Raw genomic sequence first — 69,362 nt, 5'->3', positions numbered from 1 at the left:
CAATCCAGTGGGAAGTCTGAGAGATGGTAACAAAACCTCAAAAGGCAAATGAGCCTAATCTGCTCAAAGCCTCCAATGGCCACATTCCCTGGCATTGCTGAGGAATTCAGCCGAGCTCCAAGCAAAAGGTGAGCCCCTATGGAATCCTTTCTGGGAGACCATATCCAGCTGGGACTCTTCCTGGAGAAGGCCATGGGATATGGGTTATCCCAGGTCCAGAGAATATGTCATTTCCTGGGGAAAAACACTTGGATCACTGCATCACTTATTGTTTTAGGCTCACCAGTCACCCGGGCTATCCAAGTCCGTCCTCCCCAGCGGGGAGAGCGGGAGCATGTCCGGACATGGAGAATTTCTGGGAGAGCCCGGGAGAAGGAAGAAGGCTCCAGCTTCACAGATCTGTGTCATAACCCATCCTGTCGGCCGCTCCTGTTTAAACCTGGTGGATTGGGCCTCTTGGATTGAGCAGCGCTAATTGCTGGGAATGAAGCAGCCTTTGGTACTTCTTTTCCACAAAACCTCTCCATCCTGCCCTTCAATCCTGTTGCAAACATGGGAAAAACCTAAAACTCCGTTTTTCCCCCCCTCTCCCCTTCACTTTGCCTCCTCTTTTCTTGCAGGCTTTGGGCTATCCAGGCTTGGATGTGGATTAGGCAGAGCACCCTGTAAGCTCAGCTCCAGGTGGGATTGCAGCGGTGTTGGAAGCACCAGGGATTCTCCCAAGGTTTGGTGTGAGGAGCTGCATCTTGGGAGGGGCTGGGATTTTGTGCACTTCTGGGGTTTTTTTTTCCTGTTTGCCTTTTGGGCCGGCTCAGAGAAAAAGCTGAAAACCGAAGAAGCTGAGGGGGGTTCCCAAATTCCTTTCCAGCCCTTCAGAGGAGGCACAAAGCCACGTGCAGCTGAGGAAAGGGATGTGAGGGGAATGGCAATAATGGAGCCTCGGGACTCTGCACTTCATTCTTTTTACGTGTTTGGAGGTGCAGGAAATGCCAAACCCCACAGGAATTCTGTGTCTGTAACATTGGGTGCAACTTCTTGAAACCCAAGTGCTCAGAGTGGGGTTTTCCCAAGGGTAAATCCCGATGTGACATGGCAAAGCTTCAGTGAGGATTTCCAGGCTTGACTGCACAGCTTTTGGGAAAGCTCAGGAGCCAAACAATATCAGATTTCTATGGGATTTGGATCAAACGTGGCGTTTAAATGTGGGACAGCTCAGCTCCCCGGGTGAGAAAGTGCTTGGAGTAGCCAGGCGGAGCCATTTTTGAGAATTCCAAGCATTGTGTCCTTACGCTCCTTAATACAACGTTTAAATAATTGATACAGAATGGAGACAGTATCAGGGGGATTTGTTAGAGTGGCAGGGATGCTTTTTCACCTGGCAGTGTGTCGGGATAGTCAAGACTCCTTATGTCAGAATTAATTGGTCTTCCTTCTTTTCCCTTTTGTTCTTTCTAGATTGTGGCTGAGTGGGGAGAATGTTTGGGATAAAGAAACGAAATGCCCGAGGGAAGCTTCGTGTTGCCGTGGGGCTGCTTTAGGCAGAGACACTGGACATGAAATTCCAGGGATGTTCCCCTTGCTGGAGTGGAAAGCAGTGGAAGCAGTTTGCTGCCAAGTGCAAAGAGCATCCAGATGCAGAGAAGTCTTTAGAAAAGCACTCCGGATGTGCAAATGAGGGATGTGTCTTCCTGCATCTCCTGTTGTTTTTCTCTGTCAGGTTTTGGAGGGGTTTCTCTCTGTGATTTCCTGCGATCCAGGTGCGTCCCTTCTTTTGTCCAAATCCAGTGCCAGAGGATTGAACAGCTGATGAGTGGGGTCTGGGATGAAAACGGTTCTGCTAAAATGAGGGAAGCAATGCTGGAAGAGAAATGGGCATCTTTTTAATGCCTGGTATAAAAATGCTGGAAAAGGGCACTTTTTATTTGATATGGTGTTATTCTTCATGCTTTTTTTCCATGGATAAAATTTCATGGTGAGCAATCATAGGAGAAATAGGAAATGCAGGAGTCTTGGAGTCCACAGTGGGATTAACTTTGCTTTTCTGCACTCTTTCAAGACAGGAAAAACCACTGAAGTCGTCCCAAGAGCTTTGGTATTAGAGCAGCCAAAGCCAGCTAGGGCCCCCCTTGTCCTGCCCATGGTTTGGATAAGTGACAGGCTCCTCTTCTCTGTGTTGGGATGAACTGCCTAGGGAATGCCGTTTCCAGCAGCCTGGTGTGCTGGAAAAAGGGAGAAGGGAAGAGGGAATGTGGTGCCAGAGCTGCGTGCCATCGGGTTGTGTTTCCCTCTGCGGACAGAGAGTGTCTGGGCTGAGGTGAGATTGCTGGGAGTGCTTGGACGAGCTGTGCAGGAGACAGGGAGTTGGGGATTGCAGCTGGGGATTGGAACCACTGCCTTAGGTCTGCTTAGTCAGTGTCTGTGTGAAGTGGGATTTGCGCTGGAGAGGTGCTGTCGGGAACAAAGGACGGAGTAAATCCTCTCCGGGGATGCGCAGGGAGGGAGTGAGTTGCAGGGAAGGAGAGTATTTCTAAGCCGTGTCAATATTTCCCTGAAAGTGGGGCTGGAGCAGTGAGGGGGGTGCTTGGGTTTGGCCTGGGCCTGTCAGGAAGAGCCATAAACGAGCCAGCCCAGGCCCTGACGCCTGCATGGATGTTTGACACACTTCTACAGAAAGCCAAGGCAGTCATGAATGCAGAGGACAAATTGTAGGCGACTGCTTACGATCTGTGGGGAATTTCCTTTGGAATTACCAGTCAGAGAGTGCATGCAAGCAGAGCACATCTTTTGGCTTTTTCCGGTCTGTCATCTCCTGTCTGGCTATAGAGAGTTTTGTGCGCTGCCGTTCAGGAAGCAGCGTGTTTTCAGCTGGAAATTTGGGGTGGGTTTGTTTCCTCAGGGTCTGGGGTCTTTCCTGAGAGAATCACCCTCCCATAAATCCCCCGGGTTGTTCTGCACAGCTGCTTTGGCCCTGGGTCAGAGAGAGAGAAGGGAAATGACTTTTTAGGGCGTTGAAATTTCTCCAGGCAGGAGTGGGACGTGGTCTTGCCCCTCCCCAAAGCCGTGCAGGCGCATGGGAGTAGCTCAGTGCCGGCGCAGCTCTCTGAGCAATAACAACGCTTGGGAGGTTCGAGTGTTGATAACAACTCTCCTTTTCCCCTGGGAATGCGCCCGGGCCGCCGTGTAGCGGCCGCCGTGGGAGCGGTGCCTGCGGGCGGCGGGGTTTCCCGCGTGATTGACGGGGCCAGCGGCCAATAGGAAGGCGTGGCGGGCCGAGGGCTGGCCAATGGGGAGGCGTGGCGCGGCTGCCGCGGCCAGTTTGAGTGGGCAGGCGCGGTCGGCGGGGGACAGGCGGGCATGGACGGGCCCGGGCGGTGAGCGAGGAGCGGGAGAACGGGATGGGGAGCGGGGGAACGGCATAACGGGACGGGGAGCGGCATCGGGGCGGGCCCCGTCCCCCGGAGCTGTGCGGATGCCGCGGCCGTGGGGGTGGCAGAGCCTCCGCCCACCCCGGGCGCTTCCCACCCTCTGCGATCCCGGCCTGAGCCGGCCTCTTCCCTGCAGGGATTACGAGGCTCAGATCCGGAATTACCGAGGGCCCGAGCCGCTGGAGCCGTGGGACGGGGTGTTGCCCCGTCCCTGGCTCGGAGCTGACTCCGGAATGGTTTGCAGGTCCCTGCCGTGGGCAGGGGAATGCCTCCTGCTCCAAGAGAAGCAGAGCCGCTGGCCCGGGCTCCTGGTGGAGTGGGTGAAGGTGTTCGTGGGTGACAAGAGGTACAATGAACTGCTGCCAGGCAGCCCAGGATTGTTCCCAAACGTCATCCCCTGGCTCTGTAAGTTGGTAAGGTCTTGTTCTCCCCAAGCCCATATCCAGAGCCTCGCTCTGGGAATAAAGTAATTCCTGGCTTTCCAATACTAAAAACGCAGCAGGGTTCTGTTAACCTGATCATTTGGGGGATAGTTGGCAAAAATTTATGGTGGGCCAGGTTGGACTTAAGCTTTTAACACTCCCTGGATTCACGGGATCGGGGATTCCAGCATGCACCACACAGGTTTTTTTCAGGGAAATCCCTTGATCCCCTAATCCGTATGAGTTCAAAGCAAAAACCCCAGGGAGTTGAAGGCAACAGGGTGTTTCTTGGGAATGTTGAAGTCTTCAGTGTGTCCTAATTGTTAGGTTTGAATTAATGCAGATGGTGCAGGATTGTGTGTTCAGACTTGCTGGTTTAGGCATGGCCAGGTCTGGATTTGCATTTGTGGGCACCGAGTGTTCCTTGTGTCAGCTTTAGGTCTGGATTGGTGGGAATTGTCGGAGAAAAGCGAAGGGAATTGAAATGCAGAGCTCTGTTCTTGGAGAAAGGATCAGGATGGGAGAAAAGAGGGTGTGGAACTGCTGGGAGCTCCTGGAGTGAGGGAAAGGATGCAAGAGTTGGAGACGAGCTGTGGAACAAAGCCTGAAAAGGGGTCAGGGCAGGGTGGTCACCGCGGGGGGGCGGGGGGGGGGGGGGGGGAAGAGGGAAAGAATCCCTGCTCCAGGAATCCAGCAGGGGCCAGGAGAGGATCATTTTGCATCCACCGTTCTCAGTGGAATTCAAATAAGGAAGGTCCAAGGGAATGATTTGTTTGTTCTTAGGTTTGGAATGAAAGGTGCTCTTCCAGAGGGGAATATTCACCTGTTAAAATTCTGTTGGATCCAGGAAAAGAGGGAGGCAGCAGCTGGGGAATGAACGGGTGGATTTTTGGTGGATACAGACAAAGGCATGGGCAGGGGCTCTTAGGTAAAATACACTGCATGGGCAGCACCCCCAGGAAAAGCTCCAGCTGCCCACTTTTCCAAGCTCTGACATTCCAGAGGAGTAAGCAGTGGTCAGCACATCGCTCTCTATATTCCTTGGATGGCCAGTGCTTTGTTGGGAAGAGGTGACATGTGGAAAGGAACAAATCCGGGGATATAATTCCTGATAGTGAGGCCCAGGTTTTGATATCCTTCCAGCACCCGAACGCAACAGAGGGAATCCTGGAGGAGGAGGTGGAAAACGCTGTTGCTCCGTTGGTGGAATTCCTGGGAAATGGAAAGCAGCAGAAGCAGCAAGAACAGAGTTGGAAGCAGGCTTCAGCCGGGTAAGGCAGCCACCAAATCCTTTGGAATTAGAACTGGGCAGGGGTGGGAAGAATTAATTCTTACATTCGTAGCCCATGGATTCCTGAGCAGGATCCCGGCAGGGAAGACTGCAGGGATCAGCCTGGGGACTGTTCCCAGCTGGGGGCAGCGAGGCTTGGAATTGGCTGGAGGGAAGAAAGGGGGATCCTTTGAGCACAAGGATCAGCTATGAAATGTGGAGATGGCATCAGACAATTCCTCGGGAGGGTTCGGTTCCTGGGCCAAATGGATCTCCTGCCTTGTGAAGGAGTTCAGAGATCTGGGAATCTCCCTGGCTATTCCCTGTGTGCGTCTTCATCTCCATCCCGCCTTATCCTGATCAAACAAGGGCCTGAGATGTGTTTAGCAGCAAATGCATTCCTGTAAAGAAAGCCAAGAGCAAAGAGCATCCAGATGCGGAGAAGTCTTTAGAAAAGCATTCCAGACGTGCAAATGAGGGATATGTCTTCCTGCATCTCCTGTTGTTTTTCTCTGTCAGGTTTTGGAGGGGTTTCTCTCCGTGATTTCCCGCAGTCCAGGTGCGTCCCTTCTTTTGTCCAAATCCAGTGCCAGAGGATTGAACAGCTGACGAGGGGGGTCTGGGATGAAAACAATGCTGGAAGAGAAATGAGCATCCTTTTAATGCCTGGAATAAAAATGCTGGAATGCTGAGGCGTCCCAGGGAAGGCTGAGGCGTCCCCTGCCCGGGGCACTCGGCAGCAAATCCCTGATGTTGAGCGGAAAAAGGAAAGTTCTGGGTTAGTGGGAGGAGGTTTCTGGAATGGAGTTGGGACAGGTGCTGATCCACGCAAGGAATCACGGGGTGGTTTGGCTTGGAAGAGCCACCAAGATCATTTACGCTCTGTTTGTTGTCCGATTCCACAGCAAAGAACATCCAGAACTGGCACCTCACCCTCACGGACAGCAGGAATGTCTTGCATGGCTCTTGTTTTGGAATGGGAAGGGCCGTTGGGAGCTCTGGCAGGACCAGGTAAGAACAGAAATGGGATCATTCCGGCTGCTGCTGGAGGTGGTTTTCTGCTTTCAGGCTGTTCTTCTGATTGATCCTTTCACAGCACTGTTCTAGGGCACATTTGAGGGTCATTCCAGGAATTTCAAACCAGATGAAAACTGGTGGGGAAAAAATGTGAACCTGATCCATTTCTGGTAATTCCAAGCTTCTCCCACAACACCGTTCCAGGGGAAAGCTGATGAAAGGGTGAAGATGCAGAGGAACAAGTGCTGTAAACCCCCCAGGCTCTCTGACAGAGCAGACCTTGCAGTACTCGCAGCAGATCTCTTGGAGAAAGTGTGGGATGGCAAGGTTTTCCAGGAAAGCAAAAGGAGGGCAGAGATGAGGGAATAGGCTTCCAGTTATTCCTTTAGCTGAAAGCCTGGGGGAATTGAGAGGGGCCACAAGAACTGTTTGTGTAGGAAAATGGGAGTTTGGGGGCTGAATCGGAGTTTCTCTCTGGGGCATTTTTGAGGGAAAAGCTGAGGTGCTGTTTAAGGGAGGGAATGCACATTTTTGGGGTGGAAAAGGTTTAATCAATATTGTAGAGGAAGTAAAATGTTGGGGGTAAAAGTGGATGCAATCTGGAGGGGACAGAAGGAATATTTTGAAGGCAAAATGGGGAACTCAGTAGTGGACAGAGGGGGAACATCTTGGAGGCAACACTTGACAAACTCTCTGGGGTGGAGAACGAAGACATTGAGGGAAAAATGAGGTGGTGAGCAGTGGGCACGTAGGGAAGGTTGTGGGGGTAAATCTTGAGAAAAGCCCCGTGATATTCAAGAAATTCTTGGAATCAGGACGGAAAAATTCAGCGGTGGAAAACCAGGGGAATTTTGCGGGGGTAAAACTTTAAAAGATCTAAGAGTTGAGAGTGAGTGTTTTTAGGTGAAAAGGATGTCTTGGTGAAGTTGGGCATCTGGATTGTGGCATTTATGGATCAGAGGGTGTGTTTCCAGAAAGTAGAAGATAAAGAAGACTCCCAAAGCCTCGGTAGCTGTGTTAAGAAATCCCTGCCAGGGAAGAAAGGTACCTAAACCTCCTAGAAGTAGGGACTAATTAGCATGGGAAGGGAAAAACCCAGCCCAGTGGGAGAGAGCAGGCCGGGTAAGGGAAGAGAAGGATGCCCTTAAGAAGAAGCAGGGAAGGGGAATTTCTCGGTTTGCTAAAACGTATCAAAAAGTTTGGAATCTGGGTCTGTGCGGAGGCCGGGATTTTCTCGGCCATATCCAGAGCCCAGCACTAGGAATAAAGTAATTCCAGGCTTTACAACGCCAAAAATGCCATACCAGAGAGTTCTGTTGTCCCGAGGACTTGGGGGATATTTGGCAAAAATTTCTGGGGGCCCAGGCTGGACCGAGCTTTTCACACTCCCCGGATTCACGGGATCGGGGATTCCAGCGTGCCCTGCACGGGTTTTTCAGGGAAGTCCCAAATCCGTGTGAGCACAAAGCAGAATCCCCTGGGAGCTGAAGGCAACGGGATATTTCTTGGGAATTTTGAAGGATTAGGTGGGTCCTCAGTGTTAGGTTGGAATGAACGCAAATTGTCCGGGAGTTGCTGGTTTAGGGATGGCCAGGTCTGGATTTGGATTTGTGGGCACCGAGCGTTCCTTGTGTCAGCTTTAGGTCTGGGTTGGTGGGAATTGTCGGAGAAAAGAGAAGGGAATTGCAATGCAGAGCTCCATTCCTGGAGAAAGGATCAGGATGGGAGAGGAAAGGCTGTGGGGCTGCTGGGAGCTCCTGGAGAACAAAAGGATCTGAGGTCCGGAGGCAAAAGCTGTGGAAGAAAGGCTGAAAAGGGTGCGGGGTGGGGCGGGAAGGGGAGGAGGGCACCGCAGGGGGTGGGGGGAAAGAGGGAAAGGATCCCTGCTCCTGGAATCCAGCAGGGACCAGGAGAGGATCATTTTCCATCCACTGCTCTCAGTGGAATCCTAATAAGGAAGGTCGAAGGAAAGTGATTCATTTGTTTGTTCTTAGGTTTGGAATGAAAGGTGCTCTTCCAGAGGGGAATATTCACCTGTTAAAATTCTGTTGGATCCAGGAAAAGAGGGAGGCAGCAGCTGGGGAATGAACGGGTGGATTTTTGGTGGATACAGGCAAAGGCATGGGCAGGGGCACTTAGGTAAAATACACTTGATGGGCAGCACCAGGAAAAGCCTCAACTGCCCTTTTTTTCCAAGCTCTGACATTCCAGAGGAGTAAGCAGTGGTCAGCACATGGCTCTCTATAATTCCTTGGATGGCCAGTGCTTTGTTGGGAAGAGGTGACATTTGGAAAGGAACAAATCCGGGGATATAATTCCTGATAGTGAGGCCCAGGTTTTGATATCCTTCCAGCACCCGAACGCGACAGAGGGAATCCTGGAGGAGGAGGTGGAAAACGCTGTCGCTCCGTTGGTGGAATTCCTGGGAAATGGAAAGCAGCAGAAGCAGCAAGAACAGAGTTGGAAGCAGGCTCCAGCCGGGTAAGGCAGACACCAAATCCTTTGGAATTAGAACTGGGCAGGGGTGGGAAGAATTAATTCTTACATTCATAGCCCATGGATTCCTGAGCAGGATCCCGGCAGGGAAGACTGCAGGGATCAGCCTGGGGACTGTTCCCAGCTGGGGGCAGCGAGGCTTGGAATTGGCTGGAGGGAAGAAAGGGGGATCCTTTGAGCACAAGGATCAGCTATGAAATGTGGAGATGGCATCAGACAATTCCTCGGGAGGGTTCGGTTCCTGGGCCAAATGGATCTCCTGCCTTGTGAAGGAGTTCAGAGATCTGGGAATCTCCCTGGCTATTCCCTGTGTGAGTCTTCATCTCCATCCCGCCTTATCCTGATCAAACAAGGGCCTGAGATGTGTTTAGCAGCAAATGCATTCCTGTAAAGAAAGCCAAGAGCAAAGAGCATCCAGATGCGGAGAAGTCTTTAGAAAAGCATTCCAGACGTGCAAATGAGGGATATGTCTTCCTGCATCTCCCGTTGTTTTTCTCTGTCAGGTTTTGGAGGGGTTTCTCTCCGTGATTTCCCGCAGTCCAGGTGCGTCCCTTCTTTTGTCCAAATCCAGTGCCAGAGGATTGAACAGCTGACGAGGGGGGTCTGGGATGAAAACAATGCTGGAAGAGAAATGAGCATCCTTTTAATGCCTGGAATAAAAATGCTGGAATGCTGAGGCGTCCCAGGGAAGGCTGAGGCGTCCCCTGCCCGGGGCACTCGGCAGCAAATCCCTGATGTTGAGCGGAAAAAGGAAAGTTCTGGGTTAGTGGGAGGAGGTTTCTGGAATGGAGTTGGGACAGGTGCTGATCCACGCAAGGAATCACGGGGTGGTTTGGCTTGGAAGAGCCACCAAGATCATTTACGCTCTGTTTGTTGTCCGATTCCACAGCAAAGAACATCCAGAACTGGCACCTCACCCTCACGGACAGCAGGAATGTCTTGCATGGCTCTTGTTTTGGAATGGGAAGGGCCGTTGGGAGCTCTGGCAGGAGCAGGTAAGAACAGAAATGGGATCATTCCGGCTGCTGCTGGAGGTGGTTTTCTGCTTTCAGGCTGTTCTTCTGACTGATCCTTTCACAGCACTGTTCTAGGGCACATTTGAGGGTAATTCCAGGAATTTCAAACCAGATAAAAACTGGTGGGGAAAAAATGTGAACCTGATCCATTTCTGGTAATTCCAAGCTTCTCCCACAACACCGTTCCAGGGGAAAGCTGATGAAAGGGTGAAGATGCAGAGGAGCAAGTGCTGTAAACCCCCCTGGCACTCTGACAGAGCAGACCTTGCAGTACTCGCAGCAGATCTCTTGGAGAAAGTGTGGGATGGCAAGGTTTTCCAGGAAAGCAAAAGGAGGGCAGAGATGAGGGAATAGGCTTCCAGTTATTCCTTTAGCTGAAAGCCTGGGGGAATTGAGAGGGGCCACAAGAACTGTTTGTGTAGGAAAATGGGAGTTTGGGGGCTGAATCGGAGTTTCTCTCTGGGGCATTTTTGAGGGAAAAGCTGAGGTGCTGTTTAAGGGAGGGAATGCACATTTTTGGGGTGGAAAAGGTTTAATCAATATTGTAGAGGAAGTAAAATGTTGGGGGTAAAAGTGGATGCAATCTGGAGGGGACAGAAGGAATATTTTGAAGGCAAAATGGGGAACTCAGTAGTGGACAGAGGGGGAACATCTTGGAGGCAACACTTGACAAACTCTCTGGGGTGGAGAACGAAGACATTGAGGGAAAAATGAGGTGGTGAGCAGTGGGCACGTAGGGAAGGTTGTGGGGGTAAATCTTGAGAAAAGCCCCGTGGTATTCAAGAAATTCTTGGAATCAGGACGGAGGAATTCAGCGGTGGAAAACCAGGGGAATTTTGCGGGGGTAAAACTTTAAAAGAGTTGGGAATGAGTGTTTTTAGGTGAAAAGGATGTCTTGGTGAAGTTGGGCATCTGGATTGTGGCATTTATGGATCAGAGGGTGTGTTTCCAGAAAGTAGAAGATAAAGAAGACTCCCAAAGCCTCGGTAGCTGTGTTAAGAAATCCCTGCCAGGGAAGAAAGGTACCTAAACCTCCTAGAAGTAGGGACTAATTAGCATGGGAAGGGAAAAACCCAGCCCAGTGGGAGAGAGCAGGCCGGGTAAGGGAAGAGAAGGATGCCCTTAAGAAGAAGCAGGGAAGGGGAATTTCTCGGTTTGCTAAAACGTATCAAAAAGTTTGGAATCTGGGTCTGTGTGGAGGCCGGGATTTTCTCGGCCATATCCAGAGCCCAGCACTAGGAATAAAGTAATTCCAGGCTTTACAACGCCAAAAATGCCATACCAGAGAGTTCTGTTGTCCCGAGGACTTGGGGGATATTTGGCAAAAATTTCTGGGGGCCCAGGCTGGACCGAGCTTTTCACACTCCCCGGATTCACGGGATCGGGGATTCCAGCGTGCCCTGCACGGGTTTTTCAGGGAAGTCCCAAATCCGTGTGAGCACGAAGCAGAATCCCCTGGGAGCTGAAGGCAACGGGATATTTCTTGGGAATTTTGAAGGATTAGGTGAGTCCTCAGTGTTAGGTTGGAATGAACGCAAATTGTCCGGGAGTTGCTGGTTTAGGGATGGCCAGGTCTGGATTTGGATTTGTGGGCACCGAGCGTTCCTTGTGTCAGCTCTAGGTCTGGGTTGGTGGGAATTGTCGGAGAAAAGAGAAGGGAATTGCAATGCAGAGCTCCATTCCTGGAGAAAGGATCAGGATGGGAGAGGAAAGGCTGTGGGGCTGCTGGGAGCTCCTGGAGACCAAAAGGATCTGAGGTCCGGAGGCAAAAGCTGTGGAACAAAGGCTGAAAAGGGTGCGGGGTGGGGCAGGAGGGGGAGGAGGGCACCACGGGGGGTGGGGGGAAAGAGGGAAAGGATCCCTGCTCCGGGAATCCAGCAGGGACCAGGAGAGGATCATTTTCCATCCACTGCTCTCAGTGGAATCCTAATAAGGAAGGTCGAAGGAAAGTGATTCATTTGTTTGTTCTTAGGTTTGGAATGAAAGGTGCTCTTCCAGAGGGGAATATTCACCTGTTAAAATTCTGTTGGATCCAGGAAAAGAGGGAGGCAGCAGCTGGGGAATGAACGGGTGGATTTTTGGTGGATACAGGCAAAGGCATGGGCAGGGGCACTTAGGTAAAATACACTTGATGGGCAGCACCAGGAAAAGCCTCAACTGCCCTTTTTTTCCAAGCTCTGACATTCCAGAGGAGTAAGCAGTGGTCAGCACATGGCTCTCTATAATTCCTTGGATGGCCAGTGCTTTGTTGGGAAGAGGTGACATTTGGAAAGGAACAAATCCGGGGATATAATTCCTGATAGTGAGGCCCAGGTTTTGATATCCTTCCAGCACCCGAACGCAACAGAGGGAATCCTGGAGGAGGAGGTGGAAAACGCTGTCGCTCCGTTGGTGGAATTCCTGGGAAATGGAAAGCAGCAGAAGCAGCAAGAACAGAGTTGGAAGCAGGCTCCAGCCAGGTAAGGCAGACACCAAATCCTTTGGAATTAGAACTGAGCAGGGGTGGGAAGAATTAATTCTTACATTCCCATGGATTCCTGAGCAGGATCCTGGCAGGGAAGACTGCAGGGATCGGCCTGGGGACTGTTCCCAGCTGGGGGCAGCGAGGCTTGGAATTGGCTGAAGGGAAGAAAGAGGGATCCTTTGAGCACAAGGATCAGCTGTGAAATGTGGAGATGGCATCAGACAATTCCTCGGGAGGGTTCGGTTCCTGGGCCAAATGGACCTCCTGCCTTGTGAAGGAGCTCAGAGATCTGGGAAGAGCCCAACCAACACAGGGAATGGACTGGCAGATAAAACTGCTGGGGAACGGTGGGGAAAAGCATCCGAACAGGGGGCCTCGTTTTGTACAGGAATGGTACAAAAAATATCCAAAGAGCAGGAATCCAATGGGATTTACATGTTCCTTGGAGACCACAATCCAGTGGGAAGTCTGAGAGATGGTAACAAAACCTCAAAAGGCAAATGAGCCTAATCTGCTCAAAGCCTCCAATGGCCACATTCCCTGGCATTGCTGAGGAATTCAGCCGAGCTCCAAGCAAAAGGTGAGCCCCTATGGAATCCTTTCTGGGAGACCATATCCAGCTGGGACTCTTCCTGGAGAAGGCCATGGGATATGGGTTATCCCAGGTCCAGAGAATATGTCATTTCCTGGGGAAAAACACTTGGATCACTGCATCACTTATTGTTTTAGGCTCACCAGTCACCCGGGCTATCCAAGTCCGTCCTCCCCAGCGGGGAGAGCGGGAGCATGTCCGGACATGGAGAATTTCTGGGAGAGCCCGGGAGAAGGAAGAAGGCTCCAGCTTCACAGATCTGTGTCATAACCCATCCTGTCGGCCGCTCCTGTTTAAACCTGGTGGATTGGGCCTCTTGGATTGAGCAGCGCTAATTGCTGGGAATGAAGCAGCCTTTGGTACTTCTTTTCCACAAAACCTCTCCATCCTGCCCTTCAATCCTGTTGCAAACACGGGAAAAACCTAAAACTCCGTTTTTCCCCCCCCTCTCCCCTTCACTTTGCCTCCTCTTTTCTTGCAGGCTTTGGGCTATCCAGGCTTGGATGTGGATTAGGCAGAGCACCCTGTAAGCTCAGCTCCAGGTGGGATTGCAGCGGTGTTGGAAGCACCAGGGATTCTCCCAAGGTTTGGTGTGAGGAGCTGCATCTTGGGAGGGGCTGGGATTTTGTGCACTTCTGGGGTTTTTTTTTCCTGTTTGCCTTTTGGGCCGGCTCCGAGAAAAAGCTGAAAACCGAAGAAGCTGAGGGGGGTTCCCAAATTCCTTTCCAGCCCTTCAGAGGAGGCACAAAGCCACGTGCAGCTGAGGAAAGGGATGTGAGGGGAATGGCAATAATGGAGCCTCGGGACTCTGCACTTCATTCTTTTCACGTGTTTGGAGGTGCAGGAAATGCCAAACCCCACAGGAATTCTGTGCCTGTAACATTGGGTGCAACTTCTTGAAACCCAAGTGCTCAGAGTGGGGTTTTCCCAAGGGTAAATCCCGATGTGACATGGCAAAGCTTCAGTGAGGATTTCCAGGCTTGACTGCACAGCTTTTGGGAAAGCTCAGGAGCCAAACAATATCAGATTTCTATGGGATTTGGATCAAACGTGGCGTTTAAATGTGGGACAGCTCAGCTCCCCGGGTGAGAAAGTGCTTGGAGTAGCCAGGCGGAGCCATTTTTGAGAATTCCAAGCATTGTGTCCTTACGCTCCTTAATACAACATTTAAATAATTGATACAGAATGGAGACAGTATCAGGGGGATTTGTTAGAGTGGCAGGGATGCTTTTTCACCTGGCAGTGTGTCGGGATAGTCAAGACTCCTTATGTCAGAATTAATTGGTCTTCCTTCTTTTCCCTTTTGTTCTTTCTAGATTGTGGCTGAGTGGGGAGAATGTTTGGGGTAAAGAAACGAAATGCCCGAGGGAAGCTTCGTGTTGCCGTGGGGCTGCTTTAGGCAGAGACACTGGACATGAAATTCCAGGGATGTTCCCCTTGCTGGAGTGGGAAGCAGTGGAAGCAGTTTGCTGCCAAGTGCAAAGAGCATCCAGATGCAGAGAAGTCTTTAGAAAAGCACTCCGGATGTGCAAATGAGGGATGTGTCTTCCTGCATCTCCTGTTGTTTTTCTCTGTCAGGTTTTGGAGGGGTTTCTCTCTGTGATTTCCTGCGATCCAGGTGCGTCCCTTCTTTTGTCCAAATCCAGTGCCAGAGGATTGAACAGCTGATGAGTGGGGTCTGGGATGAAAACGGTTCTGCTAAAATGAGGGAAGCAATGCTGGAAGAGAAATGGGCATCTTTTTAATGCCTGGTATAAAAATGCTGGAAAAGGGCACTTTTTATTTGATATGGTGTTATTCTTCATGCTTTTTTTCCATGGATAAAATTTCATGGTGAGCAATCATAGGAGAAATAGGAAATGCAGGAGTCTTGGAGTCCACAGTGGGATTAACTTTGCTTTTCTGCACTCTTTCAAGACAGGAAAAACCACTGAAGTCGTCCCAAGAGCTTTGGTATTAGAGCAGCCAAAGCCAGCTAGGGCCCCCCTTGTCCTGCCCATGGTTTGGATAAGTGACAGGCTCCTCTTCTCTGTGTTGGGATGAACTGCCTAGGGAATGCCGTTTCCAGCAGCCTGGTGTGCTGGAAAAAGGGAGAAGGGAAGAGGGAATGTGGTGCCAGAGCTGCGTGCCATCGGGTTGTGTTTCCCTCTGCGGACAGAGAGTGTCTGGGCTGAGGTGAGATTGCTGGGAGTGCTTGGACGAGCTGTGCAGGAGACAGGGAGTTGGGGATTGCAGCTGGGGATTGGAACCACTGCCTTAGGTCTGCTTAGTCAGTGTCTGTGTGAAGTGGGATTTGCGCTGGAGAGGTGCTGTCGGGAACAAAGGACGGAGTAAATCCTCTCCGGGGATGCGCAGGGAGGGAGTGAGTTGCAGGGAAGGAGAGTATTTCTAAGCCGTGTCAATATTTCCCTGAAAGTGGGGCTGGAGCAGTGAGGGGGGTGCTTGGGTTTGGCCTGGGCCTGTCAGGAAGAGCCATAAACGAGCCAGCCCAGGCCCTGACGCCTGCATGGATGTTTGACACACTTCTACAGAAAGCCAAGGCAGTCATGAATGCAGAGGACAAATTGTAGGCGACTGCTTACGATCTGTGGGGAATTTCCTTTGGAATTACCAGTCAGAGAGTGCATGCAAGCAGAGCACATCTTTTGGCTTTTTCCGGTCTGTCATCTCCTGTCTGGCTATAGAGAGTTTTGTGCGCTGCCGTTCAGGAAGCAGCGTGTTTTCAGCTGGAAATTTGGGGTGGGTTTGTTTCCTCAGGGTCTGGGGTCTTTCCTGAGAGAATCACCCTCCCATAAATCCCCCGGGTTGTTCTGCACAGCTGCTTTGGCCCTGGGTCAGAGAGAGAGAAGGGAAATGACTTTTTAGGGCGTTGAAATTTCTCCAGGCAGGAGTGGGACGTGGTCTTGCCCCTCCCCAAAGCCGTGCAGGCGCATGGGAGTAGCTCAGTGCCGGCGCAGCTCTCTGAGCAATAACAACGCTTGGGAGGTTCGAGTGTTGATAACAACTCTCCTTTTCCCCTGGGAATGCGCCCGGGCCGCCGTGTAGCGGCCGCCGTGGGAGCGGTGCCTGCGGGCGGCGGGGTTTCCCGCGTGATTGACGGGGCCAGCGGCCAATAGGAAGGCGTGGCGGGCCGAGGGCTGGCCAATGGGGAGGCGTGGCGCGGCTGCCGTGGCCAGTTTGAGTGGGCAGGCGCGGTCGGCGGGGGACAGGCGGGCATGGACGGGCCCGGGCGGTGAGCGAGGAGCGGGAGAACGGGATGGGGAGCGAGGGAACGGCATAACGGGACGGGGAGCGGCATCGGGGCGGGCCCCGTCCCCCGGAGCTGTGCGGATGCCGCGGCCGTGGGGGTGGCAGAGCCTCCGCCCACCCCGGGCGCTTCCCACCCTCTGCGATCCCGGCCTGAGCCGGCCTCTTCCCTGCAGGGATTACGAGGCTCAGATCCGGAATTACCGAGGGCCCGAGCCGCTGGAGCCGTGGGACGGGGTGTTGCCCCGTCCCTGGCTCGGAGCTGACTCCGGAATGGTTTGCAGGTCCCTGCCGTGGGCAGGGGAATGCCTCCTGCTCCAAGAGAAGCAGAGCCGCTGGCCCGGGCTCCTGGAGGAGTGGGTGAAGGTGTTCGTGGGTGACAAGAGGTACAATGAACTGCTGCCAGGCAGCCCAGGATTGTTCCCAAACGTCATCCCCTGGCTCTGTAAGTTGGTAAGGTCTTGTTCTCCCCAAGCCCATATCCAGAGCCTCGCTCTGGGAATAAAGTAATTCCTGGCTTTCCAATACTAAAAACGCAGCACCAGAGCAGGGTTCTGTTAACCTGATCATTTGGGGGATAGTTGGCAAAAATTTATGGTGGGCCAGGTTGGACTTAAGCTTTTAACACTCCCTGGATTCACGGGATCGGGGATTCCAGCATGCACCACACAGGTTTTTTTCAGGGAAATCCCTTGATCCCCTAATCCGTATGAGTTCAAAGCAAAAACCCCAGGGAGTTGAAGGCAACAGGGTGTTTCTTGGGAATGTTGAAGTCTTCAGTGTGTCCTAATTGTTAGGTTTGAATTAATGCAGATGGTGCAGGATTGTGTGTTCAGACTTGCTGGTTTAGGCATGGCCAGGTCTGGATTTGCATTTGTGGGCACCGAGTGTTCCTTGTGTCAGCTTTAGGTCTGGATTGGTGGGAATTGTCGGAGAAAAGCGAAGGGAATTGAAATGCAGAGCTCTGTTCTTGGAGAAAGGATCAGGATGGGAGAAAAGAGGGTGTGGAACTGCTGGGAGCTCCTGGAGTGAGGGAAAGGATGCAAGAGTTGGAGACGAGCTGTGGAACAAAGCCTGAAAAGGGGGCAGGGCAGGGTGGTCACCGCGGGGGGGCGGGGGGGGGGGGGGGGGAAGAGGGAAAGAATCCCTGCTCCAGGAATCCAGCAGGGGCCAGGAGAGGATCATTTTGCATCCACCGTTCTCAGTGGAATTCAAATAAGGAAGGTCCAAGGGAATGATTTGTTTGTTCTTAGGTTTGGAATGAAAGGTGCTCTTCCAGAGGGGAATATTCACCTGTTAAAATTCTGTTGGATCCAGGAAAAGAGGGAGGACCAGCTGGGGAATGAACGGGTGGATTTTTGGTGGATACAGGCAAAGGCATGGGCAGGGGCTCTTAGGTAAAATACACTGCATGGGCAGCACCCCCAGGAAAAGCTCCAGCTGCCCACTTTTCCAAGCTCTGACATTCCAGAGGAGTAAGCAGTGGTCAGCACATCGCTCTCTATATTCCTTGGATGGCCAGTGCTTTGTTGGGAAGAGGTGACATGTGGAAAGGAACAAATCCGGGGATATAATTCCTGATAGTGAGGCCCAGGTTTTGATATCCTTCCAGCACCCGAACGCAACAGAGGGAATCCTGGAGGAGGAGGTGGAAAACGCTGTTGCTCCGTTGGTGGAATTCCTGGGAAATGGAAAGCAGCAGAAGCAGCAAGAACAGAGTTGGAAGCAGGCTTCAGCCGGGTAAGGCAGCCACCAAATCCTTTGGAATTAGAACTGGGCAGGGGTGGGAAGAATTAATTCTTACATTCGTAGCCCATGGATTCCTGAGCAGGATCCCGGCAGGGAAGACTGCAGGGATCAGCCTGGGGACTGTTCCCAGCTGGGGGCAGCGAGGCTTGGAATTGGCTGGAGGGAAGAAAGGGGGATCCTTTGAGCACAAGGATCAGCTATGAAATGTGGAGATGGCATCAGACAATTCCTCGGGAGGGTTCGGTTCCTGGGCCAAATGGATCTCCTGCCTTGTGAAGGAGTTCAGAGATCTGGGAATCTCCCTGGCTATTCCCTGTGTGCGTCTTCATCTCCATCCCGCCTTATCCTGATCAAACAAGGGCCTGAGATGTGTTTAGCAGCAAATGCATTCCTGTAAAGAAAGCCAAGAGCAAAGAGCATCCAGATGCGGAGAAGTCTTTAGAAAAGCATTCCAGACGTGCAAATGAGGGATATGTCTTCCTGCATCTCCCGTTGTTTTTCTCTGTCAGGTTTTGGAGGGGTTTCTCTCCGTGATTTCCCGCAGTCCAGGTGCGTCCCTTCTTTTGTCCAAATCCAGTGCCAGAGGATTGAACAGCTGACGAGGGGGGTCTGGGATGAAAACAATGCTGGAAGAGAAATGAGCATCCTTTTAATGCCTGGAATAAAAATGCTGGAATGCTGAGGCGTCCCAGGGAAGGCTGAGGCGTCCCCTGCCCGGGGCACTCGGCAGCAAATCCCTGATGTTGAGCGGAAAAAGGAAAGTTCTGGGTTAGTGGGAGGAGGTTTCTGGAATGGAGTTGGGACAGGTGCTGATCCACGCAAGGAATCACGGGGTGGTTTGGCTTGGAAGAGCCACCAAGATCATTTACGCTCTGTTTGTTGTCCGATTCCACAGCAAAGAACATCCAGAACTGGCACCTCACCCTCACGGACAGCAGGAATGTCTTGCATGGCTCTTGTTTTGGAATGGGAAGGGCCGTTGGGAGCTCTGGCAGGACCAGGTAAGAACAGAAATGGGATCATTCCGGCTGCTGCTGGAGGTGGTTTTCTGCTTTCAGGCTGTTCTTCTGACTGATCCTTTCACAGCACTGTTCTAGGGCACATTTGAGGGTAATTCCAGGAATTTCAAACCAGATGAAAACTGGTGGGGAAAAAATGTGAACCTGATCCATTTCTGGTAATTCCAAGCTTCTCCCACAACACCGTTCCAGGGGAAAGCTGATGAAAGGGTGAAGATGCAGAGGAACAAGTGCTGTAAACCCCCCTGGCACTCTGACAGAGCAGACCTTGCAGTACTCGCAGCAGATCTCTTGGAGAAAGTGTGGGATGGCAAGGTTTTCCAGGAAAGCAAAAGGAGGGCAGAGATGAGGGAATAGGCTTCCAGTTATTCCTTTAGCTGAAAGCCTGGGGGAATTGAGAGGGGCCACAAGAACTGTTTGTGTAGGAAAATGGGAGTTTGGGGGCTGAATCGGAGTTTCTCTCTGGGGCATTTTTGAGGGAAAAGCTGAGGTGCTGTTTAAGGGAGGGAATGCACATTTTTGGGGTGGAAAAGGTTTAATCAATATTGTAGAGGAAGTAAAATGTTGGGGGTAAAAGTGGATGCAATCTGGAGGGGACAGAAGGAATATTTTGAAGGCAAAATGGGGAACTCAGTAGTGGACAGAGGGGGAACATCTTGGAGGCAACACTTGACAAACTCTCTGGGGTGGAGAACGAAGACATTGAGGGAAAAATGAGGTGGTGAGCAGTGGGCACGTAGGGAAGGTTGTGGGGGTAAATCTTGAGAAAAGCCCCGTGGTATTCAAGAAATTCTTGGAATCAGGACGGAGGAATTCAGCGGTGGAAAACCAGGGGAATTTTGCGGGGGTAAAACTTTAAAAGAGTTGGGAATGAGTGTTTTTAGGTGAAAAGGATGTCTTGTTGAAGTTGGGCATCTGGATTGTGGCATTTATGGATCAGAGGGTGTGTTTCCAGAAAGTAGAAGACAAAGAAGACTCCCAAAGCCTCGGTAGCTGTGTTAAGAAATCCCTGCCAGGGAAGAAAGGTACCTAAACCTCCTAGAAGTAGGGACTAATTAGCATGGGAAGGGAAAAACCCAGCCCAGTGGGAGAGAGCAGGCCGGGTAAGGGAAGAGAAGGATGCCCTTAAGAAGAAGCAGGGAAGGGGAATTTCTCGGTTTGCTAAAACGTATCAAAAAGTTTGGAATCTGGGTCTGTGTGGAGGCCGGGATTTTCTCGGCCATATCCAGAGCCCAGCACTAGGAATAAAGTAATTCCAGGCTTTACAACGCCAAAAATGCCATACCAGAGAGTTCTGTTGTCCCGAGGACTTGGGGGATATTTGGCAAAAATTTCTGGGGGCCCAGGCTGGACCGAGCTTTTCACACTCCCCAGATTCACGGGATCGGGGATTCCAGCGTGCCCTGCACGGGTTTTTCAGGGAAGTCCCAAATCCGTGTGAGCACGAAGCAGAATCCCCTGGGAGCTGAAGGCAACGGGATATTTCTTGGGAATTTTGAAGGATTAGGTGAGTCCTCAGTGTTAGGTTGGAATGAACGCAAATTGTCCGGGAGTTGCTGGTTTAGGGATGGCCAGGTCTGGATTTGGATTTGTGGGCACCAAGCGTTCCTTGTGTCAGCTCTAGGTCTGGGTTGGTGGGAATTGTCGGAGAAAAGAGAAGGGAATTGCAATGCAGAGCTCCATTCCTGGAGAAAGGATCAGGATGGGAGAGGAAAGGCTGTGGGGCTGCTGGGAGCTCCTGGAGACCAAAAGGATCTGAGGTCCGGAGGCAAAAGCTGTGGAACAAAGGCTGAAAAGGGTGCGGGGTGGGGCAGGAGGGGGAGGAGGGCACCGCGGGGGGTGGGGGGAAAGAGGGAAAGGATCCCTGCTCCAGGAATCCAGCAGGGGCCAGGAGAGGATCATTTTGCATCCACCGTTCTCAGTGGAATTCTAATAAGGAAGGTCCAAGGGAATGATTTGTTTGTTCTTAGGTTTGGAATGAAAGGTGCTCTTCCAGAGGGGAATATTCACCTGTTAAAATTCTGTTGGATCCAGGAAAAGAGGGAGGACCAGCTGGGGAATGAACGGGTGGATTTTTGGTGGATACAGGCAAAGGCATGGGCAGGGGCTCTTAGGTAAAATACACTGCATGGGCAGCACCCCCAGGAAAAGCTCCAGCTGCCCACTTTTCCAAGCTCTGACATTCCAGAGGAGTAAGCAGTGGTCAGCACATCGCTCTCTATATTCCTTGGATGGCCAGTGCTTTGTTGGGAAGAGGTGACATGTGGAAAGGAACAAATCCGGGGATATAATTCCTGATAGTGAGGCCCAGGTTTTGATATCCTTCCAGCACCCGAACGCAACAGAGGGAATCCTGGAGGAGGAGGTGGAAAACGCTGTTGCTCCGTTGGTGGAATTCCTGGGAAATGGAAAGCAGCAGAAGCAGCAAGAACAGAGTTGGAAGCAGGCTTCAGCCGGGTAAGGCAGCCACCAAATCCTTTGGAATTAGAACTGGGCAGGGGTGGGAAGAATTAATTCTTACATTCGTAGCCCATGGATTCCTGAGCAGGATCCCGGCAGGGAAGACTGCAGGGATCAGCCTGGGGACTGTTCCCAGCTGGGGGCAGCGAGGCTTGGAATTGGCTGGAGGGAAGAAAGGGGGATCCTTTGAGCACAAGGATCAGCTATGAAATGTGGAGATGGCATCAGACAATTCCTCGGGAGGGTTCGGTTCCTGGGCCAAATGGATCTCCTGCCTTGTGAAGGAGTTCAGAGATCTGGGAATCTCCCTGGCTATTCCCTGTGTGCGTCTTCATCTCCATCCCGCCTTATCCTGATCAAACAAGGGCCTGAGATGTGTTTAGCAGCAAATGCATTCCTGTAAAGAAAGCCAAGAGCAAAGAGCATCCAGATGCGGAGAAGTCTTTAGAAAAGCATTCCAGACGTGCAAATGAGGGATATGTCTTCCTGCATCTCCCGTTGTTTTTCTCTGTCAGGTTTTGGAGGGGTTTCTCTCCGTGATTTCCCGCAGTCCAGGTGCGTCCCTTCTTTTGTCCAAATCCAGTGCCAGAGGATTGAACAGCTGACGAGGGGGGTCTGGGATGAAAACAATGCTGGAAGAGAAATGAGCATCCTTTTAATGCCTGGAATAAAAATGCTGGAATGCTGAGGCGTCCCAGGGAAGGCTGAGGCGTCCCCTGCCCGGGGCACTCGGCAGCAAATCCCTGATGTTGAGCGGAAAAAGGAAAGTTCTGGGTTAGTGGGAGGAGGTTTCTGGAATGGAGTTGGGACAGGTGCTGATCCACGCAAGGAATCACGGGGTGGTTTGGCTTGGAAGAGCCACCAAGATCATTTACGCTCTGTTTGTTGTCCGATTCCACAGCAAAGAACATCCAGAACTGGCACCTCACCCTCACGGACAGCAGGAATGTCTTGCATGGCTCTTGTTTTGGAATGGGAAGGGCCGTTGGGAGCTCTGGCAGGACCAGGTAAGAACAGAAATGGGATCATTCCGGCTGCTGCTGGAGGTGGTTTTCTGCTTTCAGGCTGTTCTTCTGACTGATCCTTTCACAGCACTGTTCTAGGGCACATTTGAGGGTAATTCCAGGAATTTCAAACCAGATGAAAACTGGTGGGGAAAAAATGTGAACCTGATCCATTTCTGGTAATTCCAAGCTTCTCCCACAACACCGTTCCAGGGGAAAGCTGATGAAAGGGTGAAGATGCAGAGGAACAAGTGCTGTAAACCCCCCTGGCACTCTGACAGAGCAGACCTTGCAGTACTCGCAGCAGATCTCTTGGAGAAAGTGTGGGATGGCAAGGTTTTCCAGGAAAGCAAAAGGAGGGCAGAGATGAGGGAATAGGCTTCCAGTTATTCCTTTAGCTGAAAGCCTGGGGGAATTGAGAGGGGCCACAAGAACTGTTTGTGTAGGAAAATGGGAGTTTGGGGGCTGAATCGGAGTTTCTCTCTGGGGCATTTTTGAGGGAAAAGCTGAGGTGCTGTTTAAGGGAGGGAATGCACATTTTTGGGGTGGAAAAGGTTTAATCAATATTGTAGAGGAAGTAAAATGTTGGGGGTAAAAGTGGATGCAATCTGGAGGGGACAGAAGGAATATTTTGAAGGCAAAATGGGGAACTCAGTAGTGGACAGAGGGGGAACATCTTGGAGGCAACACTTGACAAACTCTCTGGGGTGGAGAACGAAGACATTGAGGGAAAAATGAGGTGGTGAGCAGTGGGCACGTAGGGAAGGTTGTGGGGGTAAATCTTGAGAAAAGCCCCGTGGTATTCAAGAAATTCTTGGAATCAGGACGGAGGAATTCAGCGGTGGAAAACCAGGGGAATTTTGCGGGGGTAAAACTTTAAAAGAGTTGGGAATGAGTGTTTTTAGGTGAAAAGGATGTCTTGTTGAAGTTGGGCATCTGGATTGTGGCATTTATGGATCAGAGGGTGTGTTTCCAGAAAGTAGAAGACAAAGAAGACTCCCAAAGCCTCGGTAGCTGTGTTAAGAAATCCCTGCCAGGGAAGAAAGGTACCTAAACCTCCTAGAAGTAGGGACTAATTAGCATGGGAAGGGAAAAACCCAGCCCAGTGGGAGAGAGCAGGCCGGGTAAGGGAAGAGAAGGATGCCCTTAAGAAGAAGCAGGGAAGGGGAATTTCTCGGTTTGCTAAAACGTATCAAAAAGTTTGGAATCTGGGTCTGTGTGGAGGCCGGGATTTTCTCGGCCATATCCAGAGCCCAGCACTAGGAATAAAGTAATTCCAGGCTTTACAACGCCAAAAATGCCATACCAGAGAGTTCTGTTGTCCCGAGGACTTGGGGGATATTTGGCAAAAATTTCTGGGGGCCCAGGCTGGACCGAGCTTTTCACACTCCCCAGATTCACGGGATCGGGGATTCCAGCGTGCCCTGCACGGGTTTTTCAGGGAAGTCCCAAATCCGTGTGAGCACGAAGCAGAATCCCCTGGGAGCTGAAGGCAACGGGATATTTCTTGGGAATTTTGAAGGATTAGGTGAGTCCTCAGTGTTAGGTTGGAATGAACGCAAATTGTCCGGGAGTTGCTGGTTTAGGGATGGCCAGGTCTGGATTTGGATTTGTGGGCACCAAGCGTTCCTTGTGTCAGCTCTAGGTCTGGGTTGGTGGGAATTGTCGGAGAAAAGAGAAGGGAATTGCAATGCAGAGCTCCATTCCTGGAGAAAGGATCAGGATGGGAGAGGAAAGGCTGTGGGGCTGCTGGGAGCTCCTGGAGACCAAAAGGATCTGAGGTCCGGAGGCAAAAGCTGTGGAACAAAGGCTGAAAAGGGTGCGGGGTGGGGCAGGAGGGGGAGGAGGGCACCGCGGGGGGTGGGGGGAAAGAGGGAAAGGATCCCTGCTCCAGGAATCCAGCAGGGGCCAGGAGAGGATCATTTTGCATCCACCGTTCTCAGTGGAATTCTAATAAGGAAGGTCCAAGGGAATGATTTGTTTGTTCTTAGGTTTGGAATGAAAGGTGCTCTTCCAGAGGGGAATATTCACCTGTTAAAATTCTGTTGGATCCAGGAAAAGAGGGAGGCAGCAGCTGGGGAATGAACGGGTGGATTTTTGGTGGATACAGACAAAGGCATGGGCAGGGGCACTTAGGTAAAATACACTTGATGGGCAGCACCAGGAAAAGCCTCAACTGCCCTTTTTTTCCAAGCTCTGACATTCCAGAGGAGTAAGCAGTGGTCAGCACATGGCTCTCTATAATTCCTTGGATGGCCAGTGCTTTGTTGGGAAGAGGTGACATTTGGAAAGGAACAAATCCGGGGATATAATTCCTGATAGTGAGGCCCAGGTTTTGATATCCTTCCAGCACCCGAACGCAACAGAGGGAATCCTGGAGGAGGAGGTGGAAAACGCTGTCGCTCCGTTGGTGGAATTCCTGGGAAATGGAAAGCAGCAGAAGCAGCAAGAACAGAGTTGGAAGCAGGCTCCAGCCAGGTAAGGCAGACACCAAATCCTTTGGAATTAGAACTGAGCAGGGGTGGGAAGAATTAATTCTTACATTCCCATGGATTCCTGAGCAGGATCCTGGCAGGGAAGACTGCAGGGATCGGCCTGGGGACTGTTCCCGGCTTGGGGCAGTGAGGCTTGGAATTGGCTGGAGGGAAGAAAGGGGGATCCTTTGAGCACAAGGATCAGCTGTGAAATGTGGAGATGGCATCAGACAATTCCTCGGGAGGGTTCGGTTCCTGGGCCAAATGGACCTCCTGCCTTGTGAAGGAGCTCAGAGATCTGGGAAGAGCCCAACCAACACAGGGAATGGACTGGCAGATAAAACTGCTGGGGAACGGTGGGGAAAAGCATCCGAACAGGGGGCCTCGTTTTGTACAGGAATGGTACAAAAAATATCCAAAGAGCAGGAATCCAATGGGATTTACATGTTCCTTGGAGACCACAATCCAGTGGGAAGTCTGAGAGATGGTAACAAAACCTCAAAAGGCAAATGAGCCTAATCTGCTCAAAGCCTCCAATGGCCACATTCCCTGGCATTGCTGAGGAATTCAGCCGAGCTCCAAGCAAAAGGTGAGCCCCTATGGAATCCTTTCTGGGAGACCATATCCAGCTGGGACTCTTCCTGGAGAAGGCCATGGGATATGGGTTATCCCAGGTCCAGAGAATATGTCATTTCCTGGGGAAAAACACTTGGATCACTGCATCACTTATTGTTTTAGGCTCACCAGTCACCCGGGCTATCCAAGTCCGTCCTCCCCAGCGGGGAGAGCGGGAGCATGTCCGGACATGGAGAATTTCTGGGAGAGCCCGGGAGAAGGAAGAAGGCTCCAGCTTCACAGATCTGTGTCATAACCCATCCTGTCGGCCGCTCCTGTTTAAACCTGGTGGATTGGGCCTCTTGGATTGAGCAGCGCTAATTGCTGGGAATGAAGCAGCCTTTGGTACTTCTTTTCCACAAAACCTCTCCATCCTGCCCTTCAATCCTGTTGCAAACATGGGAAAAACCTAAAACTCCGTTTTTCCCCCCCCTCTCCCCTTCACTTTGCCTCCTCTTTTCTTGCAGGCTTTGGGCTATCCAGGCTTGGATGTGGATTAGGCAGAGCACCCTGTAAGCTCAGCTCCAGGTGGGATTGCAGCGGTGTTGGAAGCACCAGGGATTCTCCCAAGGTTTGGTGTGAGGAGCTGCATCTTGGGAGGGGCTGGGATTTTGTGCACTTCTGGGGTTTTTTTTTCCTGTTTGCCTTTTGGGCTGGCTCAGAGAAAAAGCTGAAAACCGAAGAAGCTGAGGGGGGTTCCCAAATTCCTTTCCAGCCCTTCAGAGGAGGCACAAAGCCACGTGCAGCTGAGGAAAGGGATGTGAGGGGAATGGCAATAATGGAGCCTCGGGACTCTGCACTTCATTCTTTTCACGTGTTTGGAGGTGCAGGAAATGCCAAACCCCACAGGAATTCTGTGCCTGTAACATTGGGTGCAACTTCTTGAAACCCAAGTGCTCAGAGTGGGGTTTTCCCAAGGGTAAATCCCGATGTGACATGGCAAAGCTTCAGTGAGGATTTCCAGGCTTGACTGCACAGCTTTTGGGAAAGCTCAGGAGCCAAACAAGATCAGATTTCTATGGGATTTGGATCAAACGTGGCGTTTAAATGTGGGACAGCTCAGCTCCCCGGGTGAGAAAGTGCTTGGAGTAGCCAGGCGGAGCCGTTTTTGAGAATTCCAAGCATTGTGTCCTTACGCTCCTTAATACAACGTTTAAATAATTGATACAGAATGGAGACAGTATCAGGGGGATTTGTTAGAGTGGCAGGGATGCTTTTTCACCTGGCAGTGTGTCGGGATAGTCAAGACTCCTTATGTCAGAATTAATTGGTCTTCCTTCTTTTCCCTTTTGTTCTTTCTAGATTGTGGCTGAGTGGGGAGAATGTTTGGGGTAAAGAAACGAAATGCCCGAGGGAAGCTTCGTGTTGCCGTGGGGCTGCTTTAGGCAGAGACACTGGACATGAAATTCCAGGGATGTTCCCCTTGCTGGAGTGGGAAGCAGTGGAAGCAGTTTGCTGCCAAGTGCAAAGAGCATCCAGATGCAGAGAAGTCTTTAGAAAAGCACTCCGGATGTGCAAATGAGGGATGTGTCTTCCTGCATCTCCTGTTGTTTTTCTCTGTCAGGTTTTGGAGGGGTTTCTCTCTGTGATTTCCTGCGATCCAGGTGCGTCCCTTCTTTTGTCCAAATCCAGTGCCAGAGGATTGAACAGCTGATGAGTGGGGTCTGGGATGAAAACGGTTCTGCTAAAATGAGGGAAGCAATGCTGGAAGAGAAATGGGCATCTTTTTAATGCCTGGTATAAAAATGCTGGAAAAGGGCACTTTTTATTTGATATGGTGTTATTCTTCATGCTTTTTTTCCATGGATAAAATTTCATGGTGAGCAATCATAGGAGAAATAGGAAATGCAGGAGTCTTGGAGTCCACAGTGGGATTAACTTTGCTTTTCTGCACTCTTTCAAGACAGGAAAAACCACTGAAGTCGTCCCAAGAGCTTTGGTATTAGAGCAGCCAAAGCCAGCTAGGGCCCCCCTTGTCCTGCCCATGGTTTGGATAAGTGACAGGCTCCTCTTCTCTGTGTTGGGATGAACTGCCTAGGGAATGCCGTTTCCAGCAGCCTGGTGTGCTGGAAAAAGGGAGAAGGGAAGAGGGAATGTGGTGCCAGAGCTGCGTGCCATCGGGTTGTGTTTCCCTCTGCGGACAGAGAGTGTCTGGGCTGAGGTGAGATTGCTGGGAGTGCTTGGACGAGCTGTGCAGGAGACAGGGAGTTGGGGATTGCAGCTGGGGATTGGAACCACTGCCTTAGGTCTGCTTAGTCAGTGTCTGTGTGAAGTGGGATTTGCGCTGGAGAGGTGCTGTCGGGAACAAAGGACGGAGTAAATCCTCTCCGGGGATGCGCAGGGAGGGAGTGAGTTGCAGGGAAGGAGAGTATTTCTAAGCCGTGTCAATATTTCCCTGAAAGTGGGGCTGGAGCAGTGAGGGGGGTGCTTGGGTTTGGCCTGGGCCTGTCAGGAAGAGCCATAAACGAGCCAGCCCAGGCCCTGACGCCTGCATGGATGTTTGACACACTTCTACAGAAAGCCAAGGCAGTCATGAATGCAGAGGACAAATTGTAGGCGACTGCTTACGATCTGTGGGGAATTTCCTTTGGAATTACCAGTCAGAGAGTGCATGCAAGCAGAGCACATCTTTTGGCTTTTTCCGGTCTGTCATCTCCTGTCTGGCTATAGAGAGTTTTGTGCGCTGCCGTTCAGGAAGCAGCGTGTTTTCAGCTGGAAATTTGGGGTGGGTTTGTTTCCTCAGGGTCTGGGGTCTTTCCTGAGAGAATCACCCTCCCATAAATCCCCCGGGTTGTTCTGCACAGCTGCTTTGGCCCTGGGTCAGAGAGAGAGAAGGGAAATGACTTTTTAGGGCGTTGAAATTTCTCCAGGCAGGAGTGGGACGTGGTCTTGCCCCTCCCCAAAGCCGTGCAGGCGCATGGGAGTAGCTCAGTGCCGGCGCAGCTCTCTGAGCAATAACAACGCTTGGGAGGTTCGAGTGTTGATAACAACTCTCCTTTTCCCCTGGGAATGCGCCCGGGCCGCCGTGTAGCGGCCGCCGTGGGAGCGGTGCCTGCGGGCGGCGGGGTTTCCCGCGTGATTGACGGGGCCAGCGGCCAATAGGAAGGCGTGGCGGGCCGAGGGCTGGCCAATGGGGAGGCGTGGCGCGGCTGCCGCGGCCAGTTTGAGTGGGCAGGCGCGGTCGGCGGGGGACAGGCGGGCATGGACGGGCCCGGGCGGTGAGCGAGGAGCGGGAGAACGGGATGGGGAGCGGGGGAACGGCATAACGGGACGGGGAGCGGCATCGGGGCGGGCCCCGTCCCCCGGAGCTGTGCGGATGCCGCGGCCGTGGGGGTGGCAGAGCCTCCGCCCACCCCGGGCGCTTCCCACCCTCTGCGATCCCGGCCTGAGCCGGCCTCTTCCCTGCAGGGATTACGAGGCTCAGATCCGGAATTACCGAGGGCCCGAGCCGCTGGAGCCGTGGGACGGGGTGTTGCCCCGTCCCTGGCTCGGAGCTGACTCCGGAATGGTTTGCAGGTCCCTGCCGTGGGCAGGGGAATGCCTCCTGCTCCAAGAGAAGCAGAGCCGCTGGCCCGGGCTCCTGGAGGAGTGGGTGAAGGTGTTCGTGGGTGACAAGAGGTACAATGAACTGCTGCCAGGCAGCCCAGGATTGTTCCCAAACGTCATCCCCTGGCTCTGTAAGTTGGTAAGGTCTTGTTCTCCCCAAGCCCATATCCAGAGCCTCGCTCTGGGAATAAAGTAATTCCTGGCTTTCCAATACTAAAAACGCAGCACCAGAGCAGGGTTCTGTTAACCTGATCATTTGGGGGATAGTTGGCAAAAATTTATGGTGGGCCAGGTTGGACTTAAGCTTTTAACACTCCCTGGATTCACGGGATCGGGGATTCCAGCATGCACCACACAGGTTTTTTTCAGGGAAATCCCTTGATCCCCTAATCCGTATGAGTTCAAAGCAAAAACCCCAGGGAGTTGAAGGCAACAGGGTGTTTCTTGGGAATGTTGAAGTCTTCAGTGTGTCCTAATTGTTAGGTTTGAATTAATGCAGATGGTGCAGGATTGTGTGTTCAGACTTGCTGGTTTAGGCATGGCCAGGTCTGGATTTGCATTTGTGGGCACCGAGTGTTCCTTGTGTCAGCTTTAGGTCTGGATTGGTGGGAATTGTCGGAGAAAAGCGAAGGGAATTGAAATGCAGAGCTCTGTTCTTGGAGAAAGGATCAGGATGGGAGAAAAGAGGGTGTGGAACTGCTGGGAGCTCCTGGAGTGAGGGAAAGGATGCAAGAGTTGGAGACGAGCTGTGGAACAAAGCCTGAAAAGGGGGCAGGGCAGGGTGGTCACCGCGGGGGGGCGGGGGGGGGGGGGGGAAGAGGGAAAGAATCCCTGCTCCAGGAATCCAGCAGGGGCCAGGAGAGGATCATTTTGCATCCACCGTTCTCAGTGGAATTCAAATAAGGAAGGTCCAAGGGAATGATTTGTTTGTTCTTAGGTTTGGAATGAAAGGTGCTCTTCCAGAGGGGAATATTCACCTGTTAAAATTCTGTTGGATCCAGGAAAAGAGGGAGGACCAGCTGGGGAATGAACGGGTGGATTTTTGGTGGATACAGACAAAGGCATGGGCAGGGGCTCTTAGGTAAAATACACTTCATGGGCAGCACCCCCAGGAAAAGCTCCAGCTGCCCACTTTTCCAAGCTCTGACATTCCAGAGGAGTAAGCAGTGGTCAGCACATCGCTCTCTATATTCCTTGGATGGCCAGTGCTTTGTTGGGAAGAGGTGACATTTGGAAAGGAACAAATCCGGGGATATAATTCCTGATAGTGAGGCCCAGGTTTTGATATCCTTCCAGCACCCGAACGCAACAGAGGGAATCCTGGAGGAGGAGGTGGAAAACGCTGTCGCTCCGTTGGTGGAATTCCTGGGAAATGGAAAGCAGCAGAAGCAGCAAGAACAGAGTTGGAAGCAGGCTCCAGCCGGGTAAGGCAGCCACCAAATCCTTTGGAATTAGAACTGGGCAGGGGTGGGAAGAATTAATTCTTACATTCGTAGCCCATGGATTCCTGAGCAGGATCCCGGCAGGGAAGACTGCAGGGATCAGCCTGGGGACTGTTCCCAGCTGGGGGCAGCGAGGCTTGGAATTGGCTGGAGGGAAGAAAGGGGGATCCTTTGAGCACAAGGATGAGCTATGAAATGTGGAGATGGCATCAGACAATTCCTCGGGAGGGTTCGGTTCCTGGGCCAAATGGATCTCCTGCCTTGTGAAGGAGCTCAGAGATCTGGGAAGAGCCCAACCAGCGCAGGGAAAGGACTGGCAGATAAAACTGCTGGGGAACGGTGGGGAAAAGCATCCGAACAGGGGGCCTCGTTTTGTACAGGAATGGTACAAAAAATTGTCCGAAAGAGCAGGAATCCAATGGGATTTACATATTCCTTGGAGACCACATTCCAGTGGGAAGTCTGAGAGACAGTAACAAAACCTAAAAAGGCAAATGAGCCCAATCTGCCCAAAGCCTCCAATGGCAACATTCCCTGGCATTGCTGAGGAATTCAGCCGAGCTCCAAGCAAAAGGTGAGCCCCTATGGAATCCTTTCTGGGAGACCCTATCCAGCTGGGACTCTTCCTGGAGAAGGCCATGGGATATGGGTTATCCCAGGTCCAGAGAATATGTCATTTCCTTGTGAAAAACACTTGGATCACTGCATCACTTATTGTTTTAGGCTCACCAGTCACCCGGGCTATCCAAGTCCGTCCTCCCCAGCAGGGAGAGCGGGAGCGCGTCCGGACATGGAGAATTTCTGGGAGAGCCCGGGAGAAGAAAGAAGGCTCCAGCTTCACAGATCTGTGTCATAACCCATCCTGTCGGCCGCTCCTGTTTAAACCTGGTGGATTGGTCCTCTTGGATTCAACCTGAGCAGCGCTAATTGCTGGGAATGAAGCAGCCTTTGGTACTTCTTTTCCACGAAACCTCTCCATCCTGCCCTTCAATCCTGTTGCAAACACGGGAAAAACCTAAAACTCTGTTTTTTTCCCCCTCTCTCCTTTTCACTTTGCCTCCTCTTTTCTTGCAGGCTTTGGGCTATCCAGGCTTGGATGTGGATTAGGCAGAGCACCCTGTAAGCTCAGCTCCAGGTGGGATTGCAGCAGTGTTGGAAGCACCAGGGATTCTCCCAAGGTTTGGTGTGAGGAGCTGCATCTTGGGAGGGGCTGGGATTTTGTGCACTTCTGGCTGTCCAGGTACAGGGATGGGTTCCTGGGCGATCTAATGATATTATATAACGATCGTACAAGGAGATCTATATAAAAAATCTTCCACTGTCATCCTTCTCCCAGCCTCACTGTGTTTTCAGGATCCTAGGGGCAGAGTTTGGGTCTGGACAAGGCTCTCGGGCACAGGGTGGGATTCTTGGGGTGCAGGACCAGGATTTGGACTCGATGCTCCCTGCGGGTCCCTTCCAGCCCAGGGAATGCTGCGATCCTGTGCCCATGGAGGTGAAATAAAGGGGATCGGTGGGGTTTTTGCCCGCTGTGTTCACGGCCCCGCCGGCTCCGGGCGGGTTAAAGGCGCAGCTGCCCCGAGACAGCGGGACCGGCCGGGGCTGCTCGCTCCCGGTGCTGCCGCCTTGTGGGGAGAGCCCGGCACTGCAGCCCGGAACGGCGCTGGACACGGGATCGGCGTGGAACAGCAGCCCAGGGAATGCTGAGGCGTCCCAGGGAATGCTGAGGCGTCCCCTGCGGGGGCACTCGGCAGCAAATCCCTGATGTTGAGCGGAAAAAGGAAAGTTCTGGGTTAGTGGGAGGAGGTTTCTGGAATGGGGTTGGGACAGGTGCTGATCCACGCAAGGAATCACGGGGTGGTTTGGCTTGGAAGAGCCACCAAGATCATTTACACTCTGTTTGTTGTCCGATTCCACAGCAAAGAACATCCAGAACTGCCACCTCACCCTCACAGACAGCAGGAATGTCTTCCATAGTTGTTGTTTTGGAATGGGAATGGCTGTTGGGAGCTCTGGCAGGAGCAGGTAAGAACAGAAATGGGATCATTCTGGCTGCTGCTGGAGGTGGTTTTCTGCTTTCAGGCTGTTCTTCTGACTGATCCTTTCACAGCACTGTTCTAGGGCACATTTGAGGGTCATTCCAGGAATTTCAAACCAGATGAAAACTGGTGGGGAAAAAATGTGAACCCGATCCATTTCTGGTAATTCCAAGCTTCTCGCACAACACCGTTCCAGGGGAAAGCTGATGAAAGGGTGAAGATGCAGAGGAGCAAGTGCTGTAAACCCCCCTGGCACTCTGACAGAGCAGACCTTGCAGTACTCGCAGCAGATCTCTTGGAGAAAGTGTGGGATGGCAAGGTTTTCCAGGAAAGCAAAAGGAGGGCAGAGATGAGGGAATAGGCTTCCAGTTATTCCTTTAGCTGAAAGCCTGGGGGAATTGAGAGGGGCCACAAGAACTGTTTGTGTAGGAAAATGGGAGTTTGGGGGCTGAATCGGAGTTTCTCTCTGGGGCATTTTTGAGGGAAAAGCTGAGGTGCTGTTTAAGGGAGGGAATGCACATTTTTGGGGTGGAAAAGGTTTAATCAATATTGTAGAGGAAGTAAAATGTTGGGGGTAAAAGTGGATGCAAGCTGGAGGGGACAGAAGGAATATTTTGAAGGCAAAATGGGGAACTCAGTAGTGGACAGAGGGGGAACATTTTGGAGGCAACACTTGACAAACTCTCTGGGGTGGAGAACGAAGACATTGAGGGAAAAATGAGGTGGTGAGCAGTGGGCACGTAGGGAAGGTTGTGGGGGTAAATCTTGAGAAAAGCCCCGTGGTATTCAAGAAATTCTTGGAATCAGGACGGAGGAATTCAGCGGTGGAAAAGCAGGGGAATTTTGCGGGGGTAAAACTTTAAAAGATCTAAGAGTTGAGAGTGAGTGTTTTTAGGTGAAAAGGATGTCTTGTTGAAGTTGGGCATCTGGATTGTGGCATTTATGGATCAGAGGGTGTATTTCCAGAAAGTAGAAGATAAAGAAGACTCCCAAAGCCTCGGTAGCTGTGTTAAGAAATCCCTGCCAGGGAAGAAAGGTACCTAAACCTCCTAGAAGTAGGGACTAATTAGCATGGGAAGGGAAAAACCCAGCCCAGTGGGAGAGAGCAGGCCGGGTAAGGGAAGAGAAGGATGCCCTTAAGAAGAAGCAGGGAAGGGGAATTTCTCGGTTTGCTAAAACGTATCAAAAAGTTTGGAATCTGGGTCTGTGTGGAGGCCGGGATTTTCTCGGCCACATCCAGAGCCCAGCACTAGGAATAAAGTAATTCCAGGCTTTACAATGCCAAAAATGCAGTACCAGAGAGTTCTGTTGTCCCGAGGACTTGGGGGATATTTGGCAAAAATTTCTGGGGGCCCAGGCTGGACCGAGCTTTGCACACTCCCCGGATTCACGGGATCGGGGATTCCAGCGTGCCCTGCACGGGTTTTTCAGGGAAGTCCCAAATCCGTGTGAGCACGAAGCAGAATCCCCTGGGAGCTGAAGGCAACGGGATATTTCTTGGGAATTTTGAAGGATTAGGTGAGTCCTCAGTGTTAGGTTGGAATGAACGCAAATTGTCCGGGAGTTGCTGGTTTAGGGATGGCCAGGTCTGGATTTGGATTTGTGGGCACCAAGCGTTCCTTGTGTCAGCTTTAGGTCTGGGTTGGTGGGAATTGTCGGAGAAAAGAGAAGGGAATTGCAATGCAGAGCTCCATTCCTGGAGAAAGGATCAGGATGGGAGAGGAAAGGCTGTGGGGCTGCTGGGAGCTCCTGGAGACCAAAAGGATCTGAGGTCCGGAGGCAAAAGCTGTGGAAGAAAGGCTGAAAAGGGTGCGGGGTGGGGCGGGAGGGGGAGGAGGGCACTGCGGGGGGTGGGGGGAAAGAGGGAAAGGATCCCTGCTCCTGGAATCCAGCAGGGACCAGGAGAGGATCATTTTCCATCCACTGCTCTCAGTGGAATCCTAATAAGGAAGGTCGAAGGAAAGTGATTCATTTGTTTGTTCTTAGGTTTGGAATGAAAGGTGCTCTTCCAGAGGGGAATATTCACCTGTTAAAATTCTGTTGGATCCAGGAAAAGAGGGAGGCAGCAGCTGGGGAATGAACGGGTGGATTTTTGGTGGATACAGGCAAAGGCATGGGCAGGGGCACTTAGGTAAAATACACTTCATGGGCAGCACCAGGAAAAGCCTCAACTGCCCTTTTTTTCCAAGCTCTGACATTCCAGAGGAGTAAGCAGTGGTCAGCACATGGCTCTCTATAATTCCTTGGATGGCCAGTGCTTTGTTGGGAAGAGGTGACATTTGGAAAGCAACAAATCCGGGGATATAATTCCTGATAGTGAGGCCCTGGTTTTGATATCCTTCCAGCACCCGAACGCAACAGAGGGAATCCTGGAGGAGGAGGTGGAAAACGCTGTCGCTCCGTTGGTGGAATTCCTGGGAAATGGAAAGCAGCAGAAGCAGCAAGAACAGAGTTGGAAGCAGGCTCCAGCCGGGTAAGGCAGCCACCAAATCCTTTGGAATTAGAACTGGGCAGGGGTGGGAAGAATTAATTCTTACATTCGTAGCCCATGGATTCCTGAGCAGGATCCTGGCAGGGAAGACTGCAGGGATCGGCCTGGGGACTGTTCCCGGCTGGGGGCAGCGAGGCTTGGAATTGGCTGGAGGGAAGAAAGGGGGATCCTTTGAGCACAAGGATCAGCTGTGAAATGTGGAGATGGCATCAGACAATTCCTCGGGAGGGTTCGGTTCCTGGGCCAAATGGATCTCCTGCCTTGTGAAGGAGCTCAGAGATCTGGGAAGAGCCCAACGAGCGCAGGGAATGGACTGGCAGATAAAACTGCTGGGGAACGGTGGGGAAAAGCATCCGAACAGGGGGCCTCGTTTTGTACAGGAATGGTACAAAAAATTGTCCGAAAGAGCAGGAATCCAATGGGATTTACATGTTCCTTGGAGACCACATTCCAGTGGGAAGTCTGAGAGACGGTAACAAAACCTAAAAAGGCAAATGAGCCCAATCTGCCCAAAGCCTCCAATGGCAACATTCCCTGGCATTGCTGAGGAATTCAGCCGAGCTCCAAGCAAAAAGTGAGCCCCTATGGAATCCTTTCTGGGAGACCCTATCCAGCTGGGACTCTTCCTGGAGAAGGCCATGGGATATGGGTTATCCCAGGTCCAGAGAATATGTCATTTCCTTGTGAAAAACACTTGGATCACTGCATCACTTATTGTTTTAGGCTCACCAGTCACCCGGGCTATCCAAGTCCGTCCTCCCCAGCGGGGAGAGCGGGAGCGCATCCGGACATGGAGAATTTCTGGGAGAGCCCGGGAGAAGGAAGAAGGCTCCAGCTTCACAGATCTGTGTCATAACCCATCCTGTCGGCCGCTCCTGTTTAAACCTGGTGGATTGGTCCTCTTGGATTCAACCTGAGCAGCGCTAATTGCTGGGAATGAAGCAGCCTTTGGTACTTCTTTTCCACGAAACCTCTCCATCCTGGCCTTCAATCCTGTTGCAAACACGGGAAAAACCTAAAACTCTGTTTTTTTCCCCCTCTCTCCTTTTCACTTTGCCTCCTCTTTTCTTGCAGGCTTTGGGCTATCCAGGCTTGGATGTGGATTAGGCAGAGCACCCTGTAAGCTCAGCTCCAGGTGGGATTGCAGCAGTGTTGGAAGCACCAGGGATTCTCCCAAGGTTTGGTGTGAGGAGCTGCATCTTGGGAGGGGCTGGGATTTTGTGCACTTCTGGCTGTCCAGGTACAGGGATGGGTTCCTGGGCGATCTAATGATATTATATAACGATCGTACAAGGAGATCTATATAAAAAATCTTCCATTGTCATCCTTCTCCCAGTCCCACTGTGTTTTCAGGATCTTGGGGGCAGAGTTTGGGTCTGGACAAGGCTCTCGGGCACAGGGTGGGATTCTTGGGGTGCAGGACCAGGATTTGGACTCGATGCTCCCTGCGGGTCCCTTCCAGCCCAGGGAATGCTGCGATCCTGTGCCCATGGAGGTGAAATAAAGGGGATCGGTGGGGTTTTTGCCCGCTGTGTTCACGGCCCCGCCGGCTCCGGGCGGGTTAAAGGCGCAGCTGCCCCGAGACAGCGGGACCGGCCGGGGCTGCTCGCTCCCGGTGCTGCCGCCTTGTGGGGAGAGCCCGGCACTGCAGCCCGGAACGGCGCTGGACACGGGATCGGCGTGGAACAGCAGCCCAGGGAATGCTGAGGTGCCCCAGGGAATGCTGAGGCGTCCCAGGGAATGCTGAGGCGTCCCAGGGAATGCTGAAGCGTCCCCTGCCCGGGGCACTCGGCAGCAAATCCCTGATGTTGAGCGGAAAAAGGAAAGTTCTGGGTTAGTGGGAGGAGGTTTCTGGAATGGAGTTGGGACAGGTGCTGATCCACGCAAGGAATCACGGGGTGGTTTGGCTTGGAAGAGCCACCAAGATCCTTTACGCTCTGTTTGTTGTCCGATTCCACAGCAAAGAACATCCAGAACTGGCACCTCACCCTCACGGACAGCAGGAATGTCTTGCATGGCTCTTGTTTTGGAATGGGAAGGGCCGTTGGGAGCTCTGGCAGGAGCAGGTAAGAACAGAAATGGGATCATTCCGGCTGCTGCTGGAGGTGGTTTTCTGCTTTCAGGCTGTTCTTCTGACTGATCCTTTCACAGCACTGTTCTAGGGCACATTTGAGGGTAATTCCAGGAATTTCAAACCAGATGAAAACTGGTGGGGAAAAAATGTGAACCTGATCCATTTCTGGTAATTCCAAGCTTCTCCCACAACACCGTTCCAGGGGAAAGCTGATGAAAGGGTGAAGATGCAGAGGAACAAGTGCTGTAAACCCCCCAGGCTCTCTGACAGAGCAGACCTTGCAGTACTCGCAGCAGATCTCTTGGAGAAAGTGTGGGATGGCAAGGTTTTCCAGGAAAGCAAAAGGAGGGCAGAGATGAGGGAATAGGCTTCCAGTTATTCCTTTAGCTGAAAGCCTGGGGGAATTGAGAGGGGCCACAAGAACTGTTTGTGTAGGAAAATGGGAGTTTGGGGGCTGAATCGGAGTTTCTCTCTGGGGCATTTTTGAGGGAAAAGCTGAGGTGCTGTTTAAGGGAGGGAATGCACATTTTTGGGGTGGAAAAGGTTTAATCAATATTGTAGAGGAAGTAAAATGTTGGGGGTAAAAGTGGATGCAATCTGGAGGGGACAGAAGGAATATTTTGAAGGCAAAATGGGGAACTCAGTAGTGGACAGAGGGGGAACATCTTGGAGGCAACACTTGACAAACTCTCTGGGGTGGAGAACGAAGACATTGAGGGAAAAATGAGGTGGTGAGCAGTGGGCACGTAGGGAAGGTTGTGGGAGTAAATCTTGAGAAAAGCCCCGTGGTATTCAAGAAATTCTTGGAATCAGGACGGAGGAATTCAGCGGTGGAAAACCAGGGGAATTTTGCAGGGGTAAAACTTTAAAAGATCTAAGAGTTGAGAGTGAGTGTTTTTAGGTGAAAAGGATGTCTTGGTGAAGTTGGGCATCTGGATTGTGGCATTTATGGATCAGAGGGTGTGTTTCCAGAAAGTAGAAGATAAAGAAGACTCCCAAAGCCTCGGTAGCTGTGTTAAGAAATCCCTGCCGGGGAAGAAAGGTACCTAAACCTCCTAGAAGTAGGGACTAATTAGCATGGGAAGGGAAAAACCCAGCCCAGTGGGAGAGAGCAGGCCGGGTAAGGGAAGAGAAGGATGCCCTTAAGAAGAAGCAGGGAAGGGGAATTTCTCGGTTTGCTAAAACGTTTCAAAAAGTTTGGAATCTGGGTCTGTGCGGAGGCCGGGATTTTCTCGGCCGTATGCAGAGCCCAGCACTAGGAATAAAGTAATTCCAGGCTTTACAATGCCAAAAATGCAGTACCAGAGAGTTCTGTTGTCCCGAGGACTTGGGGGATATTTGGCAAAAATTTCTGGGGGCCCAGGCTGGACCGAGCTTTTCACACTCCCCGGATTCACGGGATCGGGGATTCCAGCGTGCCCTGCACGGGTTTTTCAGGGAAGTCCCAAATCCGTGTGAGCACAAAGCAGAATCCCTGGGGAGCTGAAGGCAACAGGATATTTCTTGGGAATTTTGAAGGATTAGGTGAGTCCTCAGTGTTAGGTTGGAATGAACGCAAATTGTCCGGGAGTTGCTGGTTTAGGGATGGCCAGGTCTGGATTTGTGGGCACCGAGCGTTCCTTGTGTCAGCTTTAGGTCTGGGTTGGTGGGAATTGTCGGAGAAAAGAGAAGGGAATTGAAATGCAGAGCTCCATTCCTGGAGAAAGGATCAGGATGGGAGAGGAAAGGCTGTGGAGCTGCTGGGAGCTCCTGGAGACCAAAAGGATCTGAGGTCCGGAGGCAAAAGCTGTGGAACAAAGCCTGAAAAGGGTGTGGGGTGGGGCGGGAGGGGGAGGAGGGCACCGCGGGGGGTAGGGGGAAAGAGGGCAAGGATCCCTGCTCCTGGAATCCAGCAGGGACCAGGAGAGGATCATTTTCCATCCACTGCTTGTTCACTGCCTCTCACAGCTTGTACAGTAGTTGTAATCCCAGTGGTGCAGGGATGCACTGGAATTCCTGAGTTAATGTTAAGTCTTGCCAGATGATTTTTCTAGATAATGTTAAATTCCAGTGAATCTGTACCAAAAAACCGGAAGCCTTGAAGCACAGGAAGCTGTGCTGCAAGGCCTGATGGCGTTGGTGTGCTTCTGGCTGTACCTGTTCAGGTGTTCCCCTGCTGTGCTGTCTGTCAGAGCCATGGGGATGGGCAGATCCAAAGAGCAGGAGTTAAACCCCACGGAGGCATTTTGGAGCAGGCGGGTGGGACCAAGGCAGAGCTGCTCAAGAATTGCAGGTAGAAACTGAAGCCCTCACAGGGAGAGCTGTGTAATCATCACAATCCTCTGCTTTTCTTATGACAGAACCTGTTCTTGGTCATTCCTGCAGTTTGCAGGGAGTAAAAATGCCCTTGGGGATTCCCTACTGGGACCAGCAATCCATATTTTGAGGGGAGTCCTTGAAACAGACCTGTGAGAAATGAGGATGCTGCAGCCAGAACAATGGGAATGGCGAGTCTGTCGCTGTTATCCCCAGAGAACAGCGAATCACGACATCGGTCCAGGTTAAAAGATATGGCCAAAGCAGAGTTAAGACCTCATTTAATGAATTTCTCCTCTTTTATAGTGTAGTTCACAATTAAGAAATTACATGATTGGCTTATTCACTCACCACCTCTCAAGGTGATAGGCCGAGCAGTAAGAGACCCATTTCCAAATATTATTCTCACAAGACTGAAAACAATTCTAGTGTTCTGACAACAATAGCAGGTGTAGAAATAGTTTACATTCTTACAAACTGTTACCACCCATCCAGTTCTCATGAGAACGAAAGCTCTCACAGAGAAGTTGTGAGAAGCTGGATTTCTCTGTTTCTCTGCTAAAGGATGAGAAAGGATAAACTTCACAAACTACAGAGCTGAAAAATTTCTCTGCTCCTGCCTTTTAGCATCCACAGAGAGTCCATAGTGAATGTTGTCTGGTGAGTCTCTCAATATCTCTGATCTAATGCTGTGCTGTCAGCAAGTGACCTCATTCTGATTTGAATGGTCCCAGTGTGCTGAAAGTACACACTGAAGTACAAAATGCCTGTGGGAAGGTTCATGCTCCCAAGGGATTGGTCTAGGGATGTGCAGCTTCTGAACTGCACAAATAATTCAGATTGCTGCAGCTGCCTGCTGGGCCATGGTTCTGGGCCAGGAGTATCAGGAAGGTGGCATCTTTGCTGCCAGGTCAACAGTTATTTTCTTTGGAGCTATCAAGACAAAAACAAAATGGTGATCATGCCCCACTTGCAAACCACAGAGCATGATCAGTGCCGTAACTGTATTTTTTTTTCCTGCTCTCTGCAACTCTCTCAAGGATGCCCTGAAGTGCTCTGGCTCATGGCAATATAATCTGTGTGTAACAGCTTCCCTGTGCCTGTCTGTGCAGCTGGGTCAGTCACAGGCTGTCCCATAGAATCCCTGAGGCTGGAAAACCCATTGAGCCCATCAGGTCCAACTGCTGCCCCAGCACTGCCAGGGCCACTCCTTACCCCTGTCCCCAACTGCCACATCAAGAACCACCCACTGACAAAAATTGGGGTGAGGGCTGCAGGCACAGACAGCGCCATTGCTCACTGGCAGGGGGTCTGGGGGTTCCCAGAGGGCGTCCAAAACCCCTGGCCTTCCCAGGCAGGATGGCTGGTGTGGAGAACACAAGGTGCAGGTGGGAGCATCCCAAAGCCAGACTCGGGATCATTTCCCTGAAGTTCAAGGAACCCGTGTTCAGAGCACCTTTAACTCCACTTTGCTTGGGACCTTTTTGTAGGTGTAGGTTTTTATGCACTTGGAAACAGATCTTGGGATCTGCCAGTGAATTCAGTGAATTGTCTCAGCCAGAGGCCTTTTGGCTGACCTAAAAAGTAGATTTTGAACCCTTGAGCCACAGGGTTTGTAGTGTTTTTCAACAGCAGAGCAAGACTCAATGGGTTATCCTGTTCAGCTGACCCCACGAGGGCTGGGTCAGCTGTGACAGCCCTTGCTGTCATGCGTTTTCCTCCCTCAGCAAAAGAGAAACCACTTGGCTTTACTCTGCAGGGTTCACTGAGGCTGTGAACTGTAATCCAGAGCATCTTTAGGCTCCCAGTGCTTGGGACTGTGGTCTTTGGTGTGCGAAACACACCCCAATCTGTCTAACTCAGGTTTGGATGCACATTTCCAGTTACTCAGACTGGGAAGAGGCCAAGAGGGTGGTGGGAAGGGCTTTCTCCTGGGCCTGAACACCCTCAAGGCAGGGACGATTTTTAAATGTTTGTTGTCTTTTGTTTCCCAGCCCAGGGCTAAACTGGTGTTCCCTGAATTGGATGCGCAGCTAGGGCATCCAAAGGATCGTGGCAAGCGCAGCACTGAAAATGTCAGGATGAAACAGTTCTCAAGAAACTCAACTTTCTAAAACATTTGGCAAGATAAAACCATACAGGAATGACCTTGAAAGAAAAGCCCCTGTCAAGAAAAGCAGCAGGAGAACAGCTGTGAACACAAACACTAAGGAATTGCTGCTGGCTCTCGGTCCCGGTGTCCTGTTTTTTTCTGGCAGGTTTTGTACTGAATTGAAAGGCAGTGTTCTTGCCTCTGCGAGGCACCTGCATCCTACCTGTGGAAGGAGAAAGTGTGGAGCGGTAAGTGGGAGGAAGGACCATTTTTAGATCTACCCTTGGATTCCAGTTCCTCGTGGAGGGTCTGTGCTGCCTGAAGTACAAACGAAGTAAATCCTGGAGTACCTGTTCGTTTGCCTGCTGAGCTTGGAAGAGACACACTGGACATGAAATTCCAGGGAAGCTGCACTTGCAGTAGTGTCTGGAGCAAGAAGCAGTGGAAGCTGTTTGCTGTCTGCTTGTTCCCCACCTTCACCTCAGTTTTCTGGGGCCCCAGGTAATCATACATCACCTTTGCTTTTTCCAAAGTCTTTGCTGAAGTGTTTCTAAATGCGGCAGTGAGATTTTCCATAGCTGGAATTTATTTCTGTTTTGGGAAGTCTGTCTCATTGTACAGTCTGTGATTTAACAGTTCCCATGAGAGGATAATCACTGTCAAAGAAGGCAAATGAAGCCGAGAGCCTGGACTTAGGATGCCACAGGCCCCTGCCAAGCACAGGTTACAAAATAGCAACCGCCCAGGTTACAAAAATACTAAACTAAAAGCCCATGTTACAAAATACAAAAAAAACCAGCCCACAAAAATACCAAAAAAACAGCCTACAAAAATACAAAAAAAAAAAAAAATCAGATTCCGAAATACCAGAATAACCTAGTTCCAAAATAATAGAAAACCAAGGTAAAAAATATCAGAAAACTAGGTTTCAAAATCCCAGAAAACCAAGTTTTGAAATACCAAAGTTATCCAGTTCCAAAATACCAAGTCCAGAAATACCAAAGTAATTCGGTTCCAAAACAGTAGAATACCAAGTCCTAAATTGCCAAAGTAATCCAGTTCTGCAATACCAGAAAACCAAGTTTCAGAATAGCAAAGTAACCTACTTTCAAAACACCAGAATACCAAGTTCCAAAATACCAAAATAATTCCCTTTCAAAATACCAGAATATTAAGTTCCAAAATACCAAAATAATTCCCTTTCAAAATACCAGAATATTAAGTTCCAAAATATCAACATGTCCCCATTTCAAAATATCAAATTCCAAAATACCAATTTTCAGATGCCCTATATGGGCAGGATTCCCAAACGCAAAGAATGCATTATTGTCAAAATGGGATCTGTGCTATCAAAATGGTTATTTTCTGTTCTGAAAAGCTTTCGCCCAATGACCATCAATACTTGTATTTATTTTGCTCATTTAGCCAGATGTAATAAGAATTTTACTTTAAAAGCCAACACTTGTAGCAATTTTCTGCTTAGTTCTTGTCTGTGAGAACCGGCATTTGGGCAGGAGAGCTGCGGTCAGGAGCAAAGGATGGAGTAATCTGCTCCCTGGACGGACAGGGAAAGACTGAGTAGCAGGCAAAGGGAGTATTTATAAACTATATCAATATTTCACAGAAATTCGGGGTAGACCAGCGATGGGGAGCTCGGGTTCTGTCGGGGCCTGTCAGGATGAGCCATAAAAACCCCGGCCAAACCCTCGTCCCCTCAAGGGATGTGTCAAACACTTCACAGAAACACAATTCAGTAATGATTGCAGAGGAAAAATTACCTGTAATCGCTTATGATCTGAGGGAAATTTCCTCAGTAATTACAAAGCTAGGACATAGGGAGTTTTGGAGGCAGAATCCCAATTTTGGCCACAGGCACCTGGCTGAGAAGGCCGGTTCTCTTCCATAGAAAGGAAAGCCCGGCACCCCAGTGTTTCAGGGACAGACAATGGCCCATGAATGGGAGGGAACAACCAGCAGGACCTTTCTCCACCTCACCCCCTGCTCCAAGGCACAGCAGGTCCAGGCATGACCAGCTGCCTTCAGAGGGTTGCCCGGGCACACCTGCACAGGGAGCTACTAGTTCAGAGGGGCTGATGAAGGTATCCCAAGTGTCCCTCCAGGAACAACAGTTGGAGCATCCTAGCAGGAGCTAGGGAGCAGCCAGATGCACCTGGGCACCTGAGCATGCCGGGCGCCACAGGGAAACTTTCAACTTTCCCCTTTTATCTTGTCAGTCCCTCCCCAGAGGCCCCAGAAAAAAGAGGTATTATTAGGAGAAAAGGGGCTTAAATTGAGGGAAAAGACTTCCTTTTCCATAATTGTCTCTATCAAAATTGAGGGGGAATCCCATTCCCCTGCAATTTTAATAGTATCATTTGAAGGAAACCCCACCCCTTCTATGCTGTTAGGGGTATCAATTGACAGCAAATCCCCATTTCCCATTATTTTCTAGTTTAAATGGAAAGGGAAAACCTTGACTGTGCTATTTTATGGGTTTGAGTTAAGGGTAACTCCTGCATTTTCATCATCCAAATGTGTAAATGGAGGGGGAAGCCCAGTTGTCCCCCCTTTTTAAGGTTTTGAGCTGAGGGAAAGATTACTCTTTCTGTATCATTTGTGAGATTTAAAGTGAGGAAACCCCCTCTTTTCCAAATATTTTAGGGGATTAAATTAAAGGGGAGAAGCCATTTATTTGCCATCATATTAGCTTAAGTGGAAGTAAACACCCCATCTCCTCATTTTAGGGGTTCAGTTAAAGGAAGTGCTCCCTTTTTCAGCATTTTAAGGGTTTAAATCTGCATTTCAGGGCACTTCTACCCATGCCCCGGTACCAAATATCTCCTATGGGAGTAAGCCCAGCACATATGTAACCCTAACAGCACCCAGGAGTCTATTAGTTTTGTTATTTTTATTTATAATGTATCTAGCCCTAATTAGAGGTCCCAATGAGAGCTTCACCATTCATATAATTACTACTCTTTTCCACCCTACTTAGTCACATGTGAAGTATTACGTGCTAATCACTAAGGAACAACTGTGCAAATTAACAGCTAGTTATCCCACTTAGCTATCTACACTGCCAAAATACAAAGTTTTATTTGTTACCTGGTCTCTGCTCTTTTACTTGATGTAGCTGTAGTAAAAAAGAAGGTATCATCAATTCCCTGAAGAGCTTTTTTTCTCTCTCCAGCCCTTTACTCACTTTGAATTTAAATCAGAGGAGCCAAGCAGCTATAGCTCCTTTGACAGCTTTTATACCTTGTGGTAATTACCTCCTCCCTTTTCTGGGGCATGATGGGAATGAGAGGCGGACCCAGCCAGGGGTATATTAACCCCAGCCTTTGCCAAAGGGCTTCATTTCCTCCCTGGGATTGACTGGGATGGGAGATGTCCTCTCATTTCAATGAAGGGGGCCTTTCAGCTTATATCAGTTTTTTTTCCCCTCAGTAGATGCTTTTGGTCTCTAAAGCAACAGAGGTTTTGAAGACATTGGGAAGAAGATGGTGTTGAACACAGGGAGTATTTAGGCTTGTAATTTTGGCCTGAGTGTTCAGGGGTGGTAAGGTGCTTTTCTAAATTCAGGGTTTTCTCTTGTTTTTTTTTTTTTCTTTAGGAGCTTTGTAACTTCCAGGTTGTATTGAGTATGAAGCTTCAAATTTTTTTAGTGCATTCATTGCATCATAAAAGGGACCTTGCTCATATCAAAGATGATACCCAAAATTGTGGCTTCCAATAGGTAAGTTATGGATTGCAGCTGGGAGAGTGTGAGCAGGGTAGCTGGTTTAGGAAGTGCCAGAAGGGGTTTTGAAGGCTATAGGGTGGGAAAAGGTGTCTATTTAGGGCTACCTAAGGCTTTTTCCCAAGCACAGCAGATGCATTTATGCATCTTAAAGCACACAAAGGCATCCACCGTACTCACAGAAATACCCTATAACTTTGCCCCTCGCTGTCTTACGTGTCTATTGAAATAATGGCCCCAGCTTTTGATTCTGGGTGAAGCCAGAGACCCGAGGACCTGGATGTGCTTAGGAGGTGGTGAGTAGCCAAATTGTGGGCATTTGGCCTATATGCCACTAGATTTGTGCATTGATGTTGTGTTTTTTTTTTTTTTATTGTAGGTGACTTTGAGGCTAACCTGGCTATTATGGGGCCTTCTGAGACAACTGAGGAGGACTCATTTCACATCCAATGTGGATTCATATTGCCGGTCATCCGAAAGATAAGTCAGGGGCTATGACCTGGAGATGGGATGGCAGCAGGGTAGTGAGTTGGAAATTCCTGGGAAAACCTTAATAATTAGTGTAGGGGTAAGGGATGCTCTCTAAGGGGCCTCTTAGGACAGCTAAAGGGAGAGGCTCCACATTTGATTGCAACTGTAGGGTATGCAGTGCAGAGCAGTTCCAGTCTGTGTTGTGTTGTCTGGTGTGTTGTGTTGTCTAGCATGTCTTCAGGATCCCTTGGATCAGATATGTCTGCCTTTTATCCTCAAGGACCTTATGGCAAGTGTCAGCCATCATCTCTAGGTTCTCAAACATTTGTACTTCTCGGCATGTCACCGATATCATTTGTTCTCTTACCGACGGGCTCAGCCATGTCTCGGAATCGCATCTCAGAAGTGTTGAGTCAGATGTCTTTTGAGGCCTCATTCCTGGCTGTATTGCCATACATCCTTTCCAGCTGTGAGTTGTAATGTCCTGGGGCTTATAACATTGTAAGGATACAGGGAGCATTCTGAACATAGCATTGTTTTGCAGCTGTCTTGATCATCGTGACTGACAGTTCTTATAATAGGTCACTCTATTACAGTCTTTTCTTCCGCTCCTTAGAGCTGCTTCCGTCTACTGTCGCTACACCATCGGTCATCTCTTTTGGCGTCATCTCGGTCCTCACCGTCATTCTTCTCTCAGAGAGCTTTTTTTATCATCCTTGCGTCCCACTGTTTGTAGCATAATGTGTTGTTTGAGTTTGTGTTTAGCCTGGAACTGCTCTGCCCTGTGGAATAGACTGGGGGGTAGGTGGAATAGAAAGAAGGCTTTACGGGTAACCTTTACCTTTGCATAACCACCTGAGCCACACCTCAGATGGAGCAACCACGGCCGGTCGGTGCGGGGTTCGGCGGGAGTGGTATGGTGGCATCTTGCAGTTTTCTAGTCCCAAGTTATCATGCAGCCCTTTAACTTTTGTCATCACTTCCTTTCAGATGCAGATGCATTAAATCGGTGGCAGAGTGCCCCATACCGGGTGAGAGGGCTTGCACAGGAAGGTCAGTCGCCATTTGTCTTTGCAGGGCAAGTGTAAATGGTGACTGTGTTCTAGCATTGTTCTTTGTCTTTATTTTTAGGAGGGAAAGCTAGATCTCAGCAGTCAAGGTCAAGTGAGCAAGGTAAGCAGTGACCGGTGGAAAGAAAAAGTTGTTATTCCTTGGGTGTCAAGTTCTGGTACAGCTCTAAGCATCCACTGTCATTTGTGTGTTTTAGAGGGTCCACTTGTATTATGCTGAGCCCCCTCACCAACTGGCCGATGTACCCGGCTCGCTGCCCTCATGAGCCCTCCCAAAGCATTATGGGACTCTGCGATGAAGCCTTTACCTTTTCCATTCAAAGATACCGTCCGGGCAGACTTTGGCAACAGCCGAGAAGTTGGGGCGAGTTGGGGAGGGAGGGGGGAGGAGCGAGGGTCTGCTCAAGTCTCAGCAATGCTGCATCACCTTGTCTCCTCTTAACCCTACGATGACGGTGCCATCCTTGGAGCGCAGCCAAAGTGTGTGGCCCCAGGACCCCGGGCTTCTTAGGAGATGGTGAGTAGTGGAATTGTTGGGTTTTGGCTAACATGCCACTAAGTTGAAGCCTCGATATTTGGTTTTCTTTATTGTAGCTGACTAAGAGACAACAGGCTGGCAATGGTAGGAGCTTCCTGGATGGCAAGGTGGCCCTCTTTTGCACCCAAAGAGGATTCACATCCCTGGATGTCTGAGAGATAAGTCAATGGGATGGAAGCGGGGTGTTGGGTAGGGGGTTGCTGGGAGCGATTTTTAAGTCAGCTTTGGAGACGGGGCTACCCACAAAGGGGCCCCTTAGGCCACATAAAGGGAAAGTCTCACTTTTGATCACAGTGCTGAGGTGTGCAGGGCAGAGCAGTCCCAGTGCATGTTGTGTCACTTCTCTATTGTGTGTTCTGTGTCTTTTGGGCATCTTGTCTCATGTCTTTTGCTTTAGCCCTTTGATGTGCTTGTGGTCATTCTTCTTGCCGAGAGTTTTCTCTTCTCGTTGTGTCCCCTCCTTTTTCATCTGCTGCATGCAAATCCTGCATGGGATTTGGCCCGGAGCTGCTCTGCCCTACTGCACAGTCTGGCCTATAGGTGTAATAGGGCAAGGCTTGGAGATGTGGAATTTGTTTTGTAGGGTGTAGTTTGGCCTCTAGATGATATTCCTAGATTGACACAGGATGCCTGGAGCTGTTAAGTTCTCACGCAGCACTTTGACTTTTGTCATCACTTTCTTTCAGATGCAGTTGGGTTAAATCTGGGGCAGAGTGCCCCACACCGGGTGAGGGGGTTCCTGCAGGAAGGTCAGTCACCATTTGTGTTTGCAAGGCAAGTGTGAATGGTGACTGTGTTCCAGCATTGTTCTTTGTCTTTATTTTTAGGAGGGAAAGCTAGATCTCAGCAGTCAAGATCAAGTGGGTGAGGTAAGCAGTGACTGGTAGACAGAATGACTTGTTATTGCTTGGGTATCAATTTCTGGTGCATCCATTGTTATTTGTGTGCTTTAGGGGGTCTACTTATATTATGCTCAACCTCCTCACCAACCGGCCGACAGACCCAGTTTGCTGCCCTCGTGAATCCTCCGGAAGCATTACAGGACTCTGCAATGAAGTCTTTACATTTTCCATTCAAAGCTACCATCCTGTTGCCTTTGGCGACGGCAGAGGAGTTGCAGCAAGTTGGGGATGGAGGGAGGAGGATTGAGGGTCCGCTCAAGTTTCAGCCATGCCACATTACCTTGTCTCCTCTTAACCCCAGTATACCCCGCAACGATGGCGTCAACCTCGGAGTGTGGCTGAAGTGTGCGGCCCGAGAACCCCGGCCTACGTAGGAGACGGTGAGTGGCAGAATTGTTGGGTTCTGGCCGAGGTGCCACTAACTTTGTGCACTGTTGTTTGGTTTGGTTTTGTTTATTGTAGCTGACTGAGAGAACAGCCCGGTGATGGCAGGAGCTTCCTGGACGGTGAGGCCGCCTTCTTTTATGCCTGAGGTAGATTTGCATCCCTGGATGTCCAAGAGATAAGTTGAGGGGGTGAAAGCAGAGTGTCAGGTCAGGGCTTGCCGGGAGGGAACATTGAGCCAGCTTCAGAGATGGGGATGTCTAAGAAGGGGCCCCTTAGGCCCCATAAAGGGTAAGTATCACTTTTGATTAAAACACTTATGTGTGCAGAGCAGTCCTGGTGCATGTTATGTCACTCGTCTGTTGTGCGTTCTGTCTCGTTTGGGCATCTTGTGTCTCATGTATTTAGTCTTAGCCCTTCAATGTGTTTGCAGTCATTCTTCTTGCCGAGAGTTTTCTCTCCTTGTTGTGTCCCCTTGTTTGTCATCTCCTGTGTCACGGGTGCCTGCATGGGTTTGGCCCAGAACTGCTCTGCCCTGCTGCATAGCCTGGCCTATAGGTGTAATAGGACAGGGCCCTGGGACTTGAGATTTGTTATGTAGGGTGTAGTTTGACCTCAAGATGTTATTCCTAGATTGACACAGGATGGCTGGAGCTGTGAAGTTATCATGCAGCCCTTTGACTTTTGTCATCACTTTCTTTCAGATGCAGATGGGTTAAATCCATGGCAGAGTGCCCCCCACTGGTTGAGGGGGTTCCCGCAGGAAGGTCAGTCACTGTTTGTGTTTGCAGGGCAAGTGTAAATGGTGGCAATGTTCCAGCATTGTTCTTTGTCTTTGTTTTTAGGAGGTAAAGCCAGATAGCAGCAGTCAAAGTGAAGTGAGCAAGGTAAGCAGTGACCGGTGGAAAGAAAAAGTTGTTATTCCTTGGGTGCCAAGTTCTGGTACACCTCTAAGCATCCACAATCATTTCTGTGTTTTAGGGGGTCCACTTGTATTATGCGGAAGCACCTCCATGACTGGCCAACAGACCCGGTCTGCCACCCTTGTGAGCCCTCCAGAAGTGTTACGGGACTCTGCGACGGAGCCTTTACCTTTTCCATTCAAAGCTGCTGTCCGGGCACCCTTTAGCAACGGCTGGGTAGTTGTGGTGAGTCAGGGAGGGAGGAAGAGTGAGGGTCTGCTCAAATTTCAGCAATGCTGCATCACCTTGTCTCCTCTTAACCCAGGAATATGTGGCGACGATGGCGTCGGCCTTGGAGCACGGCCAAAGCGTGCGGCCTGAGAACCCTGGCCTTCTTAGGGGATGGTGAGCGGCGGAATTGTTGGGTTCTGGCCGAGGTGTCACTAAGTTCGTGCACTGATGTTTGGTTTGGTTTTCTTTATTGTAGCTGACTGAGAGAACAGCCTGGCGATGGCAGGAGCTTCCTGGATGGCGAGGTGGCCTTTTTGTGTGCCCGAGGAGGATTTGCATCCCTGCACATCTGAGAGATAAGTTGAGGGGATGAAAGCGGAGTGTCGGATTGGGGCTCACTGGGAGGGAATATTGAGTCTGCTTCAGAGATGGGGATGTCTAAGAAGGGGCCCCTTAGGCCCCATGAAAGGAAAGTCTCACTTTTGATCACAAGGTCGAGGTGCGCCAGGCAGAGCAGACCCAGTGCATGTCATGTCACTTGTCTATTGTGCGCCCTGTCTCTTTTGGGCATCTCATGTCTTCTGTCTTAGTTCTTCAATGTGCTTGCAGTCATTCTTCTCACTGAGAGTTTTCTCTCCTCATCCCTTCACCTCATTTGTGATCTGCTGTGTCACAGGTGCCTGCATGGGTTTGGTCTGGAGCTGCTCTGCCCGGCTGCACAGTCTGGCATATAGTTGTAATAGGACAGGGCCCTGGGACTTGAGATTTGTGATGTAGGGTGTAGTTTGGCCTCTAGATGTTATTCCTAGATTGACACAGGATGGCTGGAGGTGCGAAGTTCTCATGCAGCACTTTAACTTTTGTCATCACTTTTTCAGATGCAGACGGGTTAAATCTGTGGCAGAGCGTCCCCCACCGGTTGAAGGGGATTCCCGCAAGAAGGTGAGTCACTGTTTGTGTTTGCAGGGCAAGTGTAAATGGTGGCAATGTTCCAGCATTGTTCTTTGTCTTTATTTTTAGGAGGTAAAGCTGGGTAGCAGCAGTCAAGGTAAAGTGAGCGTGGTAAGTGGTGACCGGTGGAAAGAAAAAGTTATTCCTTGGGTGTCAAGTTCTGGTACAGCTCCAAGCATCCATTGTCATTTGTGTGTTTAAGGTGGTCTGCTTGTGTTCTCCGAACCTCCATGACTGGCAGACCCGGCTCGCCACCCTTGTGAGCCCTCTGAAAGTATTATGGGACTCTTTGACCAAGCCTTCACCTTTTCCATTTGAAGGGTCTTTCTGAGCAGCCTTTAGCAATGGCTGGGGAGCTGCAGCATGTTGGGGAGGGAGGAGGAACAAGGGTCTGCTCGAGTCTCAGCAATGCCATATCACCTTGTCTCCTCCTAATCCAGGTAAACCCTGCAATGCCAGTGTCAGCCTTGGACCATGGCCAAAGCGTGTGGCCCAAGGACCCTGGCCCTATTAGGAGACGGTGAGTAGCAGAATTGTCGGGTTTTGGCTGAGGCGCCACTAAGCTAATGTACTGATGTTGGGTTTGGTTTTTTTTTGTAGCTGACTGAGAGAGAACAGCCCAGTGACGGCAGGAGCTTCCTGGATGGCAAGGCGGCCTTCTTTTGCGTCCAAGGCAGATTCATATCCCCAGGCGTCTGAGAGATAAGTCGAGGCTTGTGACTCACAGAGGGGGTGACATCAGGTTGTTGAGTTGGGACTCACCAGGAGGTATTTTTGAGTCAGATTTGGAGGTGGGGATACCCAAGAAGGGGCCCCTTAGGACCTATAAAGCAAAAGTTTTGCTTTTGATCACAGAGCTGAGATGTGCTGGGCAGAGCAGGCCTGGTACATGTCACCTGTCTATTGTGCGTTCTCTGTCTTTTGTGCATCTCGTGTATCAGGTCTTTTGCCTTAGCCCTTTGAGATGCTTATTGCAAATGCTGGGCATTATTCTTAGCATCTCTGTTCTTGGTGTTCCTCAGTGTGGTGCCGATACCATTGATCCTTTGACTCGTGAGCTTGCAGCTGCATCAGAATCACATCTCTTTAGCAATGTTGAGTCAGGTGTCTTTTCAGGTCTTGTTCTGAGCTGCATTGACGGCTGTGCACCACAACAATCCACTAAAGGGGATGAGGACTTGTGAAAATGAGAAGATAGCTAGAGGATTCCACCCGTACAACTCAGGCATCCATCTTTGCGGTTCTTGGATAAAGCCTTTGTGTTAGCATCCTCTTCTGCCAGGGTTCTTGGAGCCCTGTCGGCTCACTGTCGGTCTCACCTAAGTTGTCTCATTCCTCATTCTCTTGGTCCTTGTGATCATCTAGCCCAGAGTTTTCCCTCCTTGTTGTGTCCCCTTGTTTGTCATCTCCTGTGTCACGGGTGCCTGAGTGGGTTTGGCCCAGAGCTGCTCTGCCCTGCAGCATACTGTGGAGTATGGGTGTAATAGGACAAGGCCTGGGGATGTGGAATTTGTGATGTAGGGTGTAGTTTGGCCTCAAGATGGTATTCTGAGATTGACAACAGATGGCTGCAGCTGTTAAGTTCTCATGCAGCACTTCGAATTTTGTCCTCAGTTTCTTTCCGATGCCGAGGGATTAAGTCCGTGGCTGAGGGCCCCCGTATCAGTTAAGGGGGTTCCTGCAGGAAGGTCAGTCACTGTTTGTCTTTGCAGAGCAAGTGTAAATGGTGGCTGTGTTACAGCATTGTTCTTTGTCTTTGTTCTTAGGAGGTAAAGCCAGATCTCAGCAGTCAAAGTCAAGTTAGTAAGGTAAGTGGTGACCGGTGTACTGAACCGGTTGTTACTGTTTCGATGCCAAGTTCTGGCACTCTAAACTTTAAGCATCCATTGTCATTTGTGTGCTTTAGGCAGTCCCCTTGTATTATGCTGAAACTCCTTGCCAGCTGGCTGATGGACCTGGCTCGCTGCTGTCGTTAGCCCTTCGGAAGTATTATGGGACTCTGCGACAAAGCCTTTACCTTTTCCATTTGAACGTGCCGTCCAGGTTGCCTTCGGCAACGGCCGAGTAGTTGCAGTGAGTTGCGGAGGGAGGGAAGAGTGAGGGCCCCCTCAAGTTTTGGCAGTGCCGCATCACCTCGTCTCCTCTTAACCCAGGTATACCCTGTGACGATGACGATGGCGTTGGCCTCAGAGCGTGGCCAAAGCGTGCGGACTGAGGATCCCAGCCTTTTTAGGAGACGGTGAGTGGCAGAATTGACAGGTTTTGGCTGAGGTGCCGCTAAGTTCATGCACTGATGTTTGTCTGGTTTTCTTTATTGTAGCTGACTAAGAGATAACCAGCCTGGTGAAGGCACGAGCTTCCCGCATGGTGATGCAGCCTTCTTTTGCACCCGAGGCAGATTGACATCCCCAGATATCCAAGAGATAAGTCGAGACCTGTGACCCACAGGGGGGTGAAAGCGGGGTGTTGAGTTGGGACTCACCAGGAGGTATTTTTGAGTCAGATTTGGAGGTGGGGATACCCAAGAAGGGACCCCTTAGGCCCCATAAAGCTTAAGTCTTGCTTTTGATCACAGTGCCGAGGTGCGCAGGGCAGAGCAGTCCTGGTACATGTCACCTGTCTATTGTGCGTTCTCTGTCTTTTGTGCATCTCATGTCACAGGTCTTTTGCCTTAGCCCTTTGAGATGCTTATCGCAAACGCTGGGCATTATTCTTAGCATCTCTGTTCTTGGTGTTCCTCAGTGTGGTGCCGATACCATTGATCCTTTGACTTGTGAGCTTGGAGGTGCATCAGGATCATGTCTCTCTTCAGCGACGTTGAGTCGGGTGTCTTTTCAGGTCTTATTCTGAGCTGCATTGTCAGCTGTGCCCTGCAATGATCCATTATAGAGGATGAGGACTCTTAAGAATGTGAAGATAGCTAGAGGATTCCACCCGTCCAATTCTTGGGCATCCATCTTTGCGGTTCTTGGAATAAGCCCTTCTCTTACCATCCTCTGCTGCCAGGGTTCGTGCAGCCTCATTGGCTCACCGTCGGTCTTGCCGTGGTCATCTCATTCCTCATTTGCTCGGTCCTTGTGATCATCTAGCCCAGAGTTTACCCTCCTTGTTGTGTCCCCTTGTTTGTCATCTCCTGTGTCACGGGTGCCTGAGTGGGTTTGGCCCAGAGCTGCTCTGCCTTGTTGCATATACTCTGGCATATAGGTGTAATAAAACAAGGCCCAAGGCCTTTAAATCTGTAATGTAGGGTGCAGTTTGTCCTCTAGATGATATTCTGAGATTGACACAAGATGGCTGGAGCTGTGAAGTTCTCATGCAGCACTTCGACTTTTGTCATCACTTTCTTGCAGATGCAGACGGATTAAATCCATGGCAGAGCGCCCCATACTGGGTGAGGGGGTTCGCGCAGGAAGGTCGGACACAGTTTGTGTTTGCAGAGCACGTGTAAGTGGTGGCTGTGTTACAGCATTGTTCTTTGTCTTTGTTCTTAGGAGGTAAAGCCAGATCTCAGCAGTCAAGGTCAAGTGTACGAGGTAAGAAGTCACTGGTGGAAAGAACCACTTGTTATTCCTTGGGTGCCAAGTTCTGGTACAGCTCTAAGCATCCATTGACATTTGTGTGTTTCAGGCGCTCCTCTTGTATTACACTGAACCCCTCACCGACTGGCCGACAGACGCGTCTTGCCGCCCTCTGCAAGTATCATGGGACTCTGTGACGAAGCCTTTACCTTTTCCATATGAAGGTACCCATCCAGGTAGCTTTTGGCAACGGCCGAGGAGTTGCGGCAAGTCGGGGAGGGAGGGAGGAGGAGCAAAGGTCCACTCAAGTTTCAGCAATGCCGCATAACCGTGTCTCCACTCAACCTAGGTATACCCTGCGATGATGGCGCCAGCCTTGAAGTGTGGCCTGAGGATCCGGGCCCTCTTAGGAGTCGGTGAGTAGTGGAATTGTTGCGTTTTGGCTGATGTGCCACTAAGCCTGTGAACCGATGTTTGGTTTTCTTTATTGTAGCTGACTGAGAGACAACAGCCTGGCAATGGCAGCAGCTTCTGGGACAGCGAGAGGTGGCCTTCTTTTGTGTCCCAGGAAGATTCACATCCCTAGATGTCCGAGAGATAAGTTGAGGGCTGCGACCCATGGAGGGAATGAAAGCGGGGTGTCGGGTCGGGGTTGCTGGGGGGGAGTTTTGAGTCAGCTTTGGAGATGGGAATACCCAAGAAGGGGCCCCTTAGCCCGCATAATGGAAAAGTCTCACATTTGATCGCAATGCTGAGGTGCGCAGGGCAGAGCAATCAGAGTGCATGATGTGTCACTTGTTTATTGTGCATGCAGTGTCTTTTGGGCATCTTGTGTCACAGGTCTTTTGCCTTAGCCCTTTAATGTGCTTGCAGTCATGCTTTCTGTGGAATGTTCCCTCTCCTTGTTGCATCCCCTTGTTTGTGTCTTCTCCTGTGTCGCGGGTGCCTGCATGGGTTTGGCCCAGAGCTGCTCTGCCCTGCTGCATACCCTGGCATATCAATGTAATAGAACAAGGCCCAAGGCCTTTAAATTTGTAATGTAGGGTGCAGTTTGTCCTCTAGATGATATTTCTAGGTTGTCAGAAGATGGCTGGAGCTGTGAAGCTCTCATGCAGCACTTTGACTTTTGTCATCACTTTCTTGCAGATGCAGACGGATTAAATCCATGGCAGAGCGCCCCATACCAGGTGAGGGGGTTCCTGCATTAAGGTCGGTCGCTGTTTGTGTTTGCAGAGCAAGTGTAAATGGTTTCTGTGTTACAGCATTGTTCTTTGTCTTTGTTCTTAGGAGGTAAAGCCAGATGTCAGCAGTCAAGGTCAAGTGAATGAGGTAAGAAGTCACTGGTGGAAAGAACCACTTGTTATTCCTTGGGTGCCAAGTTCTGGTACAGCTCTAAGCATCCTTTGTCATTTGTGTGTTTCAGGCGCTCCCCTTGTATTACGCTGAAACTCCTCACCAACTGGCTGATGGACCCGTCTTGCCGCCCTTGTGAGTCCTCTGCAAGTATCATGAGACTCTGCGATGAAGCCTTTACCTTTTCCATGTGAAGGTACCATCCGGGTAGCCTTCGGCAACGGCCAAGGAGTTGCGGCAAGTCAGGGAGGGAGGAGGAGCGAGCATCCCCTCAAGTTTCAGCAATGCTGCATAACCGCATTTCCACTCAAGACAGGCATACCCTGCGATGATGGCGTTGGCCTCGGAGCGCGGCCAGAGTGTGCGGCCCGAGGACCTGGGCCCTCTTAGGAGTCGGTGAGTAGTGGAATTGTTGCGTTTTGGCTGACGTGCCACTAAGCTCGTGTACTGATGTTCGGTTGTCTTTATTGTAGCTGACTGAGAGACAACAGCCTGGCAATGGCAGCAGCTTCTGGGATGGCAAGAGGTGGCCTTCTTTTGCGCCCCAGGAAGATTCACATTCCCAGACGTCTGAGAGATAAGTTGAAGGGCTGCGACCCACGGAGGGAATGAAAGCGGGGCGTTGGGTTGGGGCTCTCGGGGAGGGAGTTTTGAGTCATCTTTGGAGATGGGGATACCCAGGAAGGGGTGCCTTAGCCCACATAATGGAAAAGTCTCACACTTGATCGCAATGCTGAGGTGCGCAGGGCAGAGCAACCTGAGTGCATGATGTGTCACTTGTCTATTGTGCATGCTGTGTCTTTTGGGCATCTTGTCACAGGTCTTTGGCCTCAGCCCTTTAATGTGCTTGCAGTCATGCTTTCTGCTGAGAGTTCTCTCTCCTCGTTGCATCCCCTTGTTTGTGTCTTCTCCTGTGTCACGGGTGCCTGCATGGGTTTGGCCCAGAGCTGCTCTGCCCTGCTGCATACCCAGGCATATAGGTGTAATAGAACAAGGCCCAAGGCCTTTAAATCTGTAATGTAGGGTGTATTTTTGCCTCTAGATAATATGCCTAGATTGTCCCAAGATGGCTGGAGCTGTGAAGTTCTCATGCAGCCCTTTGACTTTTGTCATCACTTTCTTGCAGATGCAGGCAGATTAAATCCGTGCCAGAGCGCCCCATACCAGGTGAGGGGATTCCTGCATTAAGGTCGGTCGCTGTTTGTCTTTGCAGAGCAAGTGTAAATGGTTTCTGTGTTACAGCATTGTTCTTTGTCTTTGTTCTTAGGAGGTAAAGCCAGATGTCAGCAGTCAAGGTCAAGTGAACGAGGTAAGAAGTCACTGGTGGAAAGAACCACTTGTTAATCCTTGGGTGCCAAGTTCTGGTACAGCTCTAAGCATCCACTGTCATTTGTGTGTTTTAGATCTTCTGCTTGTATTACATCAAAACCTCTCGCTGACCGGCCGACAGACCCAGCTTGCTGCCCTGGTGAGCCCTCCAGAAGCATTACGGGACTCCGCAACGAAGCCTTTACCTTCTCCATGTGAAGGCACCGTCTGGGAAGCCTTCGGCAGCGGCCAATTAGTTGCAGTGAGTTGTGGAGGGAGGGAGGATTGAGGGCCCCCTCAAGTTTCGGCAGTGTTGCATCACCTTGTCTCCTCTTAACCCCAGTATACCCTGTGACAATGGCGATGGCATTGGCCTTGGAGCTTGGCCAAAGCGTGCAGCCCGAGGACCCCAGCCTTTTTAGGAGATGGTGAGTGGCAGAATTGACAGGTTTTGGCTGAGGTGCCGCTAAGTTCATGCACTGATGTCTGTTTCGTTTTGTTTATTGTAGTTTGCCAAGAGATAACCAGCCCGATGAAGGCATGAGCTTCCTGCATGGTGAGGTGGCCTTCTTTTGCACCCGAGGCAGATTGACATCCTCAGACATCCAAGAGATAAGTCGAGACCTGTGACCCACAGAGGGAGTGAAAGCTGGGTGTTGAGTTGGGACTCACCGGGAGATATTTTTGAGTCAGATTTGGAGGGGGGGATACCCAAGAAGGGGCCCCTTAGGCCCCAGAAAGCTTAAGTCTTGCTTTTGACTACAGTGCCGAGGTGCGCAGGGCAGAGCAGGCCTGGTACATGTCACGTGTCTATTGTGCGTTCTCTGTCTTTTGTGCATCTTCTGTCACAGGCCTTTTGCCTTAGCCCTTTGAGATGCTTATTGCAAATGCTGGGCATTATTCTTAGCATCTCTGTTCTTGGTGTTCCTCAGTGCGTTGCCGGTACCATTGATCCTTTGACTCGTGAGCTTGGAGGTGCATCAAAACCACATCTCTCTTCAGTGATGTTGAGTCGGGTGTCTTTTCAGGTCTTGTTCTGAGCTGCATTGTCAGCTGTGCACTGCAATGATCCATTATAGAGGATGAGGACTTTTAAGAATGTGAAGCTAGCTAGAGGATTCCACCCGTCCAGTTCTTGGGCATCCATCTTTGCGGTTCTTGGAATAAGCCCTTCTGTTATCATCCTCCTCTGCCAGGGTTCTTGCAGCCGCGTTGGCTCACCGTCGGTCTCGCCGCGGTCATCTCATTTCTCATTTGCTCGGTCCTTGTGATTGTCTAGCCCAGAGTTCTCTCTCCTTGTTGTGTCCCCTTGTTTGTCATCTTCTGTGTCACGGGTGCCTGAGTGGGTTTGGCCCAGAGCTGCTCTGCCCTGCAGCATACTGTGGAGTATGGGTGTAATAGGACAAGGCCTGGGGCTGTGGAATTTGTGGTGTAGGTTGTAGTTTTGCCTCAAGATGGTATTCCTAGACTCATACAGGATGGCTGGAGCTGTGAAGTTCTCATGCAGCTCTTTGACTTTTGTCTTCACTTTCTTGTAGATGCAGACGGATTAAATCCATGGCAGAGCGCCCCATACTGGGTGAGGGGGTTCCCGCAGGAAGGTCGGTCACTGTTTGTCTTTGCAGGGCAAACATAAATGGTGGCTGTGTTACAGCATTATTCTTTCTTTGTTCTTAGGCGGTGAAGCTAGATCTCAGCAGTCAAGGTCAAGTGAACGAGGTAAGAAGTCACTGGTGGAAAGAACCACTTGTTATTTCTTGGGTGCCAAGTTCTGGTACAGCTCTAAGCATCCATTGTCATTTGTGTGTTTCAGGCGGTCCCCTTGTATTACACTGAAACCCCTCACCGACTGGCTGATGGACCTGGCTTGCTGCCCTCATGAGTCCTCTGCAAGTATCATGGGACTCTGCGATGAAGCCTTTACATTTTCCATGTAAGGGAACCGTCTGGGTAGCCTTCAGCAATGGCCGAGGAGTTGCAGGATGTCAGGGAGGGAGGAGGAACGAGGGTCCACTCAAGTTTCAGCAATGCTGTATACCTCGTCTCCACTCAACCCCGGTATACACTGCCATGATGGCGTCGGCCTTGGAGCGCGGCCTGAGGACCCGGGCTCTCTTAGTAGACAGTGAGTAGTGGAATTGTTGGGTTTTGGCTGACATGCCATGTAGCTCATATACTGATGTTTGGTTGTCTTTATTGTAGCTGACTGAGAGACAACAGCCTGGCAATGGCAGCAGCTTCTGGGACAGCGAGAGGCGGCCTTCTTTTGCGCCCCAGAAAGATTCACATCCCCAGATGTCCGAGAGATAAGTTGAGGGATATGACCCACGGAGGGAATGAAAGCAGGGTGTCGGGTCGGGGCTTGCTGGGAGGGAGTTTTGAGTCAGCTTTGGAGATGGGGATATCCAAGAAGGGGCCCCTTAGCCCACATAATGGGAAAGCCTCACATTTGATTGCAATGCTGAGGTGCGCAGGGCAGAGCAATCGCAGTGCATGTTGCGTCACTTGTCTATTGTGCATGCCGTGTCTTTTGGGCATCTTGTGTCACAGGTCTTTTGCCTTAGCCCTTTGATGTGCTTGCAGTCATGCTTTTTGCCGAGAGTTCTCTCTCTTTGTTGCATCCCCTTGATTGTCATCTCCTGTGTCACGGGTGCCTGCATGGAATGGCCCAGAGCTGCTCTGCCCTGCTGCATACCCTGGCATATCAATGTAATAGAACAAGGCCCAAGGCCTTTAAATTTGTAATGTAGGGTGCAGTTTGTCCTCTAGATGATATTTCTAGATTGTCAGAAGATGCCTGGAGCTGTGAAGCTCTCATGCAGCCCTTTGACTTTTGTCATCACTTTCTTGCAGATGCAGACAGATTAAATCCATGCCAGAGCGCCCTATACCGGGTGAGGGGGTTCCCCCAGGAAGGTCAGTCACTGTTTGTGTTTCCTCAGCAAGTGTAACTGGTGGCTTTGTTACAGCATTGTTCTTTGTCTTTGTTCTTAGGAGGTAAAGCCAGATCTCGGCAGTCAAGGTCAAGTGAATGAGGTAAGAAGTCACTGGTGGAAAGAACCACTTGTTATTTCTTGGGTGCCAAGTTCTGGTACAGCTCTAAGCATCCTTTGTCATTTGTGTGTTTCAGGCGCTCCTCTTGTATTACACTGAAACCCCTCACCGACTGGCTGATGGACCTGGCTCGCTGCCCTCCTGAGTCCTCTGCAAGTATCATGGGACTCTGCGATGAAGCCTTTACCTTTTCCATGCGAAGGTACCGTCTGGGTAGCCTTCAGCAATGGCCGAGGAGTTGCAGCATGTCGGGGAGGGAGGAGGAACAAGGGTCCACTCAAGTTTCAGCAATGCTGCATAACCTCGTCTCCACTCAACCCAGGTGTACCCTGCGATGATGGCGTCGGCCTTGGAGCGCGGCCAGAGCGTGCGGCCTGAGGACCCGGGCTCTCTTGGTGGACGGTGAGTAGTGGAATTGTTGGGTTTTGGCTGACATGCCACTAAGCTCATATACTGATGTTTGGTTGTCTTTATTGTAGCTGACTGAGAGACAACAGCCTGGCAATGGCAGGAGCTTCTGGGCCGGCGAGAGGCCGCCTTCTTTTGCGCCCCAGGAAGATTCACATCCCCAGATGTCCGAGAGATAAGTTGAGGGATATGACCCAAGGAGGGAATGAGAGCGGGGTGTCGGGCTTGGTCTCTCGGGGAGGGAGTTTTGAGTCAGCTTTGGAGATGGGGATGTCCAAGAAGGGGCCCCTTAGCCTGCATAATGGGAAAGCCTCACATTTGATCGCAATGCTGAGGTGCGCAGGGCAGAGCAATCGCAGTGCATGTTGCGTCACTTGTCTATTGTGCATGCCGTGTCTTTTGGGCATCTTGTCACAGGTCTTTTGCCTTAGCCCTTTGATGTGCTTGCAGTCATGCTTTTCGCCGAGAGTTCTCTCTCCTCATTGCATCCCCTCTTTTGTCGTCTCCTGTGTCACGGGTGCCTGAGTGGGTTTGGCCCAGAGCTGCTCTGCCCTGCTGCATACTCTGGCATATAGGTGTAATAGAACAAGGCCCAAGGCCTTTAAATCCGTAATGTATGGTGTAGTCTGGCCTCTAGATGATATTCCTAGATTGTCCCAAGATGGCTGGAGCTGTGAAGTTCTCATGCAGCCCTTTGACTTTTGTCATCACTTTCTTGCAGGTGCAGACAGATTAAATCCGTGGCAGAGCGCCCCATACCAGGTGAGGGGGTTTCCTGCCGGAAGGTCAGTCACCGTTTGTTTGCGGGGCACGTGTAATTGGTGGCTGTGTTACAGCATCGTTCTTTGTCTTTGTTTTTAGGAGGTAAAGCCAGATCTCAGCAGTCAAAGTCGAGTTAGTGAGGTAAGTGGTGACCGGTGTACTGAACTGGTTGTTATTGTTTCGAAGCCAAGTTCTGTCACTCTAAGCTTTAAGCATCCATTGTCATTTGTGTGCTTAGGCAGTCCCCATGTATTATGGTGAAACTCCTTGCCAACTGGCTGATGGACCTGGCTCGCCGCTGTCATTAGCCCACCGGAAGTATTACAGGACTCTGTGACGAAGCCTTTACCTTTTCCATTTGAACGTGCCGTCCAGGTTGCCTTCGGCAACGGCCGGGTAGTTGCAGTGAGTTGCGGAGGGAAGGAGGAGCGAGGGCCCACTCAAGTTTCGGCAATGCCGCATCACCTCGTCTCCTCTTAACCCAGGTATACTCTGTGACGATGACGATGGCGTTGGCCTCAGAGCGTGGCCAAAGCGTGCGGCCTGAGGAGGCCAGCCTTTTTAGGAGACGGTGAGTGGCAGAATTGACAGGTTTTGGCTGAGGTGCCACTAAGTTCATGCACTGATGTTTGTCTGGTTTTCTTTATTGTAGCTGACTAAGAGCGAACGAGCCCGGTGAAGGCACGAGCTTCCCGCATGGTGATGCAGCCTTCTTTTGCACCCGAGGCAGATTGACATCCCCAGACATCCAAGAGATAAGTTGAGACCTGTGACCCACAGTAGGGGTGAAAGCGGGGTGTTGAGTTGGGCCTCACCAGGAGGTATTTTTGAGTCAGATTTGGAGGTGGGGATACCCAAGAAGGGGCCCCTTAGGCCCCATAAAGCTTAAGTCTTGCTTTTGATCACAGTGCCGAGGTGCGCAGGGCAGAGCAGGCCTGGTACATGTCACCTGTCTATTGTGCGTTCTCTGTCTTTTGTGCATCTCGTGTCACAGGTCTTTTGCCTTAGCCCTTTGAGATGCTTATCGCAAAGGCTGGGCATTATTCTTAGCATCTCTGTTCTTGGTGCTCCTCAGTGTGGTGCCGATACCATTGATCATTTGACTCGTGAGCTTGGAGGTGCATCAGGATCATGTCTCTCTTCAGCGAGGTTGAGTCGGGTGTCTTTTCAGGTCTTGTTCTGAGCTGCATTGTCAGCTGTGCCCTGCAATGATCCATTATAGAGGATGAAGGCTTGTAAGAATGTGAAGATAGCTGGAGGATTCCACCCGTCCAATTCTCGGGCATCCATCTTTGCGGTTCTTGGACTAAGCCCTTCTGTTATCATCCTCCTCTGCCAGGGTTCTTGCAGCCTTGTTGGCTCACCGTCGGTCTCGCCGCGGTCATCTCACTTCTCATTTGCCCGGTCCTTGTGATAATCTAGCCTAGAGTTTTCTCTCCTTGTTATGTCCCCTTGTTTGTCATCTTCTGTGTCACGGGTGCCTGAGTGGGTTTGGCCCAGAGCTGCTCTGCCCTGCAGCATACTGTGGAGTATGGATGTAATAGGACAAGGCCTGGGGCTGTGGAATTTGTGGTGTAGGTTGTAGTTTGGCCTCAAGATAGTATTCCTAGACTCATACAGGATGGCTGGAGCTGTGAAGTTCTAATGCAGCTCTTTGACTTTTGTCATCACTTTCTTGCAGATGCAGACGGATTAAATCTGCGGCAGAGCACCCCATACCGTGTGAGGGGGTTCCCACCTGAAGGTTGGTCACCGTTTGTCTTTGCAGGGCAAACTTAAATGGTGGCTGTGTTACAGGATTGTTCTTTGTCTTTGTTCTTAGGCGGTAAAGCCAGATCTTAGCAGTCAAGGTCAAGTGAATGAGGTAAGTAGTCACTGGTGGGAAGAACCACTTGTTATGCCTTGGGTGCCAAGTTCTGGTACAGCTCTAAGCATCCATTATCATTTGTGTGTTTCAGGTAGTCCCCTTGTATTACAGCGAACTCCTCGCCGCCTGGCTGACAGGCTTGTCTTGCCGCCCTCATGAGTCCTCCGCAAGTATCATGGGACTCTGCGATGAAGCCTTTACCTTTTCCATGTGAAGGTACCGTCCCGGTAGCCTTTGGCGACGGCCGAGGAGTTGCGGCGTGTCGGGGAGGGAGGGTGGGGGAGCGAGGGTCCGCTCAAGTTTCAGCAGTCCCGCATCACCTCCTCTCCTCTTAAGTCAGGTATACCCTGCGGTGATGGTATCGGCCTCGGGGCGTGGCCAAAGCGTGTGGTCCGACTTCCCCGGCCTTCTTAGGAGACGGTGAGTAGTGGAACTGTTGGGGGCTTGGCCAATGTGCCACGAAGTTCCTGTACTGATGTTTGGTTTTCTTTATTGTAGCCGTCTAAAAGACAAAAGCCCGGCGATGGTAGGAGCTTCCGGGATGGTGAGGCGGTCTTCTTTTGCGTCCCAGGTGGATTCACATCTCAGGACGTCGGAGAGATAAGTCAAGGGGATGAAATCGGAGTATTGAGTCGGGCCTCGCTGGGAGGGATTTTTGCGTCAGCTTTGGAGATGGGGAAACCCAAGAAGGGACGCCTTAGCCCGCATAAAGTGAAAGTCTCACATTTGATGACAATGCTGAGGTGCGCAGGGCAGAGCAATCGCAGTGCATGTTGTGTCACTTGTCTATAGTGCATGCCATGTCTTTTGGGTGTCCTGTGTCACAGGTCTTTTGCCTTAGCCCTTTGATGTGCTTGCAGTCATGCTTTCCACCCTGAGTTCTCTCTCCTTGTTGTATCCTCTCGTTTGTCATCTCCTCTGTCATGGGTGCCTGCATGGGTTTGGCCCAGAGCTGCTCTGCCCTGCAGCATACCCTGGCATATCGGTGTAATAGAACAAGGCTTGGGGACTTGAAATTTGTAATGTAGGGTGCAGTTTGTCCTGTAGTTGATATTTCTAGATTGTCAGAAGATGGCTGGAGCTGTGAAGTTCTCATGCAGCCCTTTGACTTTTGTCATCACTTTCTTGCAGATGCAGACGGATTAAATCCGTGCCAGAGCGCCCTATACCGGGTGAGGGGGTTCCCCCAGGAAGGTCAGTCACTGTTTGTGTTTCCTCAGCAAGTGTAGCTGGTGGCTTTGTTACAGCCTTGTTCTTTGTCTTTGTTCTTAGGAGGTAAAGCCAGATCTCGGCAGTCAAGGTCAAGTGAATGAGGTAAGAAGTCACTGGTGGAAAGAACCACTTGGTATTCCTTGGGTGCCAAGTTCTGGTACAGCTCTAAGCATCCACTGTCATTTGTGTGTTTCAGGCGGTCCCCTTGTATTACACTGAAACCCCTCACCAACTGGCTGATGGACCTGGCTTGCTGCCCTCATGAGTCCTCTGCAAGTATCATGGGACTCTGCGATGAAGCCTTTACATTTTCCATGCGAAGGTACCGTCTGGGTAGCCTTCAGCAACGGCCGAGGAGTTGCAGCATGTCGGGGAGGGAGGAGGAACAAGGGTCCACTCAAGTTTCAGCAATGCTGCATAACCTCGTCTCCACTCAACCCAGGTGTACCCTGCGATGATGGCGTCGGCCTTGGAGCGCGGCCAGAGCATGCGGCCTGAGGACCCGGGCTCTCTTAGTGGACGGTGAGTAGTGGAATTGTTGGGTTTTGGCTGACATGCCACTAAGCTCATATACTGATGTTTGGTTGTCTTTATTGTAGCTGACTGAGAGACAACAGCCTGGCAATGGCAGGAGCTTCTGGGCCGGCGAGAGGCCGCCTTCTTTTGCGCCCCAGGAAGATTCACATCCCCAGATGTCCGAGAGATAAGTTGAGGGATATGACCCACGGAGGGAATGAAAGCGGCGTGTCGGGCTGGGTCTCTCGGGGAGGGAGTTTTGAGTCAGCTTTGGAGATGGGGATGTCCAAGAAGGGGCCCCTTAGCCCGCATAATGGGAAAGCCTCACATTTGATCGCAATGCTGAGGTGCGCAGGGCAGAGCAATCGCAGTGCATGTTGCGTCACTTGTCTATTGTGCATGCCGTGTCTTTTGGGCATCTTGTGTCACAGGTCTTTTGCCTTAGCCCTTTGATGTGCTTGCAGTCATGCTTTCCACCCTGAGTTCTCTCTCCTTGTTGTATCCTCTCGTTTGTCATCTCCTCTGTCATGGGTGCCTGCGTGGGTTTGGCCCAGAGCTGCTCTGCCCTGCAGCATACCCTGGCATATCGGTGTAATAGAACAAGGCTTGGGGACTTGAAATTTGTAATGTAGGGTGCAGTTTGTCCTCTAGATGATATTTCTAGATTGTCAGAAGATGGCTGGAGCTGTGAAGTTCTCATGCAGCCCTTTGACTTTTGTCATCACTTTCTTGCAGATGCAGACGGATTAAATCCGTGCCAGAGCGCCCTATACCGGGTGAGGGGGTTCCCCCAGGAAGGTCAGTCACTGTTTGTGTTTCCTCAGCAAGTGTAGCTGGTGGCTTTGTTACAGCATTGTTCTTTGTCTTTGTTCTTAGGAGGTAAAGCCAGATCTCGGCAGTCAAGGTCAAGTGAATGAGGTAAGAAGTCACTGGTGGAAAGAACCACTTGGTATTCCTTGGGTGCCAAGTTCTGGTACAGCTCTAAGCATCCACTGTCATTTGTGTGTTTCAGGCGGTCCCCTTGTATTACACTGAAACCCCTCACCAACTGGCTGATGGACCTGGCTTGCTGCCCTCATGAGTCCTCTGCAAGTATCATGGGACTCTGCGATGAAGCCTTTACATTTTCCATGCGAAGGTACCGTCTGGGTAGCCTTCAGCAACGGCCGAGGAGTTGCAGCATGTCGGGGAGGGAGGAGGAACAAGGGTCCACTCAAGTTTCAGCAATGCTGCATAACCTCGTCTCCACTCAACCCAGGTGTACCCTGCGATGATGGCGTCGGCCTTGGAGCGCGGCCAGAGCATGCGGCCTGAGGACCCGGGCTCTCTTAGTGGACGGTGAGTAGTGGAATTGTTGGGTTTTGGCTGACATGCCACTAAGCTCATATACTGATGTTTGGTTGTCTTTATTGTAGCTGACTGAGAGACAACAGCCTGGCAATGGCAGCAGCTTCTGGGCCGGCGAGAGGCCGCCTTCTTTTGCGCCCCAGGAAGATTCACATCCCCAGATGTCCGAGAGATAAGTTGAGGGATATGACCCACGGAGGGAATGAAAGCGGCGTGTCGGGCTGGGTCTCTCGGGGAGGGAGTTTTGAGTCAGCTTTGGAGATGGGGATGTCCAAGAAGGGGCCCCTTAGCCCGCATAATGGGAAAGCCTCACATTTGATCGCAATGCTGAGGTGCGCAGGGCAGAGCAATCGCAGTGCATGTTGCGTCACTTGTCTATTGTGCATGCCGTGTCTTTTGGGCATCTTGTGTCACAGGTCTTTTGCCATAGCCCTTTGATGTGCTTGCAGTCGTGCTTTTTGCTGAGAGTTCTCTCTCCTCATTGCATCCCCTCTTTTGTCGTCTCCTGTGTCACGGGTGCCTGAGTGGGTTTGGCCCAGAGCTGCTCTGCCCTGCTGCATACCCTGGCATATCGATGTAATGGAACAAGGCCCAAGGCCTTCAAATCCGTTATGTATGGTGTAGTTTGGCCTCTAGATGATATTCCTAGGTTGTCACAAGATGGCTGGAGCTGTGAAGTTCTCATGCAGCCCTTTGACTTTTGTCATCACTTTCTTGCAGATGCAGACAGATTAAATCTGTGGCAGAGCGCCCCATACCAGGTGAGGGGGTTTCCTGCAGGAAGGTCAGTCACCGTTTGTTTGTGGGGCAAGTGTAATTGGTGGCTGTGTTACAGCATCGTTCTTTGTCTTTGTTTTTAGGAGGTAAAGCCAGATCTCAACAGTCAAAGTCAAGTTAGTGAGGTAAGTGGTGACCGGTGTACTGAACCGGTTGTTATTCTTTCGAAGCCAAGTTCTGTCACTCTAAGCTTTAAGCATCCATTATCATTTGTGTGCTTTAGGCAGTCCCCATGTATTAAGGTGAAACTCCTTGCCAACTGGCTGATGGACCTGGCTCGCCGCTGTCGTTAGCCCGCCGGAAGTATTACAGGACTCCTTGACAAAGCCTTTACCTTTTCCATTTGAACGTGCCGTCCAGGTTGCCTTCGGCAACGGCCGAGTAGTTGCAGTGAGTTGCGGAGGGAGGGAGGAGCGAGGGCCCACTCAAGTTTCGGCAATGCCGCATCACCTCGTCTCCTCTTAACCCAGGTATACTCTGTGACGATGACGATGGCGTTGCCCTCAGAGCGTGGCCAAAGCGTGCGGCCTGAGGAGGCCAGCCTTTTTAGGAGACGGTGAGTGGCAGAATTGACAGGTTTTGGCTGAGGTGCCACTAAGTTCATGCACTGATGTTTGTCTGGTTTTCTTTATTGTAGCTGACTAAGAGATAACCAGCCCGGTGAAGGCACGAGCTTCCCGCATGGTGATGCAGCCTTCTTTTGCACCCGAGGCAGATTGACATCCCCAGACATCCAAGAGATAAGTTGAGACCTGTGACCCACAGTAGGGGTGAAAGCGGGGTGTTGAGTTGGGCCTCACCAGGAGGTATTTTTGAGTCAGACTTGGAGGTGGGGATACCCAAGAAGGGACCCCTTAGGCCTCATAAAGCTTAAGCCTTGCTTTTGATCACAGTGCCGAGGTGCGCAGGGCAGAGCAGTCCTGGTACATGTCACCTGTCTATTGTGCGTTCTCTGTCTTTTGTGCATCTTGTGTCACAGGTCTTTTGCCTTAGCCCTTTGAGATGCTTATCGCAAACGCTGGGCATTATTCTTAGCATCTCTGTTCTTGGTGTTCCTCAGTGTGGTGCCGATACCATTGATCCTTTGACTCGTGATCTTGGAGGTGCGTCAGGATCACGTCTCTCTTCAACGATGTTGAGTCGAGTGTCTTTTCAGGTCTTGTTCTGAGCTGCATTGTCAGCTGTGCACTGCAATGATCCATTAGAGAGGATGAAGGCTATGTGAAGCTAGCTCGAGGATTCCACCCGTCCAGTTCTTGGGCATCCATCTTTGCGGTTCATGGAATATGTCCTTCTCTTATCATCATCTTCTGCCAGGGTTCTTGCAGCCTCGTTGGCTCACCGTCGGTCTCGCTGCCGTCATCTCATTGCTCATTTGCTTGGTCCTTGTGATCATCTAGCCCAGAGTTTTCCCTCCTTGTTGTGTCCCCTTGTTTGTCATCTTCTGTGTCACGGGTGCCTGAGTGGGTTTGGCCCAGAGCTGCTCTGCCCTGCTGCATGGTCTGGCATATAGGTGTAATAGGGCAAGGCCAAGGGACTTGTGATTTGTAATGTAGGGTGTAGTTTGGCCTCTAGATGATAGTCCTAGATTGACACAAGATGGCTGGAGCTGTGAAGTTCTCATGCAGCACTTTGACTTTTGTCATCACTTTTTTGCAGATGCAGACGGATTAAATCTGTGGCAGAGCGCCCCATACCGTGTGAGGGGGTTCCTACAGGAAGGTCGGTCACTGTTTGTCTTTGCAGGGCAAGTGTAACTGGTGGCTGTGTTACAGCATTGTTCTTTGTCTTTGTTCTTAGGAGGTAAAGCCACATGTCAGCAGTCAAAGTCAAGTGAACAAGGTAAGAAGTCACTGGTGGAAAGAACCACTTGGTATTCCTTGGGTGCCAAGTTCTGGTACAGCTCTAAGCATCCATTGTCATTTGTGTGTTTCAGGCGCTCCCCTTGTGTTACGCTGAAACTCCTCACCAACCGGCCGACGGACCCGTCTTGCCGCCCTCGTGAGTCCTCTGCACGTATCAGGGGACTCTGCAACGAAGCCTTTACCTTTTCCATGTGAAGGTACCATCTGGGTAGCCTTCGGCAACGGCCAAGGAGTTGCGGCAAATCAGGGACGGAGGGAGGAGGAGTGAGCGTCCACTCAAGTTTCAGCAATGCTGCAACTACTCGTTTCCACTCAACCCAGGCATACCATGCTATGATGGCATTGGCCTTGGAGCGCGGCCAGAGCGTGCGGCCAAGGACCCGGGCCCTCTTAGAAGACGGTGAGTAGTGGAACTGTTGGGTTTTGGCTGACATGCCACTAAGCTCGTGTACTGATGTTCGGTTGTCTTTATTGTAGCTGACTGAGAGACAACAGCCTGGCAATGGCAGCAGCTTCTGGGACAGAGAGAGGTGGCCTTCTTTTGCGCCCCAGGAAGATTCACATTCCCAGACGTCTGAGAGATAAGTTGAGGGGCTGCGACCCAGGGAGGGAATGAAAGCGGGGCGTTGGGTCAGGGCTCTCTGGGAGGGAGTTTTGAGTCATCTTTGGAGATGGGGATACCCAAGAAGGGGTGCCTTAGCCCACATAATGGAAAAGTCTCACACTTGATCGCAATGCTGAGGTGCGCAGGGCAGAGCAACCTGAGTGCATGATGTGTCACTTGTCTATTGTGCATGCTGTGTCTTTTGGGCATCTTGTCACAGGTCTTTTGCCTCAGCCCTTTAATGTGCTTGCAGTCATGCTTTCTGCTGAGAGTTCTCTCTCCTCGTTGCATCCCCTTGTTTGTCATCTCCTGTGTCACGGGTGCCTGCATGGGTT

At 50.9% G+C, this 69,362-nt stretch overlaps 4 long non-coding RNA genes across 4 annotated transcripts; 3 read left to right on the top strand and 1 right to left on the bottom strand.

The window, feature by feature from the left end:
- Nucleotides 1-39,419: 39,419 nt before the first annotated feature.
- Nucleotides 39,420-44,456, bottom strand: LOC138103357 (uncharacterized). Its single transcript, XR_011147708.1, has 3 exons — nucleotides 44,354-44,456; nucleotides 41,599-41,904; nucleotides 39,420-41,471 (listed from the first exon to the last, which is right to left on the bottom strand). It is a non-coding gene; the product is annotated as an uncharacterized lncRNA (long non-coding RNA).
- Nucleotides 44,457-44,867: 411 nt separating this feature from the next.
- On the top strand, nucleotides 44,868-46,848 carry LOC138103627 (uncharacterized). Its single transcript, XR_011147779.1, has 4 exons — nucleotides 44,868-44,984; nucleotides 46,449-46,511; nucleotides 46,590-46,631; nucleotides 46,726-46,848. It is a non-coding gene; the product is annotated as an uncharacterized lncRNA (long non-coding RNA).
- A 1,353-nt stretch (nucleotides 46,849-48,201) lies between these two features.
- LOC138103540 (uncharacterized) lies at nucleotides 48,202-49,864 on the top strand. The gene is made up of 6 exons (XR_011147750.1): nucleotides 48,202-48,348; nucleotides 49,057-49,119; nucleotides 49,198-49,239; nucleotides 49,334-49,500; nucleotides 49,580-49,659; nucleotides 49,742-49,864. It is a non-coding gene; the product is annotated as an uncharacterized lncRNA (long non-coding RNA).
- A 6,708-nt stretch (nucleotides 49,865-56,572) lies between these two features.
- LOC138102996 (uncharacterized) lies at nucleotides 56,573-57,221 on the top strand. The gene is made up of 4 exons (XR_011147633.1): nucleotides 56,573-56,616; nucleotides 56,711-56,877; nucleotides 56,959-57,043; nucleotides 57,125-57,221. It is a non-coding gene; the product is annotated as an uncharacterized lncRNA (long non-coding RNA).
- The last annotated feature ends 12,141 nt before the right edge of the window (nucleotides 57,222-69,362 follow it).

This window comes from Aphelocoma coerulescens (assembly GCF_041296385.1).
Source record: "Aphelocoma coerulescens isolate FSJ_1873_10779 chromosome Z unlocalized genomic scaffold, UR_Acoe_1.0 ChrZ, whole genome shotgun sequence".
Taxonomy (NCBI): domain Eukaryota; kingdom Metazoa; phylum Chordata; class Aves; order Passeriformes; family Corvidae; genus Aphelocoma; species Aphelocoma coerulescens.
Note: the sequence above shows the minus strand (reverse complement) of the source record. Positions and strands in the feature narration are given on the sequence as shown.